We start from the raw sequence: 64,337 nt of genomic DNA, 5'->3' as shown, positions 1-64,337 counted from the left end.
CGTCTCCCGTCTCCCCTTCTCCCGTCTCCCCGTCTCCCGTCTCCTCGCCGTCTCCTCTTCTCCCTACTCCCTTCTCCCGTCTCCCGTCTCCCGTCTCGCTCCCGTCTCCCGTCTCCCTTCTCCTTCTCCCTTCTCTCCTGTCCCTTCTCCCGTCATCCCCCTTCTCAAAAAGGTATAAAAATGCCTTATACCATATTTTGGTCTCGGAGCTTTTCTCACTCACGTCGATTGCTCCTCGGGACAAGTACACTTGTTTCCCCATTTTGGCAGTTTTGCAGTTCCTCTTGTTCTCCTCCCATTTTCTCCATTGTTCCATTGTTTCTTTTTCCATTCTCCAAGTTTTCCAGTTGTCTTTCTCCCTTCTCCTGTTCTCTCTCCTGTTCTCCGTTCTCTCCTGTTCTCCAGTTCTCCAGTTCTCCAGTTCTCCAGTTCTCCAGTCCTCCTGTTCCTTTGTTGTCTCTTGCTCTACATTCTCCATTCCTCTCACTCTCCCCTTCTCTCTTTGTTCTCTCCCATTCTTGCTCTGCCTGTTCTCCCATTACTCTCACTCTCCTGTTCTCCCATCTCCTTCCTCCCATTCTCATCTTGTGTCATTCTCATTTATTTCATTTTCAATAAATATTTCCTATCATGTATATAAAACCAACTTCCATGTTTGGCCATTCTTATCAGTGTTCCTTCTGACCCCAGAAAATTTGATTCTCCATCACTACCTTCACATTTGAATTTTCAATAATTATCATGTATATACACAGCTACATAAATTGTGCAAAACACAGGGCTGCCCATATATGAACGAAGAAGTGGAACTGAGTCGGCGCTTGAAAAAACCACGCGAGAAAACCACGTGAGTTTCCAAATCGAGGTTAAGCGAGCTAAGCGTACCTACGCGCTCCCATGTGGCCTTTGGCGAAATAGGCGAAAACCACGCGAGCTGGCGAGGACGGCTCCCACCCATCGCGCCTTACTTTATAGATATCTCACTGCACAGGTTATCACCTAAGCAACAAAGCTCTGTCCATTACCTCACTATCACTAACGTCCCCAATCGTCGTCATGCTGAACACAACGGCCGAGTCAAGCACGCCAGCGAAACGGAGAGAGACGGACCAAGGACTGTTGTCAGACCCATCAGCACCTATTGCTCCCCTGAAGCGCTCTGAGAATCCGCCAGCGTATGGTGCACAGCACCGCCAGGATGCACTTTGGAAAGGTAAGCGAGCACATTGTGAAACCAATTGATCGACTCAACATCGAGCAGGAGGGAATGAGGCGCTCCCTCCTATGTGGATAGAGTTGGTGCCCGGCTCTGAGCTTTATCGCGATGAAGCACACTTCATGGATGCATCGGACAGACCATTACCAGGAGTGCGACTAGGTGAGCGAAGAAAGTGCGATGAGAGGGAGAAACTCAGGATAGAGCATAGATTTCCCCGGGCAGCTCTTTCGTGGATGCGAATGGCACATTGCACCGCACGGTCGGTCCTACTTCGTCAACCACAATACTCAGACCACGTCGTGGAAGAAGCCAACACCAGAACGTACAGCAGGGAGTGTGATGCCAGAGTGCACCATCAAATCTGGCAACCGTTTTCACAACAACTGCCTTGCCTGCTTGGGCACCAGCGGCAATATAATGAGTACCTCAGGTGATTGTTCAATTCGCCAGTGGACAAGAGCTGGAAAGCCAGTAGGAAAGCCTTGGGATGGTGACGGAATCGAAGTAACCGCAATGGCCGCGTCTGTGGATGAAACAATGGTCGTGTGTGGAAGCTCAGATGGCAGAGTACGGCTGTGGAATATAAAGGAGGGGAGCGTGGTCGGTAACCCGTGGGAGGGGAATAATGACGCACTGGGTGCGGCCCGGGAGTGCCTTGCAATTGATTGGTCTCCGAATGGGGCGGAAGTTGCAGGTGGATTTTGGGATGGCACAATACGACGATGGAACCCGGCCACTGGCAGGCAAATTGCACAACCGATAAAGCCTGAGAGATATAGAGGCGATAATATCAATTATAAACTTGTGCGGACGGTCAAATACTCTCCACAAGGCGACAAATTCGCGAGCGGCGGTGATGAGCCAATCCGCGTGTGGTCAAAGCACCTGTGACTCCCACACAGGTATTCTAATAAGAGGTGATAGATCCGGGCTTCCGCGCCTCTAAGCCGAGGGGGTTATAGTGAAACCAGGCTAGGTTCAATACTGGTGCAATATCTCTACCTGGGACTTGTGAGAATTACTCCATAGTTAAGCGCGTGACAGCTCGGGAACACCCGCCGTATCTATTAATAATGCTACCGCCTGTCGGCAACAATAAGCGTGCATACGAGCTCGCTGTGCTCGACGACGAGCAGCCCGTTCTCACTCATTTCTCAACCGTTTGACAGCGCGTTTTTTGCGATGGGTTTCTTATACATATTAGAGTGCTACAAGATAGCTTAGATGGTCAATTTGTCCTATATACACATGCTGTAATACATTCTGTCACGACCTTGCTCTACAGTAACTAAGAGTCTGTAGCAATGCGCAGCACCTCGTCAAACACTTCAGAAGCCTCCTCCATATTGCTGACGTCGTCCTCCTCCTCTTCAAAATCTTCTTCAGCCTCCGGTGCACTGATGGAGTGAGTAGATGGGTTGTTAGTGGAGGTACCACTGCTAGAGAGAGCATGGGTCAGTTGGGCGGGGATAGTAATGTTCGGTGTACTTGAGCTGTCTCCAGCGCCGTTGGAGGTACAAACTCCAGGGGCAAGAGTACCGGAAAATCCTGGCAGATTGGCAATATCCTGTAGACGCTGGAGGTGACGTGAGTTGAACCGGCTGCGAACTTGGCGCCGAAGTTTGATTTGGTGGGCGAGTACTGGCTGGAGGACCTCTGCCTGTCGTTGGCACTCGCAGAGGTAATGCTCCTCGTCACGCAAGTATGTGGCCAGGCGGCGCACTTCAACGTTTAGCCGCGTGATTTCTTCTCTTGCATGGCAAGTCTTGAAATAAAGGTCGGTTGCTTGACGTGCGGATGGCGATGCCCAGGGACGTTGTGAAACATCATCACGCGAGTCGCGGAGGAGATCGAAGTCGGCGAGAAAGGCGTACTCGACAACCTCCTCCCATTTGAGAGTTTGGCGTGGGGGGGACAATGAACGTGCCGCTGTATTGTAGCGATCGAGTGCTGTCCTGATGGCCGCAGAACGTGCTTGCAGGGCCTTCGCAATGTGCTTTCGCATTTTATATCCTATAGATGAAACATTGTCAGCCCGGTAAAACACATGGGCAGAAACGCTTACCAGTCCCAGACCTGTTCATCTTCGTCAGCTCGAATATGCGCGCGACGACTAGACCTTCCAATGTGTCGAGTGCGCGCTGGTACTTGCGGTTGGCAACTAGACGCCCCGCACTTTGCCAGTCTGGATCCTCTGGTGTCCAGCGGCATGTGACACCGAGTTTGCGTTCGAGCTCTTGCACAAATCGTAGGTCCTTCTCGTAGTTCTCTAGGGCGTGTCGTCGAGCTGTTTCAACCCGCCTTGTAGCACTCTCGTCGGATGCGAGGCCGAGTGCAGTAGCGGGTGTAGCCACAGCCCATACCGAACTCGAGGCATCAAGCTCATCCCTGTACACGATAGAAATTAGATAGCTCACATGGAGAGACGAAATACTCACTTGCTCGCACTAAGATTAATTAGTTTCTGCCAGTACTCCATCTGCAGCGTTTCATCCTCGGGCTCAGTACGAAGACCCTGTAGGTAAGTCTTCTCTTCAGTCAGCCAGTCCTCGAAGACGGACTCGTGCGTTATGTTGAGATCGTGCATTAGCTTTGCGAGTGTGACGTGACTGTCACTGATGATGTTGAGGGCCTGTTTGTAGTTGTTGTACAAAAAATCGGCTGAAAAATCTAAGTCAGAAAATGTAGAGACGCGAGGAGTTAGAACATACATAAATTTGCGTATACCTTGTAGTCATTGTTGTATTCAAAGTAGCTTGCAATAGCTTGTTGGCGGTGAAAGATGCTTGTATAACGTGTCGTAGGTGCTAAAGCATTAGACTTCGAGAACGTGCGTTCGCACGTCTCTAAGTCCTCGAGCCCCAGACCTGGAACGTATCTTGCGAGGTGATCGAGCTGGCAAAGTCGGCGATGAGCATGCCCATGGAATGCTCCCACAAGAGACGTATAATGGAAGGAACGTGCGCGGGGACCTAAAGGGCTGTTATCGAGGGTTGTCCTGAACTGACACCCTATGTCGTATCCGCCGCCAAGACCATCACCAAAGGTGTCTATTAGCTTCGCGACAACAGCGAGGGGATATTTGGCCCTGCGTCGTAGAAGTGTGAATGTTAGCGACTCACACAAGCGTACCAGTCTGAATTTTGGACTCACAACTCCCCACTCTGCACCATATCAGCAAGTAAGAGGCTGAAGCCGTGGCGGCACACTGCTGTGAAGATTCCTGTCTCGTCATATACCCCCCACGCCCTCTTTGTCTTCTCGTCGTCCATGTTGTTCCACCTGGCTGCGCAAGGGTTTTCTGGCGAGTCTGCATCGAGCGTTGCCTGGAAATGAGTAAAAAAAAATGTTGTTGAGGCCAACTGATAGACGTACCTCTGAGTCACCAACGCCTGCTTTCTTCCACTGATTGACGTACTCGCGCGAGAGATAGCGATCTCCTTGGACGTGCTGTGTAGTGAGCAGTTCAGATGACTCTCCAATGTCATTGTCGTCTATACCGAGTGTGCGCCGAAGGATGCGCTTCAGAGAATCGTTGCCGTCCATAGCAAATAGCAGAGTGAACGTGAGGGGTGCCTCATCCTTGAGAGTATAGGTACATGAGGGACAGGCGTGTTTGAGGCGCCAATCCGGAGAATTACGATTGAGGGCTTCAGCCACTAAGGTGTCTACAGAACGGCGTATTAGCATGTAGAGGTCAAATGCGATCGTGAGCTGGCGTGAAAGGTAGCGGTGATACTCGACCTTCAAATGAATTCAACAATAAGTATTAGTGAGATCTGAGAGAGTTTGAACGACGTACCCCATGTAAATCACAAATCGTTTTGCTGAACGCCTGCATCGAAAAGTGAGGGTTCCGAAGATGAGCAACACGGTATAGCTCGAGTGCATCAACAGTGACAGCGACAGAAGGCGAAATGGGCGAACACGGGATGACACCATGCCGGACAAGGGCAGATGCAATAAATGTGTCCGTCGTCCTGATTGTGAGAGTTGTGTTCTCAGCGACTATTCAAATGACGTCAGTGGAGATTCTCACAGTGTAAGAAGACACGACTCACGGAATACGTCAATGACTTTACCTGTCCAGAAACCTGAGTTAGCCTCCACTTCTGGCACGCACCTTTGATCAAAAAAGCTCCTCTTCCCACTTAGCGCATGGTCCAGACTCCACGCCAGAAAGGCGTTTGTGATAGCTGGTAGCTGCATATTGAATGCATCCACCCGTCGCTGTATTCGATCACGCCGTGTGCGGTGGTCGATTCGCCGTGTGTTGCCTTTTGATGTAATGCTGCTGCCCCGACAAAGGTAAGCGAAGTTGACAAAAACTTAAATAGACTTACGGTTGCCAGAAATCTCCCATGATTTCGTGAGCAAGATCCTCGATGATTCCTATGTCCACTCGCCGCTCTCCTCGCAGGATCCCGTCGACGTCGGGTGACATGTCTTGCCCTGCGTCGTACATGACATCATCTGTGTCATCTGGCCACTCGGCCAAGGCTTCCAAGGCCTGGTGTTGTTCTGTGGTCATCGCTAATAATATGAGGTAAGTCAATGATGATTCTATTGAGACATTGATACGCACCTTGTAGACGTTCTTTTCTGCGGACCTGCGAGCTTGTTGCTCGCTGTGACAGAGCCCTAGGCCCATACACTGCGTTAGTGGCCACACGGTGACCACTCTGATCACGCTTAGAGCCTAGCTGACGAACCTTTCGACTAGACAGTCCCGTTCGATTGCGACTTTTTGACATAGCCATGCCTGGGAATTCTCTCAATAAACAGTCTCCAGGCGTGTCGTGCAGGTGAGTCTGTGTGCGCACGTGACATTAAGGATCTTACCTGACCTTCCTCCCAAGCTTGTTTTCTGTTAGCGTTAACATGAGCTCTTCCCGATCGTCGAGGACAAGGAAAAGTGGGGGGTTAGAGGACTTTATGCGCGCGATGCAAATTTCAGGTGAGCTCCAAGATTCGTTTGTCTTGATGCTTATCAATGAAATCAGATGGTAGTTTCGACTCTGTGACCTATACGAAGAAGACCGTTGAGGAGTCCGTCACTCTCAAAATCAAGGACCAGCCTCCTCCTCTATCCACGACTCCTTCCCCCATTCTAACTCCCACTGATTCGATCCAACCCTCTCGCAGTTCACAATTCATATCCCCTCCAACACAGTGTCACGGTCGGCCGCCTTTGCATGCCGACTCTACCCTTCCGATAACGACGGTGCCATATGACTCATCCATCCCACATCCAGACGAGCTTCATCCTCCGAGTGGCGTTAAAATAAAAGGATACTATGTAGTTACCATAGGCCAAGAGGTCGGCATATTCTTTCACTGGTATGTATTCTACGGCTCAATTTTTACGTTTGTTCACTGTTTAAAAACTAAGGCTTGATGCGAAGGTGCGCGTTGATGGCATCAGAGGTGCTGCTCATGCACGTTATGACCACTGGTCTGACGCACTGGCCCTGTACACGATGCACTACTACCAAGGCCTTGTGCGTGCAGTACCTACAGTCGGAGGACCTTTCTTTCATTCTAGCCCTTCCAAAACCATTGTAGCTGCATCCACACCTACTGTTCCCAATCCGACATCTAGTCCGACACTTACCGCATCATCCTCAGACTCTGATGAGCTCTGGTCTTATTTCGATGATCCATCCCAAGAACTGCGCAAGCGTTAACGGTTTGTATATTGAATTTGCTGTACCCATCCTCAGACTGACCACAGAGACTCTTACAGGATATGTATTGTTGCACGCCCGATGTGCCCTGATGGATTGACTGGCTAGCGCATGAGTACTGTAGTAGACTATGACACAATGTATATCTAGCATGATCAATATGTATCCTCAAGGGGGGCTTCTGCATTTCTATTCAAAGCGCATATGAGTTCAGTTCTAGTGAAATAAGATTTATGGAAGTACAGTAATTGTGTTGAGAATTCGAAGCTACATAGTGCACGTTTTGTATGCATTACTCGAACACATCTCCCAAGTTGGAACTGAGCGTAACTCGAGCAAACTAAGCCGTGTAACATGAACATGCAGCAAGTTCACTACACAATTCATTTTATTGCCTCGGTCATGGTTGGAAGTAGTGTAAACAACTATTATAATGATCCTGCGGTACTTTCAGATTGTAATCATATCCCGTAGTTGAATCCGAGGGTGTTATGTTGCGATAGCGAACACGTTCACCATGCCGTTCGCTATGTTCGCTATAGTAGGGCAGACTCTCAATTGTCAATTGATCTCACCATGCCCATAATTTGCGCACTGAATGGTGTGATGCAAGTCGTACATTGTGCACTGAATGGCGCTATGCGAGTGCAGACTCTCAAGAGAGCTCTTGTCACACCCAAAAATTGTGCACAAAGACAAAATTTATATTACGCAAAGGATGTATCGTAAATCATGCATGCTCATAGTACCGTGTAGAAGATAGTCTAGATAATGGAACAGCAGGCGCATACTCATCAAGTTTGACTTCAAAAAATTTGACTTCTGACAAGACGTCAAACACAAGATTATATATGTGAATACACCTATCCCTGGCCTGTTTACCATTGCTGCATGGAGCGTAGGCGACGCGCTTCAAGTCAGCCAGTAAAGCTCGTCCATCCGACGTGTGTTGCTCGCATTGGTCAAAGAAGCGGCTGACTGCGCAGTTTCCTCGATCTTGTGCCAGCCGAAGTTTCTCGTTGAATGTCTTTTCCCAGATATTTGCAGGTCCCCAATCGTATTGCCACTCGCAGATCGATACTTGAAGGTCTTGAATGTTCTGAAGTTTGATCTTACCAGTGCGCGGGAGATATGTGGCATCGTCGTCTGATGAAGCATCGTGTCGTTCGTCACTAGATGGCAGTGTATCGCCGCCGGTAGCCTTCCTGCTGGAACAATAGTCAGCTCTTGTAATTGTTCGCAATCAAACCAACATACCCAGCACGAATTCTGTTGGAAATTGTCAGAAGTGAGAAATTCCGCACAAGAAACAACTTACTTTGCCATGCGGATCCGCGCTTTCTCATTCTGAGTTGAACGAACACTGTGAAAGGCATGATGGTGAGAAAAATGGTTCCTCTAAGAGAAAAAACAATGCTTACGATGGATTGGACATCCACCGTTTTGTGGCTGCCTGTTGTTGCAACCTTTTATCCATCCCCACTGGGATCGCTGGTCAGAAATTTGTTAGTTGAACAAACACTGTGAAAGTCAATAGTACCTACTACTTGTCCTTCAGATGCCTCCGTGTGTTGATTAATCAGAAAAGGGCGCAAGGTGGGGAGTTGAGTATTTGAGATAGCGTCCTCAACACTTGTCAAGGAAAATGTGTCTCAGAAATTTCCGATCATCAAAGTTCAACGAGCACGTGCTGAGGGACAGCGTCGTCTCGGAAAGTTCCGATCATCGAAGTTGAGCACGTGCTCAGTGAGTCCAGACTTTAATTTTTGATCAGTGCAGAAGCAAAGGTGCCTTTTCCCATTTAGGAAGGTATTGTACGTCGTCTCACTGCCTCGTTGTGTCAACGTTGTGCTCACCAATGTTGTTTGGCCACCACAACCACTTCTCTGCCGCAAAAATCCCTACAAGTCTGCAAGAAAGCACACCCGGCTTGAAGAATATTCCACCGCGGTGGACTGGTAAACTTAGGTAAGCACCTTCACTTTCATTTTGAAGGTCCCTGCTTCACCAACTCTTGCTTCTCCAGGCTCTTAGATTGCGGTTCGGACTTTGCATTGTCGGTGTCGGCCACACATTTTGACTGTGCATTGTCGGTGTCAACCATACATTTTGACTTTGCATTGTCGGTGTCGGCCATGTGTTATCACTGTACAGTAGCACGTGATCTTAGAGCGGATATCAAGTAAGTACTCACCTTCACATTTATTTTGAAGATCCCTGCTTGTCCAACTCTTGGTTCTCCAGGTTCTTATATTGCCGTTTTGACTTTGCATTGTCAGTGTTGGCAATACGTTTTGACTTTGCATTGTCGGCGTCGGCCCTACATTTCGACTTTGCCTTGTCATTGCCCCCCACGGTTTATCACTGTACGGTAGCACGTGATCTTGTAGCAGATGACATCTGCCAAAAAATGGTAAGTCTCCTTCACAAAATATTTGAAAATTAATTGGTGAAATATAGCCTAGGACGCGCGAAACACGTCGTTTGTTGATCAGCGTGACACGCGCAGGTTGACTGACAACAAGCTAGTACCGCAAGCAAGATACACGATGTATGCCCGGGAACCCTGCAACAGTGACACTATGGATCCGAATGCGCTCGTTGCATCTTCAGGTAGGAAATTTTTTGATGGTTTCACCCTCACATTGCTCATTTTTTAAAGACATTCAGCCGTCGATGTACGATACCATGCTCCCGCCTTTCCACATGGCAAATATGATGCCCTTTCCCCCTGGACTCAATAGCGGAAACATTTACCCTTGGGATGTTCACTCTGCTAACCATCTCACAGATAGTGTCGAGTCTGAATCATTTCCGTTCAACCACTCCTTGCGCTTGAACGACTGGAGTGATACCTCTTCAAGTTGGGCCATGTATCCGGATCCATATCAACAACACTCACACACCCCAATTCCATCATCCGACTCGCTAGATCTTACCGCCACAGAATCCCATCAACCTTCTGTTGGTGGCGCGCACGTTCTGTCTTTGCCTGCATCGTCTCTGGATGGCGAGTCGCACTCTCCATGTTCCCCATCAGCTGTGCCCACCAGCAACAACGGCTTGGCCAATGACTCACTAGATCATACCGCCACGGGATCTCATCAAGGTGGTGCGCATGTTCATTGTTTGCCCGCATCTTCCCCGGATGGCGAGTCGCACTCTCCGTGTTCCCCTTCAGTTGTGCCCACTGGCAACGACAACTCGCCCAATGCTTCATCCAACGACTCAGCCAACAACAGCTCAATGGAGGCTCACCTCCATGACAAAGGCGACAACTCGTGCTGGTCGGCACGCAATCCTGGCCGGCCAGTCATTCCCACACGAGCCAAGGGTGCCCCACTGACAGACGCAGAGAAGGCATCACGTGCTCTCAAGGCAGCACAACGCAAGCAAAGTCAGAAAGCCCTCCATGATGGCATTGCTGAGTTTGTCACAGAGCAATCAAAGAAGATCGGAGAGATCGCGAGGTTGCACAATGTAACCCAGGACCACGTCAAGAACTTGGTGAACTTTCACACACATTACAAGAAAACGCGAGCACCTCAACTCATGAATGCGCTTGTTCACGCCAAGGCGAAAGAAGTCAACGCAGGTCCGTCACTACATTCATTCCAAGTTTTCTGCCTTCTCACTATTTCTTATCTAATAGATCTACCAACTGGAAGCAAGTACACCCTCAAGGAAGTTCGCAAACTTGTTGAAGACGACCCCACGCTGCACCCACATATGCTGACGCGGGATGAGAAAAATACCTACATAACTGACCTTGTAGAATATAGGAACCTCAAAACGAGTGGCTCACGTGCAAACAACATAGCGGCCGCACGTGATGTGGTAGCTACCACGGAAAAAATCAAAGAGGAGGTAGGTGTTTGAATTGTGTCATTTTTACGCTTACTCATGGTTCTCAGCTCGATGGATTGCGCGACCGCTGTGGGACATACGCAACATTCGTCATCGCAGGTGGGCACGTTAACGACCAGACACCGGCCACTTGGTATGCAACGGACAATGCTTCAGATTTCTGGGAAGACGCCCTGAATCTCGTGCTTGATGATGTTGCACGTAAATTTGAGCAGTGGGCGTGCAGTCAAGGCAAAAGTGAGTACCGAAAACAGCGCTCTACATCTTACTATACTGATTTTTGATTCACAAGATATCGTGGAACGCGACAGTCTTGAGAACATGCAAAAGCAAGCTGCAAGACTCGTTCTCGCTGGTCTACGTATGTACCTTACCCATTGTTGCTCTTCTGCGCCTCACTCGTAGCAACAGGACGGGTGACAAACAAGACGAACATCATCATGAACTACCCCAACTATACGAAGGCCATAGTGTTGTCCTACAGCGTCATCTTGGAAGGCTGGCCTACGACCATCCCATTTACATCCCCTTGGAATATCCACACCGTCTCCGACATGCGAGCACTCCGCGATGCACTAAAAGCAGGCGCCTGTGCATGGAGGACCATGTCACGGTCTGAGCTCGAAAGTACAAGGCGGATGTGGAGCGTCGGGAAATAGCAGGTGAAGTCATCGGAAAACCTCGCAAGAAACGTTCGGACGCAGGCACATCACGCAAACGCAAGAATGCCGCCGGAGGGAACAAAGAAAATAGACGTCCATCCAAAAAGTCCAGGGAGCAGACACGGGCATCGCAAAGGCAGCCTAAGAGCCGTGAAATCATCGAGGACAGTGATGAGAGCCCGTCTAGTGACAGTGATGAAGAGGATTAGCAAGTATATAGCAAGTGTCTTAGTGTTGGCTCAATGTTATAGTTTTCAGACCTTTCCTGAACCTGTCACAATGAATAATTGATGCGCAAATGATCTATTTCGCCTCTAATACGTATAAGAAACCCATCGCAAAAAACGCGCTGTCAAACAGTTGAGAAATGAGTGAGAACGGGCTGCTCGTCGTCGGGCACAGCGAGCTCGTATGCACGCTTATTGTTGCCGATGGGCGGTAGCATTATTAATAGATACGGCGGGTGTTCCCGAGCTGTCACGCGCTTAACTACAGGGCAATTCTTACAAGTCCCAGGTAGAGATATTGCACCAGTATTGAACATAGCCTGGTTTTACTATAACCCCCTCGGCTTAGAGGCGCGGAAGCCCGGATCTATCACCTCTTATTAGAATACCTGTGTGGGAGTCACAGGTGGGTCAAAGGTCGGCAAGCTGCTGATCGAGATAAAGGGACATTGGGGCTGGGTGTCATCGTTATGTTGGTCCAAGGATGGCGCATACATCTTCTCTGCCTCATTTGATCACACCATCCGAAAATGGCAATCAATTGACGGGAAAGAACTGGTCGTTTTTCAGGGTCATAGCCAGGTTGTTAGATCGATTTGTCTGTCTCCCGATGGATGCCATCTTGTCAGCGCGTCAATGGACTACTCGGTTCGCATCTGGGACCTCAAAACAAATAAGCAACTTGGAGACCCACTCTGGCACGACGATTATGTATGGAGCATTGCCATGTCCTCTGATGGACAATACTTTGCCAGTGCTATCGTTGGACTCAATGCAAACATCTATGTATGGAGTCTGGAAGCAGTACTCAAGCATGCTCATGGGGTTGACGTGCGTGTGTACATTTCTTTCCTCACGCTCTTTTCTAAGTGGTCTCGTTTCTGTGTCAGGGCGATTCGGAGCCTAACGCAAAGTTGAAGGCGAGTCATCTTTCTTCTCTTTCATACCTCATCTCACTTCTTCCAACTGAAGGGACTTGTAGCACCTAGAGACGTGAGCTACTTAATTCCTAATAACCTAGTCCTCCGCTCATTTATCTCATCAGATTTCTCTCGCGCCTAGACACCAACGCAACAATAGAGGCTTGGCAAGATATGTGAATCCAGTGCCATTATCCCTGAGCTATTGCTATCCTGATACCTCTTCAGGGCAATGACTTCTTCGGCGATGACACAAACCGCACGACTTGTCACTCAGCAGAAACATCATCTCCCCCTGGTCCGCGCAATTTGTTCGGCTTCCTGCGCTCTAGCACTCGACCTGCAAATGTGCCACGACAGTCAATTCAGCTTCAGCCCCGGCAATTGAATTCCAGCTCATTTCCCGTGAGAATATCCAGGCGTCCCGTCGATGTTGCACCTTGCCGTGATGAAGATGTAAGTCCCTGGTCATAACCAGTGATCTCCCCTCGGTGATACAAATAATTTTTCAGAGATATGGCATTGTCCCTGAGACTGATGCAGAAGCAGCTGCAGCTATGCAACGCACGAGCGGCAACAATGCCGATACCTCAACGCAGGAAGGACAAGCTGCAGTGGGACGACCGCCACAAACTGCTCAGGGGCAAAGTTCTGCTTCCGAATCAGCAGAACCATATCTGATTGGATGCTGTGGATTTTATCTCGTTCGTCGTCGATCCGCATCGCACTAGTCCTTCAATTCGTCTACGAGGGTGGCTATTGTAATTATTGTGAGCAATCATTCATCGACGCGCATGAGCCAACATAACAGTGATTTCTCCCTCTTAATGATGTGGTCTGCAAAGCGCAGGCTGTCTCGATGACACCAATGCATTCGACATATTGGAGTGCTGAGCAGTCGGTGCGCTTGAGCTATGGTATGGAGGAAAGGATTAGTGCGTTGGTGGTCGGAGGACTTACCGTACCCGACGTCGGCAGGGTCTAGGACTTTAGGTGCCATGTTCAATTTTGCAATTTCAGACATCAAATACGGTTTAGAATGCGGACCGCCCGAATCTCGACTGTTTCGACTGCAAACTACAGCATATTGAATCTAGATCATCGAATGACTCCGAAGACCGGTATCTCGACTGACTATCTTCTTTCGATGGGTCTGAGTCTGCTTGCCAAGCTTACGAAGTACAAAGGAAGCTTCCGAATAAGGGAATTCCTGGAAGCCTTTGGACAACAGACCACAACAGCTCCTCGGTACTTCCCATGCGCTAGCCCCGCTGGAAGTGTGGCGCAACCAAGTGCTGCCGCGAATTTTAATATCAATACAAGCCAGGGGGTATACTTATATTTTCATGCTTTTGACCCAGTCGTGATAAACAAAGTGACACGTGGATCGTCCGAGTCGATATGGCTGTCTCAAGCTGATATCGGGGATGTATCTTGATTGTCTTCGTCCACACTATAGCTGTTGACATCCAGTATAGAGCATGCTTCCATTAGCTCGCACCATGGTGAGGGTATTACGAGATACATGCTCTTTGTTACATCGCCAGGTAGCTGGCAATGTTAGAAGCACGTTGGCAGTAGCTATTATATCTCATCATGACTTGGAGCTTTGCATCGAATTTGAATGGAAAATGATGATTGTGTTACGTTTGAACTGTATCTCCCCCTGACATAATCATTGACCATAGTCGTTGTGGGACGTCATGTATATGCTATCGTACATATCGAATATCATCATCCTGCATGAATATCGGATAAACTGTAAGCATACTGCTTACCCGCATGTGAGTAACGCGTCATACACGTGATCCGCGTGATCCGCTGTTGATTGGACACCGCGTTATGATTACATATGTTTGGCTATTAACATGGATCCGTATATATCCTACTACTGATGTACTGATACCTCACCTCTTACCGTACCTCGAATCCCACACGCTCTTCCACATTACTGCTTCCTGACTGCCCGCCAGTGTTCTCTGTCTACTGTGACAGGGTTCCACTTTTTTTTAACGTTCAGCTGAGCGTTGAATGATAACAAACCGTTAAACCGCCGAATCTTATCTGTATCAGAACCACCATTAGGTATCGACTATTGTCATACCAATTGACTGCAACCGTCCCCCCCCCCCCCTTTCTACAAAACATAAGATCGCTGGGTAGTGACCAAAGTGGAACCCTGTCACAGTAGACAGAGAACACTGGCGGGCAGTCAGGAAGCAGTAACGTGGAAGAGCGTGTGGGATTCGAGGTACGGTAAGAGGTGAGGTATCAGTACATCAGTAGTAGGATATATATACGGATCCATGTTAATAGCCAAACATATGTAATCATAACGCGGTGTCCAATCAACAGCGGATCACGCGGATCACGTGTATGACGCGTTAATCACATGCGGGTAAGCAGTATGCTTACACCATCGCACCCACCTTAATTCAACCGATCAACCCGATCATATCATCTTCTCGTTCCCACTCACGGATCAGCACGCATATATCCACTGATTCGGACTCAACCGACCACCACGTTTCGAGCACACCCAATATGTCAACCACTTCAAAACTTGCACGCGTAGAACAGTCGTCCCCAAGTAAACCTCCCTTTCTTACGTCGGGCGAGTTAACTCCGGAGGCCCTGCGCTCATGGGAAATGGGTTGTACTCAGTTCTTCCTCCACAAGGGAGTGAAAGATGAGGATATGGTCAAGAAAGTCGCTTGGGGGATGCAAGAAGCGGTCATCCAAGACTGGTATATCAATGATCGCGAGCGTATTGACAAGCTCACCTTCACAGACTATATGACCGAAGTACGCGACTATTGGCTTCCTTCAGGATGGTCAGATGTTGTCCGGCGCAAAATGTTAGCTTCCACACAAGGACAAAGACCCTTCAACGAGTGGGCGGTGGATATCCAAAGCCAGAACACCTTGTTACGTGGAACAACATCCCATCTGAAGGAGATCAACATTCGCTATCACTTAGAATCGCACATGAATACCGAACTCGCTGCGGACTACCACGCAGAAAACATTACCGAAACAGATCTACGCAAATGGATTGAAAAGGTACGACTACTCGATGAACGGCGAGTGCGTTACCTCGTGCGTCAACGTGAAGCCGTAGACGCAGCCGTAGTTGTAGTATTAGACCTACATATTATGGCAACTACCATTTTTACCATAGACACTTTTGATGGCAATTACCAGCAGCACAACTTGACCTAATCCATGGCATTTGCCTGGCCCTATTTTGCTGGGTGTTTTGGCTTTCACAGCCGCATTTTTTGGATTTTTGAAACTCAGCTATGTTTTCAGTCACAAATGTGTTTTCCACATTTGTCAGATGTTTTGGTATGTTTTATTCCGCAATTTTGGCCTCCAAAAGCGGAAATTCACAAAACACATCCTGTTTTGGTCACCTCCTCATGTCAGGCCTCCCCACATTATTCCCACACTCCGCATTTTCGCATTTTTAGTCACCTACTGTGGGAATTACCCCACAACACCCAAAACATCATCCCAATATGGTATACCACATAATTATAATTATTCCCACACCCTCCCCACCTCACTGCAGCTTCACCACTACACCACAGTAGGTCCTCCCTTGTATCTAAGTAGTAGTTTGGTATATACATGTATAATATTATCTAATAAACCGCTTTTTTTGTCAATTTGTGTGCCTGCTCATCCTCCAGGGCCTTTTTCAAACAGGGTAGGGTACAGAACATTTTCGCATTTTTGCCCCTTTGATAGGGGGGTGTTCCAGGACATTCAGAACATATTTATTAGCATATATGAGTAGATTCCCATCTTTATTTCACCCCCTGAAGTGTCCTACATCAATAGATATAGCACATATGCAAGAAAACACAGAATATGTTCTCATCTGATTATTTCTAGGTGAACAGCCTTGTAAAAATGATTCCCAGCATCTATTTAACAATAGGAACAATGTATCAGGAGCCCAGGGCCATAGGATAATTCCCTGTTGCATGGTGTGCCCCCCCTCTCCTGGTGGTTTACCCCCTGTGAAATTTTTTCCTGTAGGACCGGACCTCAATTGAGGTAGGGGGTCTATTCCTATGTATATTTGAGGTAAGTCTATCATATAGCTGGCCCAGGACACACATAGGATCCTGCTACAGGAACAAAAACATAGAAAATCGCATTTTTGACACTTTTGATATTTTTAGTCCCTTACACTTGCACAAATGACCAGACCTGCTCATATATGATCAGTAGTACATTCACAAATATGTTTTGTGCCAAGGATCAGCCCTACATAGGGTGCAAATGTGATATATGATGTACAGGGGCTTTTTCTACTGATAAGAAGCCTACATAGTAATCAAGCCTGTGATAAGTAATCAAAGACCTGGGATATGTCCTATATATGCTCCTGATGATAGATTTGAAGATTTAGAAAGATCCCTCAAGGACTGACTGAATGACAAGTAAAACCACATATGTGTGAAAAGTGACAATTGACATCTTTTCACACAAAGTTACATTTATATATGATACAGGTCAAATATTTCATTAAAAATATGTAGGATACATTGTAGACTACTAAAGGAACATATACTACATACTGCCCTGAGGTTGAAGGGTGGTGGAAGGGATGTGGTGTATATCTGAGTTGACCTAGCATTAAAGTGCTACTATTGCTCAACTGACCATTTTCGATGTTTTGGGTCTTTGAACTTTCCCACACTCAATTTCTTATCTATTTCACTTCCTCAGCACTCAATTCTTGTTGGATTGTTCTGTACATTTAGGCCTATGATACTGAGTATATTTGAAATCTACTCCAGGTGTCTGATTATTAAATTTCGATGTATTGAAAGTATGGGATCCTTATCAGTAGAAATAACAAGCATTCACACTAACTCAAACCTCTGGCCTATTTTGAGCTGATCCTTGTCAAAAAAAGCAAGTATATATACTATGATAATGATATATGAACAGGTTGTATTATTTATGCAAGAGTAAGATACTGAAAACATCAAAAGTGTCAAAAATGCGATTTTCTATGTTTTTGTTCCTGTAGCAGGATCCTATGTGTGTCCTGGGCCAGCTATATGATAGACTTACCTCAAATATACATAGGAATAGACCCCCTACCTCAATTGAGGTCCGGTCCTACAGGAAAAAATTTCACAGGGGGTAAACCACCAGGAGAGGGGGGGCACACCATGCAACAGGGAATTATCCTATGGCCCTGGGCTCCTGATACATTGTTCCTATTGTTAAATAGATGCTGGGAATCATTTTTACAAGGCTGTTCACCTAGAAATAATCAGATGAGAACATATTCTGTGTTTTCTTGCATATGTGCTATATCTATTGATGTAGGACACTTCAGGGGGTGAAATAAAGATGGGAATCTACTCATATATGCTAATAAATATGTTCTGAATGTCCTGGAACACCCCCCTATCAAAGGGGCAAAAATGCGAAAATGTTCTGTACCCTACCCTGTTTGAAAAAGGCCCTGGAGGATGAGCAGGCACACAAATTGACAAAAAAAGCGGTTTATTAGATAATATTATACATGTATATACCAAACTACTACTTAGATACAAGGGAGGACCTACTGTGGTGTAGTGGTGAAGCTGCAGTGAGGTGGGGAGGGTGTGGGAATAATTATAATTATGTGGTATACCATATTGGGATGATGTTTTGGGTGTTGTGGGGTAATTCCCACAGTAGGTGACTAAAAATGCGAAAATGCGGAGTGTGGGAATAATGTGGGGAGGCCTGACATGAGGAGGTGACCAAAACAGGATGTGTTTTGTGAATTTCCGCTTTTGGAGGCCAAAATTGCGGAATAAAACATACCAAAACATCTGACAAATGTGGAAAACACATTTGTGACTGAAAACATAGCTGAGTTTCAAAAATCCAAAAAATGCGGCTGTGAAAGCCAAAAACACCCAGCAAAATAGGGCCAGGCAAATGCCATGGATTAGGTCAAGTTGTGCTGCTGGTAATTGCCATCAAAAGTGTCTATGGCAAAACTGGTAGTTCCCATTTTACTAGGTCTAATACTACAACCAGGGGTGGTAGACGCCGCCCTACGCAACGAGCGCGCACGTTCCAGCGGAGAAAAGAAATTCACACCTGGGACACGCTTCAATGCTAAGGCGGGTCAAACTACTGCAACCTCGACCACGACCTCCTCCAAACCTTTCACACGATTACCTTCCCTCACCGACAATGAACGCCAACTGCTTCGTGACAACGAAGGATGCTTCAAATGCCGCGAACCCTTCGCTGGACACACTTCAGCCGGGTGCCCCAAGGGTTTTCCAGATGGCGCTTCGTACAAGCCTATCACAGCATCCCTCATCGCGTCAAAGAAGCCTAAACTGGTTGCTGCGGTTGAAGTTGACAACACTATCGTTGTAGTGATGCCTTCTGCGGTTCTCGGCGATGGATCTGACTCAGAAGAAGAGTGCGTGGCCCCGTTGCAAACTCCCCATTTACGTTGGGATTGTCATGTGGACGGGCCTGCTATTTCCTCTTCTATTGTTGTTTCTGCTCTCATTGACCACGGCTCATCTTTAGTTCTGATTGATGACGATCTTGTCAACAAACTTGGTCTCAGACGACACCAACTGTCAAAGCCGCTACCAGTATCACTCGCAATGTCTCAAGACAATCAGCCTCTCGTTCTGTCGCAATATGTCAAACTTTCTTGTTCTTCTCTCGATCATGTTTACAAGTCACGCACTGTACGTGCCGTCATTGCGCCAAAACTTTGTACACCTCTTTTACTCGGAGGCCCCTTTTTGCAACACAATCGAATTGTTATTGATCATGAGATGCGTACTTGCATTGTTAAAGATACTGACTACGACCTTCTCCATCCACCCATAGTCCCAGCTCCTCCGTCGGTACGCGTTGCACCTTCCGGTCCTCAATTATTTTGGATGAAACGTGACGTCGTTAATGAATTGAAGACCGTGCTACCAGAACTCAAATCCATAGTGGACAACGAATGCGAGCCAGTAAAGGGTGGAGATATAGCAGCGGCTGTGAAAACGCGCATCACCGAACTCGAGTTCCAGGACAAACTGAAGACAATGGACGCAGCAGTAAAGTCCGAATTTAGTGATCGCTTCCCAGCCGACATACCACACAACGATACCATGCCCTCCGATGTTCTTTTTCGCGTTCACTTAAAAGAAGCTAATAAGATCGTCCAACAGCGCTCATATGATTGTCCCAAGAAGTATCGCGCAGCCTGGAAGACGTTACTAAATTCTCACTTAGAAAGCGGTCGCTTAAAGGAGTCCGAAAGCGAATGGTCGTCCCCCTCCTTTATTATTCCGAAGGCCGACCCATCTGTGTTGCCTCGCTGGGTGAACGATTTCCGCCTACTAAACGACAATACAGTTCCCGATAATCACCCATTACCTCGCATTGACGAGATTCTGAAGGATTGCGCCAAAGGCAAGTTCTTCGGTAAGATCGATATGACTAACGCGTTTTTCCAAACGAGGGTGCATCCCGACGATACTAAATATTTAGCGATACACACCCCATTCGGTAAGTACGAATGGACGGTCATGCCCATGGGAGTCCGTAACGCCCCCTCTGTCCATCAACGCCGCATGACTACCGCCCTACGACATCTTATAGGTAAAATCTGCCACGTTTACTTAGACGACATCATTATATGGTCCCAAACGCTCGAGGAGCACGAGGCAAATGTTCGACTGGTTCTGCTGGCCTTGCGCGCCGCCCACCTCTATTGCTCACCAAAGAAGACCTCACTCTTCAACACCGAAATAGACTTCCTCGGTCACCACATTTCTGCCAGAGGCATCGAAGTCGATAGTTCGAAGGTCGACCGAATACTGGACTGGCCACAGCCAAAATCTGCCACCGAAGTACGAGCCTTCTTAGGCATTGTACGATATCTATCCGACCACCTACCTAATGTTGCTAAGTATACTCGTGTGCTCGCCGCGCTAACTACCAAAACCGCAGAATTAGAGTTCCCCGAATGGACGGACGCGCACGCTAAAGCATTCCAGGCGGTGAAGAATTTGGTGGTCAGCCCAGAATGTCTCACTACCATAGATCATGATAACCCCGGGCAAAACAAGATCTTCTTAACTTGCGATGTGTCGGACTACGCTACCGGAGCCTTACTTTCTTGGGGACCGACACGTGAGACTTCGAGACCGGTAGCATTCGACTCTATGCAACTACGGACGGCAGAACTCAATTACCCCGTTCATGAAAAAGAATTGCTGGCCATAATACGAGCCTTGAAGAAATGGCGCTCAGATTTGTTAGGTGCGCATGTCGATGTTTTTACTGATCATCGTACTCTCCAGAATTTCACCACACAAAGAGACCTTTCGCGTCGCCAAGCACGTTGGTCTGAATACATGTCGCAATACGACATGTCCATTCATTACATCAAGGGTGAGGAGAACGAGGCCGCGGACGCATTGTCACGAAGGACGGACACGATGGCCACTTCTGACATTTGCGCTGCGCTACTCACCCTCCGCTCAGACGAATCCCTCATCAAACGCATTGTCGATGGGTACGCTAACGACCCATGGTGTAAGAAGCTGGAGGGACTTTTAGAATCCTTACCAGGACTGTCACGCGATGACCAAGGTTTATTCTATGTCGCTGATCGTTTAGTGATACCCCGCGTCGACAATCTGCGCGAGACCTTGTTCAATGCCGCCCACGACACCGCCGGACATTTTGGCGCTGACAAGTCATATGCGCTACTGCGTGGATCGTACTACTGGCCCAATATGAGGCGAGACCTTGTTGACTCGTACATCCCCTCGTGCAGCGAATGTATGAGGAATAAATCGAAAACAACGGCTACAACAGGCCCCTTGCACCCGTTACCTATTCCAGACGGTCGTGGCGATTGCGTCGCGGTAGATTTCATTGGACCGCTACCAGAGGACAACGGCTTTAATATGATTGTTTCAATGACTGACCGTTTGAACGCTGATATTCGTCTCGTTCCCTGTAGGGATAATATCTCGGCGGAACAATTCGCAGGTCTATTCTTTGATCATTGGTTCTGCGAGAATGGGTTACCTCAAGAAATTGTATCAGACCGCGATAAGCTATTCATATCTCGTTTTTGGCGTGCGCTTCACAAACTAACTGGTGTAAAATTAAAGATGTCTTCCTCGTATCATCCTGAAACCGACGGAGCGAGCGAGAGGACGAACAAGACCGTTAATCAAAGCTTACGCTACTACGTTGATCGCAACCACAAAGGCTGGGTTCGTGCACTCCCGCGAGTACGGTTTTATCTCATGAACTCGGTAAACGCGAGCACGGGTTTCTCACCGTTTCAACTTCACCTTGGGCGCTCACCCAGAATGCTGCCGCCATTGCTCACCACGCCTGCCTCAAATGACTCTGAAGAAGAACGCGCGCGAACTCTCATCTCGCGACTCAAACATGACATTATGGAGGCACAGGACAACTTACTCGCTGCCAAAGCAGCTCAAGCTACAAACGTTAACAAGAACCGCGCTCCTGCACTCACGTTCAATGTCGGTGATCGTGTGATGCTCGCAACCAAACACAGGCGGAGAGAGTACATGCAGAAGGGTGATAAAAGAGTTGCCAAATTCATGCCGAGATACGACGGGCCATACGCTATACTAGACGCACACCCCGAAAGCTCCACCTACACTCTCGACCTCCCTAATTCTCCCAACATCTTTCCAACGTTCCACGTCAGCCAATTGCGGCCCTATCACGCCAACGACCCTCTTCTGTTCCCCACACGAGAACACCCTCGCCCTGGTCCTGTGGTAACGGAAGACGGCCAACTAGGGAACTTCATCGAGCGGATTATCGACGAAAGAAAGATCGGCAGAGGAAAAAGGTACCTTGTGCGTTGGGTTGGATTTGGAGAAGAGGACGATGAGTGGCTGCCCCGCAAGGATCTAATGGACTGTGAAGCACTCGACGTTTGGGAGAAAGGACGCTCTGAAGGATGATGGGAAAGGGTGTAAGCATACTGCTTACCCGCATGTGAGTAACGCGTCATACACGTGATCCGCGTGATCCGCTGTTGATTGGACACCGCGTTATGATTACATATGTTTGGCTATTAACATGGATCCGTATATATCCTACTACTGATGTACTGATACCTCACCTCTTACCGTACCTCGAATCCCACACGCTCTTCCACGTTACTGCTTCCTGACTGCCCGCCAGTGTTCTCTGTCTACTGTGACAGGGTTCCATAAACGAAGGAGATTGGAAGACGGCGAGCGATCTAGCAGCTAGCGTATCAAGAAGCCCGAATGCAACAGCATCATGTGTGCTACTACTAGTAGGGCCGCATGCACGAATCAGCCTGCTTCACGAAGCTCTATAATTGGCCACTACTCATAACACCCAATGTATGACACTACGACACACTCAACAAATTACGTTCCATGCAGAGCGCCTGATAAGTGTAGATCACCCAAAGTGTTTCCTCTGCTGGCTACACATAAGTACCAGTTGACTCGCGTACGCGTTCCTGGAAAGCAATTGTGCTCATGTGAATCGTTTCGTCACAGTCTGCCATGCCCTTGGCGTGATATTCTCGAACACTAAGGATGAGGCGTGGTCCCAGTACAAACATCTGCACGGCCTGGGCAATTTGAAGAATGCCATAATAGGCGTCAACTCCCAAGGCAGATGAACCCTGAAGAAACGATGAGAAATGATCAAATGTAGGTATCAGCTACGGATGAGCATACCCCGATGTTCGGAGAGAGACCGCCGAGGTTCAAGCAAGCAACAGCAGCATATCTGGTACGCACGAAATTCAGTGGGAAAGAATAATCACGTTCAACTCGTAGACTCACGCTGTAAAGTAGATTATGTGTGTTTGTATTAAGACCGTGAGGTAATTCCCGATAGTCGATCTTGCTGATGTCCGTTGCAGTTCACAGAGGTGTTTTAAAGTAGTCCAGACTGCAAGACATAGGGCGAGAACCTCCCATGCAGTGGTGAGAATCCAAGTTTCGGTCGTCAGGCGTTGATTGCCTCCGTCAAAACTGCACTGATAGGTTCCGGAGAGGACGATCTCCACTGATATTCGTTGCATAAGACTGCTGAACTAAAATCATTCATAAAGCTTACCCCCCGAAACACGGCTGCTCGCAGCAACCACAGCGCATGTGATATTGACAGCCAGGAAGAATACAACGAGAAAGATGAGCATCTTTCTGGATCGCTGATACATAGCATATAATCGAGTGATCATGATGACTAGGATAGGCATTTAATTCGAGTCGGTATCGTTGGTAAGGTATCATAGTCGAGTAACTCACCGCCCAGCATGGCATTTACGACGACTGATATCCAGCTTTGGAAGTAGTAAAGGATAGTGCCTGAAATATACAGTCAGTGACTTGGTTATGAGCTTCGATGCTTCCAAGAAACCTACAGCTGCGCAGTTGTTATGAACGAGCAGTCTAGTCCAAACTTTCACCCACCTCTGTGTAGAAAACCATTTGGACGGGAATGGTAGATCGGCGCAGAACACTCACTGTATCTGTCAGCGAGACTGACGTGATAGTCCCTGCATACTATCAGTCACAAAAAATGACCTAGGAAGACTGACGAGACATACACAACATGGTGACGCTGATAGCGAGCGATGGCTGATTAGTACCGGGCTAACTTGTGAGCCTTGCAAACGTACACAGAGAACATTATTCCAGCACAACGCAGCTAGAATTTTTGTGAAGTCAGCACAGCTCCCCAGTGAACGCTTATAAAATGCTTTACACTTAGATATAATATAGTCATCAGGGACCAGCGTTTCCTCTGCCCCGAATTAACTTTATTATATGATTGTCCCTCTGGTAGGAACTCTGCTCACCCAGACCAGTTCAATCTGTAAAACAGTTCTCAGTGAGATGGCTGCTCCTGTCATGGCGTCAACATCAACATACCTCTTTTCCGGACGTCAGTGCTAGAAAATACCATGGGGTCACCAACAATCCACTCGATAAGCACAATCTTGCTCACCCCAGTCGTATATTATGGCAGTGGATGATGCAACTGCAAAATTGCCGTCAAAAATAAAGTGAGACTCATCCTCAACACCGTCCAGCGACTTGCTCTCTACGGACCTACAAAATAGCTGTAAAAGCGAAACGAATAGATTTGCGGCCACGAATTGGAATCACTTGAGACTGTGGTCATATTCAAGGAGTTGATACCAGTACTAGTACCAGTGAGTGGTGAATTTGGTGGATGTATAACGATGGCGCATTAGCATGATTCGAGCTACATATATCACGGTATTTTGCGTGAGGAGGCCGATTGGGCATGCTTGTATCAAAAAGATATTTTGGTCGTGGAGGTATATAAGTACTAGTACGTACGTCACGCGGTACCGTGTCGGATGCGCAGAAAGAATTCGAACACCGCGTTTCGAAACCCTGCAAGTTGCCACAAAAACTTTGCCCTGCACTTTGCAAGCTCGCCAGCGTGCGCAACGTGGCACGCCTCCGTAATCACCAGTACTCAGTACTCAGGCCTCATCCAAGGTCTTCTTGACGAACTCCAAGCAGCAGAAAAGTTAAAAATGAACATAGAAATCGCTAATTCCGCTAGCTTACCACAATAGCGTTTGGATTCTATGTTCAACTCGTGTCGCTAAATCCTTCAAAGCTTCATGCAGTTGATAGCTCATCGACGTTGCATCAATTTGTACAGCCAGGTGATTGGCACAATGTGATTCATGGTTGAAATGTTGATCAATGATCTATGATGTTACACAGCAACGCTCTGCGCTACCATGTGGTCACTGGGCGTGAATATTGTCGAATTTCACTGCTAACGAGACTGGATCATATGCAGGACTTTCATCCAGTTTTAGCTACAGTAGGCAGCTACGCACACACTCCATTCCGGGTCTCGCTGAAGATTCCGAGCCATTCCAAGGCAGGCTGTTCTTTTATGATTGACGTTAAGTCGGTTCTTCTAGAAAAGCTATGTATAGGTGTGTCTGATAAATGTTGACCGGCATGCTATGTCATTCGCAGGCTAGTAATTACAGATACGATCGTACCGGTTTCATATTAAATGGCCACACTGCTTTCGGGTTCCTCTTTGCACACCGTCGACTATAATACTTTCCCGTCTAATATATAGCGATGCAAACGCTATCTTCCACTACACATTTACGCGATCGACTCAAGGGGGCTGCTTCTTTCCGCAGCAAGCTTCGCAATGCCTCCAGTTCAGAACATCTCGGACTGGAACAGAATAAAGAGGATGTAGTTTGCCGACCCAATTCAATGTCAGTCACTAGTAGCTTTGAATATTATTTTCCTTCGAGAAGGATAAAGTCCAAGTTGACCTGCTTGTTGCTCGAACCCTGGATTGAACCAATCTCGGTATTATTCCCGCTAAATCGTAAATAGCCCGCTATGAGAGAATTTCAGACGTATATCTGCGGTCAAGGGCTAAAGGAACGTCTCTGAGGATGTTATATTTGCAGAGTGTGATAAACTTTGCCTTTGACAACATGGCTGACTTTCTGGTTTTTCCTGAGCAATCTGACTTCAAGTTCGCGCGGATATATATATGTACATATGTCAGATCAAGCTTAAGATTTGCAAGCATCGTGCTCAGCGGGGAATGGGAAATTTCCTCGATGAACGTTGCGATCAACTGAATCCACATATATAGGGGTTTTGCTTATGTAAGCGTCACGCAGAAGTTCAAGTTGAATTGGTATGATTGCCTTTTGATCCAAACGCGTCAACGCACAGGCCAGCTGCAGGTAAGGGCCACAATTTACCAGTGGTTGATGCACTATATAATCTATTTAGGCTAGCTGAGAGAACAACTGTCTCCTTCCCGTCTTCTTTTACCATATATACGATGGCTGAATCGTTACCTCCGGAACTATGGTCACACATCTTCGGTCTGGCCGCGGACGAGGATACAATTTTCTATCCTGGCCTTCCAACATCAATGACCCAGTCCTCTTGGGCAAGTTCTCTGGTTACAGATTGGCAGCTAAGGACGCCTCGTGACTCGATCAACATGGTCCAGCGCAGGAGCTATGCTACCAAGAAGGTGTGCCCCATTACAAAGATGTCACAGTCATTTCGCATCGTAACCCTCTCTTAGTCGATCATATCAACGTGCAAATCATGGCGTCGTCTCGGCATCGAATTCCTCGTCCGCTATCTGTTTTTCAATGACCCCTCGAAGCTCCGCTCTCTTACTTCCCTTCTCACTTCCAATCCTTCACTGGGGTGGTGGACGCGCCGTTTACATATAACTCACTTTCTCTACGAGCGTGGTCCCTCCCTCGACGATTTTGAAGCCGCCCTTACAACCGTACTTACCCAGACTCCCAACCTAGAGATCTTCATTGTCGACTGGCCGCTATCAAGGGCATTTGGACCCATCGCGGACACGCTGGGTACGCATTGCAAGAACTTACGCACTGCTCACTGGCACGTTCCCGCCGAACTCCTTCCCAAGGTCATATGGGCATTAGATGCCCTCCCGCTCCTAGTTTCCCTTGCCCTCGAATTCGATGCACCACTCAAGGATTCTGACACGCTCACCCTTGGAAGCGCACAAGATGTCAAGCTCCACCTCCCAAATCTTCAGCAGCTCATCCTGCGTGGGTACTCTGCCGAGTTCATCGAACAAGCCAACGGCTGGACCCTCCCCCTCCTACACAGCTTCTCCTTCGACTTTGGCAGCAAACTCGAAGACGTTCCCGATGTTCTGTCCTTCCTCAGCACCCACGGCACCAGTCTGCTCTTTCTCGACCTCTACTGTATCCCAGCACTCGATATCCGCACAGTACTAGACCTATGCCCCCTCCTAACCGCTTTCTCTTTCAACCTCGACTGGAAGATCACGCCCATCGACAACACGGCAGACGGACCCATCGTTCTCACTAATCGTCCACACGAACACATCGCGCACATCGGGCTTCATGGGTTGCTCTTTGCGTTCGGCGTGGGCCTCGCTAGCGCTTATGCCACCCCAGACCCTCTTCGATCTCTCCTAGTACAGCGTACGAATGACAGGAATTTCGCGGCGCTCACAAAAGCGAGTTTCCCCAAACTTGAGCGGGTGCGTGTGTTGAGCCCAACGGTGCTCACGGATCTCGACCGTGCAAATGGGCCGCAAGGGGGCGGGATGGAGCGCTGGGAGAGATGGGCGGGAATGTGCGAGGGCATGGGTATTCGTCTGGAGGACTGCACGGGCGCACTGTTGGGCACATTACCTCAAGAGTATGAAGAGGAAGATGAGGAAGACGAAGACGAACTTGTGGAAGACAACGAGTACTATCATACGGACGATGAGGAGCCGGCCAGACCAGGTGGAGTAGGTTTGTCAGAACTGAGGGCGCTGCTGGAAGAATGTAGAAAGATGAGCGAAGAGCGTGAGGACCCACCGTTTGGGTTGGCGTATTGATATCTCTGTCATCAGTGCTTTTTGCTTGCTTTGCTAACATGCTATTTATCATCACTGATCCTAGATCTCGTGTAGGCAAGATCGCTATCATGTAACTTATTCTAATGGTTCATTATTATCTTGGTTTTGAGAAAATGTCATCCAGAAGGGTGACTACTGTCACGACGTCCCGTCGTGTCCTTTCCCCTCTGGTGTCCGTGTCTTGAATGCCCCTCTACGGACAACGTCCTCCACAATCCTTCTCGCTCGATCTACAAAAATGCTTTGGTCTCCCGGAAGCCTTTCACGACCTACGCACCAAATACAAATCATGAGTCGTGCTACATTGGGGATTTGAGAAAATATAACACCCACCTACAATCGCCCAGTTCCGTGTACTAGGAATCCGAAGCGTGTCGCACTCAATCTTCCAGCCCAACCACCGGCTCAAACGCGCAAGCCATATGCGATAGGCTGAATATTGAGACTTATGTGTACCCTCTGCGCCCAGACCGAGGCTGGCAATGAAAATAGCTTCGTCCTCGGCTTCGGACGCCAGGGTGCCCACAGGAGTGGCAGCGTCAAGCAATTCATCCTCAGAGAAATCGAGCGCTGACGCCGCAGACGAGCGAGTAAACCTCTCATCGAACATCCATGCACAGCAGGGTATGGAGAGGTAACCACTCGCACCCGTGAGTGTCGCCAGTACAGGAAGCCATGGTGTCAGTTCGTCTGCGTGGTTCCCGATGAGGAATACTCCGGGCCCCCAAAAGGATTTCCCTTCATCGTTGCTGTTGCTGTTGCCTGGGGAAAGAAGTTGTGTGGGGTCAAGTGCGTGCACTTTTAAGGCTGCCTGTGACGAGTCGGGGTAATGTGCCCAGGAAGTCCGTGCGCGGAGATCGATACCGTATCCCGCATAACCCTCAGCCGAGAGAATATGTGTTAACAAGCCATTGCCACAGCTGCACGACGCATGATGAAACACGAAAAGATGGTTAATATTCAAGGCAAACTCACCCAAGGTCGAGGAAGCCAGATGGACGAGGCCAGGATTTCCATGGCGATTCATCCAGCTCCTTCACGGATGAAGTGGCGAACATGTCCTTCCAGAAAAGCATAAGATATGTCGCGATACCGATGTCCTGGGGCGAATTAGCTGATATCAATTGTATATCGAAGGGCATTCACACCTCGAACACATGTTTCAGAGGATCGGTGCTCTCCTTCCATGTATTGACTATCCCTTTATGACGCTCGCGCATTTTGAGATATACGTCTTGATATACTTCTCGGGGTATAAGGACGTCATGTTGTACGCGTTTCTGGTAATGGGTGAGTGTTCCCCATAAATAACGGTGGAGTGTGTCAAGGAGTGCAAGTGCCGTGCGGTAGAGACGACTGTTGAGGTCGGTAGGCGTGCCTGGGAGCGGAGTAACTTCAATGCGCAGTGCCGGTTGTGCAGAGGTTGAATCTGAGGTCGTGGTGATGTTGGAAGGGATGAATCGGAAAGCAAGATGTGACACCGTAGGATGGTAGTAGGGTAAGCTCTCTCCTTCGGGTACAAGTGGTGTAAGGACCAACATGGATGGAAGGCCTGCGAATTCACCAGTTTCCAAGGCGTAAAGCGTACAGTGTTGCTCTAGTCCCGAGTCTCGACCTGGCCTACGCGGTAGCAGCTTGCGATGGACATTGCGCACGGGGCAGTATCCTTCCAGACGTGGAGCAGCCGAAGGGATGGTGGTATCGGAGTCTGAGATGGTCTCTGAGCGCAAGATCAGTGTCGAGTTGTACTCCGGGTGATGAATCAATTGCGACACAGCTGTCTCGAACTGCCGGAGTAGATCATATCAACACAACAGCAAGCACATAAGGAGATTGTGCACGCACCAATTCAAGCGGGACATCTGCAGGACAGCTAACCAACGATTGGAATTTGAAGTGCAAAGGATTGGAATCATTGGAATCTGAATCGCGCAGTGGAGGTACATCATGATGCAGCGGGTGAACATCACATGGCGAAGGATTGAATCTCGGTCGTTGACCTGAGGGTGTTGTAGCCATGATAGCGCTACACAATGATTAGCCACCTGGTGCTCTGGCCAGGAAAACTTTATACCTTAATAGCGCAACTGAGGCCGCGACGGTAGAAGGTCGCGTCCTTGACGATTCGACAAAGATTGACCGTGATGGATTCGAAAGCCAACTTCTCTGTAATATATTGGATGTCCATGAGTCTGACCGTGGCTTTGTGTTTACAAAGTTACGCACAGACTCACGAAGTTCAGATACGAAGTCCATCCCCGCAACTCGGACGCGCCTTAAAAATACGTTTTTCATGTCATCTTCCCACGTTTCTGTGCTGGCGACCTTCCCAACAAACGCAGGTCCAGCAATCACAGCAGCCTTCAGCTGCACATCACGGCGGTTTGTGTAGCTGCATTAATATGCATCTTACACTAGTACTTGTTTGCCTTTGAATTATTCTGCAATATTGTCAAATACTCGCCAATGTCGCCGTGTTCCAAAGTTTCAAACAAGTCGAGCCGTTGTCAAACGGCTCGATTCCTCTAGATTCTATCAATACACAATCTACAAATTGACTGAAAATTCTCCGAGGATATTGTTAAATCTCGTCTTCACTATCTTCGTAGATTGTCCACTCGCGGTTTTTGACTGGGGGTGAAAACTAAAACATTACCAACCTGCGCAGTGACCAAAATGAATCCAAGATGCTCACTGCTTTAATGGAAGGAATAAGTGCAACATATTCCGCTCGCTGCTCATCTGTCATCCTAACGTCATAGCTCAAAATCATGGTCTCTAGAGGACAATTTGACCGTATCAAGAATGCCTTGAATTCCGCATGAGGCCACGGCCGATTGTAGACAGCTTCAAATGTGCGCAAATTTGGGAGTGAGAGAAAGTCAAACAGGGTATATAATCGGTTTTGGGGCGCAGAACCTCCGTAGATAGATAAGGTTTGAAGTCTGAAGTGTGTAAACGGCTCGAAATCCTGGGCGCTGAGGAGCGGGGTGCTAATCGATAACGAGACGAGATTGGGGGTTAGCTGGAGCAAGCGGAGAACTGAGTTTGGTTCATGTATGGTGATCGCGACATTTGTCAGGTGGGCCCATACGCGATTATACATAGACATGTGCCCGTGGTCGAACGAGGGCTTGTGTATCTTGAGACTCCGCAGAGTGATTGGAAGCCGAGAGATGCATTGTACAATAGCTGACCCATTTATTTTCGTTGCGCTAATGGTTAGCTCCTGAAGTGCTGGGATGCCTGTTAATAGAAGTTCCAGTTGTTTGGCGCCGAGGGAAAAATCGATAGAGAGAGACGAGATTTGATTGATGTAAGGCTGAAAAAAGCTTCGTAGCTCAGAAGAGTGCCAAATATAGCAGCAACTAAATGCTAACGAGACCGGACGTCCTCGTGACCGTTTGAACCATAAGTCATAGCGGAAGACTTGATTATTCCACTTGTGTCTGCGGTTCGGTGATATGCGCAGCCCACACCACAGACTGGGTGTGCCTACAGAAACCTCCCTCCATCGTTGACATACTCCAGTCAACGACATGGGAGCTTCTCGATCTGATAGCGGCCGAGAATGACCGAATTCTGGGAGACAGTAGTGGAAGATTTGGGACAGGACTTCAGTCGGCAAGCGCCAGAGAGCCGATCCAAGTCTCTTGTGCAAATTCAAGGACTGGGTGATCTGGCCCTCCTTTACAAAGAGTTGCTGGTGAAGATCTATGATACCGTCCATGACTGTCTCCAAGCCTGAGGACTCGAGCGAAACTGCATGGAGTTGGTGCTGGCGCTCAGTGATGATGGCTCCGACGGTCTGGTCGTTGAGCTCGATGGCAGAGCGATTCAAATTGAGGCAAGCTTGGGAGTATGCGGGGTCGAAGTCTGGCATCTATTAATAATCAATACAAAGCCATCCGATGTGTCGCAATGGACATACGGTGACTTGTGAACGTGCGAGCTGAAGCGAATGGACATTATTATATGCAGATACAAGCACCTATTAAACTGGGCAACTTACAATGTCTTTCAGCGCATCAATGACGCCCAATAATGAGGAGGAATTGGCTTTTGAGTCGGATGTCTGCATGTTGTGTGCGGGGCAGGTTGAAAGTTAAGAAAGAGACACGCTGAAGTAACGTGTCCGACTAGGAGACTAATGCGATCACGTGAGGGCGCTGCCATGAACGAAGTTCGGACTTTTGAAACTTCTATTTATCAGGGACTAATTCCATTATCCGCATTACATCTTCGGAAACATCAAGTGATAACGAACGCTTCTCGGAGTGGTTCGGGCGGTCCGCATTCTAAACCGTATTCGATGTCTGAAATTGCAAAATTGAACATGGCTACTAAGGTCCTATTAGACCCTGCCGACGTCGGGTACGGTCAGTCCTCCGACCACCAACGCACTAATCATCATTTCCTCCATGCCACAACTCAAGCGCACCGACTGCTCATGTGTGTCGGATCATGTATTAATATCATCGAGACAGCCTGCGCTCATCTATGTGTGCAGACCACATCATAAAGAGGGAGAAATCAGTGTTATGTTGGCTCATGCGCGTCGATGAATGATTGCTCACAATAACTACAATAGCCACCTTCGTAGACGAATCGAAGGACTAGTGCGATGCGGATCGACGACGAACGAGATAAAATCCACAGCATCCAATCAGATATGGTTCTGCTGATTCGGAAGCAGAACTTTGCTCCTGAGCAGTTCGTGGCGCAACTTGTCCTTGCTCCCTTGAGCTAGCGGCATTGTTGCTGCTCGTGCGTTGCATAGCTGCAGCGGCTTCTGCATCAGACTCAGGGACAATGCCATATCTCTGAAAATTTATTTGTATCACGGAGGGGAGATCACTGGTCACGACCAGGGGCTTACATCTTCATCACGGCAAGGAGCAACATCGACGGGACGCCTGGATATTCTCACAGGAAATGAGCTGAAATTCAATCGCCGGGGCTGAAGCTGATTTGACTGTTGTGGCGCATATGCAGGTCGAGTGCTGGAGCGCAGGAAGCCGAACAAATTGCGCAGACCAGGGGGAGATGATGATTCTGCTGAGCGACGAGACGTGCGGTTTGTGTCATCGCCGAAGAAGTCATTGCCCTGACAGGTATCAGGATAGCAAGAGCTCGGGAATGATCGCACTGGACTCACATATCTTGCCAAACCTCTATTGTTGCTTTGGTGTCTAGGCGCGAGAGAAATCTGATGAGACAAATGAGCGAATGATCAGGTTACCAACCATTAAGCAGCTCACGTCTCTAGGTCGAGCTGCGAGTCCCTGAGGATAAAGAAGTCAGATGAGGTATGAAAGAGAAGATGGATGACTTGCCTTGAGCTTCGTGTTGGGTTCTGCATTTCCCTGTGCGAGACACAAGACCACATAGAAAATTGAAAATAGCCTGAGGAAATAAATGGCCATACGTACGTCAACACCACGAGCACGCTTGAGTGCTGCTTCCAGACTCCACACATAGATTTTTCCATTCGGCCCCCTGATAGCACTGGCAAAGTATTGTCCATCAGAGGACATGGCAACAACTAAGAGTTGGTCGTCGTGCCAAAGTGGGTCTCCAAGTTGCTGATTCGTTTTGAGGTCCCAGATGCGAACTGAGTAGTCGTATGATGCGCTAACAAGATGGCATCTATCGGGAGAGAGACAAAGGGATGTGACGGGATTGGTATGACCCTGAAAAACGACGAGTTCTTCCCCGTCCATCGATTGCCATTTTCGAATGGTGCAATCATTTGAGGCAGAGAAGATGTATTCGCCATCCTTGGACCAACATAACGATGTCACCCCATTGTCATGTCCATTTATCTCGATAAGCAGCTTGCCGTCCTTTGACCACACCCGGATCATGTTGTCCTCACCGCCGCTCGCGAATTTGTCGCCTTGTGGAGAGTATTTGACTGTCCACACACTTTTATCACCAGTCGTTATCGGTGGTGCAATTTGTCTGCCAGTGGCCGGGTTCCATCGTCGTATAGTGCCGTCCGGAAATCCACCTGCTACCTCCACTCCATTCGGAGACCAATCGAGGCACCACACTCCAACATCATTCCCCTCCCACGGGTTACCTACCACGCTCCGTTCCTTTATATTCCACAGCCGTACTCTGCCATCTGAGCTTCCACATACGACCATTGTTTCATCCAACGGCATCGCCATTGAGTTTACTTGGTTTCCATCACCATCACAAGGCTTTCCTACTGGCTTTCCATCTCTTGTCCACTGGTGAATTGAACCATCGTCCGAGGTACTCATTATATTCCCACCGGTGCCCAACCAGGTAAGGGTGTTGTTGAACCAGTTGTCGCATTGGATGATACACTCTGGCATCAAACTCCCTGCAGTATGTTCTGGCGCTGGCTTCTTCCACGATGTGGTCCGAGTGTTGTGATTGACGAAGTAGGACCGACCGTGCGGTGTGATGTGCCATTCGCATCCACGAAGGACCTGCCCGAAGGAATCTGTGCTCGACCCTGAGTTCCTCGCTCTCGTCCCACTTTCGTTGCTCACCTAGTTGCACTCCAGGTAAAGGTCGCTGCATTGCATACATGTCGTATGTGTTGTTGTAATATAATGGATCAGGCCCATTCACCTTGCTTTCTGTCCACCCAGGAGGGAGCACATCATTCCCTCCTGCTTCATGTTGAGTCGGTCAATGGGTTTTGCAACGTGCTCGCCCACCTTCCCATAGTGCATCCTGGCGGTGCTGTGCACCATAAGCTGGCAGGTTCTCAGAGCGCTTCGGGGGAGAAACAGGTCCTGACGAGTTTGACAGCTTTCCTCGGTCTGCTTCTGTCCGTTTCGCTGGCATGCTTGATTTGGTCTCTTCGTACAGCACAACGGCAATCGGGGATGTTGGAAGTAACGAACAAACCTACTAGATATGCTGTTTCGCATGCTGTACTTGCAGGTGCCTTGCTTAGGTGATAACCTGTGCAGTGAGATATACAGGCGATGTCAATCCATTAATTATTGGTCGGAAAAGCTCAGCGCGTATTTGACTTACCTACACACTTACAACATCCCCATCCGCGTTCATAATTGTTTCTAAGCCTGCATTAAGTGTCTTATCGATGAGCTGACGAGGTACTTACTAAGTATATGTGGTGCCTGAGTTACATCAGTAGCGTACGTAGTCAGCCAATAAAAATCGTTTATCGTTTATACAGGATGCTAAACTGTGATCGCAGGCATCAGGTTTGAAATAGATCAATCGGACGCCCTCCACCGTCCCTTATGGATAAACTGCATGTTCTCAAGACGTTCAGAGACTTATATTGAAAGGTGCACAAAACAGTATACCATGTAATAGGCACTCGATATGATTGCGATTATATCTCTACACATCTCCAGAACATTATCAATGCAGCCCATCCACACCATCAGCCGCATCATCACTCACATCGGACGGCGTCACCAACCCACTTTCACACCCACTATCGTCATCCTCCAGCCCATCCAACGTACACCTCAAATCCTCCACCTCCTCAATCTCACAGCTCAAGCGCACTGAGCCCTCACGCTCCTCGACGGGATACTTGCATGCGACATCCGCGCAGGTAACTCCGCGAGACTTTTTGCACCACCCAGACTGACAGCGAGCATAAATAACTTCTTGCGCCACCACGTACGCGGAATGGGACCATCCAGCTGTAGAGTATACCGTGTGCGAGGCTTCACGGTAGGCACTGAGGGGGGCACGGGCTAGCGCGAGACGCAGGTGTGCTGCGCCTGCCCCCAGGGATACAAGTGTACGTTCGAACACGTCACAATGTGAATTGCCCGAATGCGAATATGTGGAGTCCTATTCATCCGAACAGAACATATATATGCTGTGATATGTGGGATAAAATTGACGTACTAACCTTGTGCACGGCTACTCCATCCTGTCCGTACGTCATGTTGAGGTATATGGGAGACAAGGCTGCGCCTGTTGCGTGGTCTGGTTCTGAACAGAACCTGTGGGTATGGCAGGCGTGGAGAAACCAATGTCGACTTCAGACGAGCACTTTAAGTGATGCCTTATCCCGCGCATCGCCGTTGATAAATAGGGAAGGCTGGTGTATCGACGACGTAGAGGCAATCTAATTCAGGAGACAAGAAGGGAGAGGCACAATGAGAGTAAGTAAAAACAATCAAGGTGGGGTGATATTATGCGCACATTTGCGAAGAGACGGTACCTATCATTTGACTGAAGTATTCCATGTGCAACTTGAAGATTTGGTTGGCTGGAAGTGAAGCGAGTCGCTGACGAATAAGCTGCAATCTCGTGGGTTTGTCTCATGTGTGGCATCTAGTAATCATCAATACGATGTCATCCGATACTTATATCGCGATGGACATACGAGCACTTCTGAACGTGCGAACTGAAGCGAATAAACATTATTACATGCAGATACAAGCGCCTATAAAATTGGATACTTACAATGTCTTGCAACGCATTACTGGCACCCGAGAACGAGGAGAAAATGACTTTTGAGTAGGATGTCTGGACTCTGCATGTTGCTTGTACATAGTAGTAGATGACGCGAGGCAGGTTGAAAGTTTCGAGCAAGAACACGCGATCACATGATCTCGAACTCGTTGATTCTAAATGTAGGGAGATTATGTACTTCCATTAACAACGTCGATCTTCGGAAAATTCAACTGATACTCAACGCTTCGAATTCCAGGAGTTAGTCTCACACTTGTTGAGCTCGGGCTTCCAGAACAGAGTCGTCCTCCCGACTTTCCTTCTACTAAAAATCCCCCCGGGGAATGCAACCGATATATCGACGGCCCCCTCAATGGTGACGGGTCGATCACATCTGACCGCGGAGTATAGACGGTCACTGAGATAGGACACGTGGTTAGAGCCCACAAATTACACATGAGACCAGAGAGACCCTCCGAGTCAGAGCAGAGGAAGACACGCTAGCTCCACCTGTCTCATGCTCAGCCTACTTTGATTCCTCATCAGCAGCTATAAGCGCACCTGAAACTCGATCCAACATTCCCCTTCGTCCCTCTCCTAGGCAGTCCCACATGGATAGTACTAGTCATGAGATAGAAAGAAGACCGGCGGCTGGGGTGTTACAGTCACCCGTGCGTACGCTCGCCGCCTTTGCCGCAGGACCCACATTTTACAGACTCCACATACACTGAAGCATTATAATAGGATGAGCTTCGCACTCCACCTCATTAATTCAGGGTTGTCCTTGGTGAGAAAATACACGTTTGATTTTGATGTACACGATCCACTCAACAGTGAGGCAGCGCTAGGACAAGCAACGTCCTGCAACGTCTGGTTCCCCAGTTTGAAGTGTGTGTATACCTATCGCGTGGTTCCTTCATCCTAAATACGAGTCTATCTAGTCCTTCTTCCACCTACAAGGCAAATGACTCCGGGTTGTACATATATACTACGTACGTCACTGGCTCCGCAGGGTGCTACGTCTTCCGCATTCTAATTGGTGGCCTCTCTACTGCGACCAGGACTTCGCAGGGCTATGAAAGAACCAGGTCTTGCCTTTATCCGCGGCAATGTTTATATTGCAGCCGTGATGAACACGTGCACTAACAACATCAACAGTATCCATAGGCCTTTGCGAACAGCACTATGCATCTCCGCCTCAGGATGTGTTTGATGTCCCTTTTTACATATTCTTGATTGTTTATCCATCGGCCGGGTCTGCCAGGTCATGCATAGACTCTCGTCATGATGCCATGGCATCTGCCAGGCGTAACCAATCTGCCAACCCGCTGGCAGAATTTCAAGGTGTGCACACTACTATGCTCAGGATCTAAAATCAAGCCGTCTTCTTGCTGTGCTCCCCCATACTCAGAGTTATTAATCGAGCTCAGATCCCATATTATTTCGCGCGGATAATGCGTTTCTCATTCCTCACCGTTATTGTTGCTTTGACAGCATCTATGTCCGTCAGTGCTTGCAGTGGCCCATTCGAGACTTGTGAGAACACCGTGGATTGCTGCCCTGACTCATATTGTAGTTCTGTGAGTATAGATTGTTAGCTTAATGCAACCCCATGACTCACCCGTTGCAATCCTCATAGAAATTCTGTGTATCTGGCTGAAGAATAGCTCTGGAAGTTGGAGTCACCGGGATGTAGGGACAGTGAGTAATATTACTGCTTTCTCAGTAATGCCGTAGTTGATGGGACAATACGTAGTTCGTCGCTGAATTGATCGATATGGTTTGTTCTGGGTGGTGGTTGAGCCACGCGGCACAAAGGAAGATATACATGATTTTGATAAGGAATGGCCTGCGGTAGGGATGTTTCAAGTGGAGTGACGGTGAAGAAAGTGAAAGCGTGGTAGCTAAGTCAACGTCGATCATCGAGGAAGCTATGTTATCTGATTCTGAATTCCTTGTGGCACCAACACTGAGGAAGCCCCACCCAAGTGCAGGCGTTAGTTCATCAACGTCTGGCGAGCAGGATGCGTGTAGCGACTACTGGTGTGTATAATTGACATACTTGGCGGACCTAAAAATTGCTGGAACATCCACAACGAGCACAATTGACGGGGAGAACGGAATCTGCTGACTTCGGTTCCAGGCTATGGTTCTACCTTGGGCGTTATCAATAATCCGTACACATCACGCCAGTTGCCGTTGATAGAGACAAGCGGTGTCTCACCCCCATGAACAGAATATAGCTGGCGCCTCGAGGTAGGAAATCCGAGAGCCACCTTTGAATGATACGCTCCTGGCAAAAAGAGAAACGCTCGCCGCATCTCTATAACATCTCTCAAAAATAGACCTAAATGCCCGTCACGATTATTGATATCCGCTACCCATACGGTAGTGGTAAGTGGAGAGCTGACAGGCTGAACGCAAAGACTTGTTGCGACTACTGGAGGAGATATCTACGGATGGTGCTGAATAATAATGTAACACCTTGAACTGCGAAGAGCCATCCGGTCAAAGTACGTGATCATGTCTAACTGAAGTGTCGAGACTCTTATCAGGGTCCCCAAATTGGAGCGAAGGAACAAGGGTAAGATATTCCGCTCGTTGCTCATCGATGTTACCGTCGCTCCACCGTCGACAGTCAAGCTCTCCAGCGGACGCCATGACCGTGCCAGGAATGTCCTGAGCAACTCATGAGGCCACTTTGGAACTTCACGAACCTAAAGTACGCGTAGAGTAGGGAGTGAGAGAGCATCGAGGCTGGATAATCTGGGCTCTGGCCGTGCAAATTCACAAGTTATATCTAAGTTCGGTATGAGTGGATGACTCTAGCGATCGGATGAAATGGAATAACATGCAAATGAGAAACGATTCGTTATACCTGGTACCCTCATCGGGTCCAGGAACTCTACAACCTTACAATGAGGAGAAAAACAATGCGTCTCAAGTGATATGCCATATGTTCAAATGTGTATTCAAATATTTGAGCTGTTCTTTTATTCCAAGGTCTTCATTGCTCGAGCAGCAGGGATTTTTTTTGCCCAAAAAGCGCTCTGCAACGAACATCAACCACAATGCACCAATGCGAAAGCAGAAACACGACTCACTGTAATCGACTAGGGTACACACAGCCACGCGGATGAACCCTACCATGCCGGTGAGACATGGAGTTATTCCTAGATGAAAACTACTTACAGAAAAGTCATCCGGGTTGGTGTGTACTAGCATGCATGTGAAGCCTGAGCAGCATTCTGCAGTGTCACAAAGGACGGGACAGTCACTGTCGGCCCTGAGGACCATAGATGCTGCCAAAGCAGCAAATTGAATGGCGAGAACGAAGGTGAGACGCATTATTTGTGAGATGCGATATAGGATCTCGAAAGAAAATCTGGATGAAAGCCACTTGCTTTTATGTCCTGAGTGGTGTTCTGTGCAGAACCTACCACCTTTAATACCCCTTCAAAAAAATGGTATTTGCAATGCCAGCAGATTGCCAACAGACCTCAAATTTGACTTGCGTTGTCTCCGATGCATCTATTGACGCTTGAAGAATTCAGTTCCATCTCGTTGGATACGGCCTACGTTAGGTGACACGTAATCTTCTGTGGTCAAACATGGCACGAGAATCCTGGGCCCGCGCCTACGCACCATCATAGTCCCTCAGTAGGTATCCCTGAGCGCCTGGATATTGGACTTTTACGCGCATGGCACATCCAGAGTAGTGCTTAATGAACGTTAGCGGCGTTTGGGCGCCATGTCAATTTGTCATTGATTGCACCCACTCTTTTATTTAGAGGTGACCAGCAGCCTGGGAGCCTCTTCTGTTACATTAGCTCATAAAAGTTTGAACAACGAAGCATCACCTCTGATCCAGATCTCATCATACAGGGCCTCCAAGAACTGGACCTTTCAACCGAGGCCCTCGCACATCCCACCAGTACCGTCAGGGAAGATGCGTAGGTGGAAGCTATTATCTTGGCTGGGTTGAGTGAGAGAAGTTGCAACGTACGAGACCAGCCCTTATTAACAATGAAATAGCTTCCCGTAGGCAAGGTGTCATGGACTTACGACGATGATCCTTGATTGTAGCACATGCCCATTCGCATTTGCATAGTTTCGGATCGTTCAATAAAGACATCTTGTCAACCATCAGACGGTGATATTCCAAGATGTAAAGGAGCTGTATCACAAAACATTGCACCATTGATCGAGCGAGTCGCGTATCCAAAATGAAGCAGATTAATTGTACTCTGACACAGCATCTGCTACTCACGTTGAGCGGGGCTCGATTCGATTCGACTCGACTCAGGGCCAATGATATGTCCCAGTGTATGCCGCAGAGTGTGCGGAATAGGACTGAGCGAGGACATGGCAGGTTTGATGGGGGGGAGACCTCTCGACCCCATGCTGTACCGAGGACCTCCCACTGGCCTGGCGTCCACGCACGAGCTGAGATGGGTCGAGAATGAAACTGCCAGCTGGCCAAGAGTTGCAGGTTCCGAGAGATTCGCCATGATAGAATTATTCAACACCAGTGCGATAAGATGAGAAAAAGTTAATTAGTTGAAGATTATTATCGTGGCGATGCAACCGAAAACAGCCCTATAGTAGATCGTTACATCCATCGAGCATTATGCCATCAAGGTTATAAAGCTGAGCTAGTAGTAGCGTTTTGAGCAAGGGTCTCGAGTCTTGACTTCCTCAAAACTGGTCGTGACTCGAATTGACAACTCGAGACTCACGGTTCAAATAAGTACTATATAGCAATATCCAATAAGTCAGTTAATATCCACAGCATGTAAGAACACTTACTTATACTAGCCTCCGAGTCCTCGTAAGTGTTGCGCGTGCTATCATCTCATTCTGATCAAAAGATGCCAGTACTGCCGCATGGTTATATCGCGATTGATGCCGTCTCTGTGAAGATCTTAGTGAGTCATTGAGTCAGTGACAGCCTGTCCATATCCCACTGCTGATAGTACGAGTCCTCGAATCCAGTTGGATGTTGACCAGATTTCACGGGTATTACTAGCTATATGGCTTATAAGGAAAACTATGTACCATGCACTAATGTGAGGCCCCAAGTCCAGTGAAAAATCAAAGGCGGAGGTTGATGGGAGTGCAGCCAACATTGACAAGGCCGTTCTGAAATTGCCCTGTGAGATACAGTTGGAACATATAATACCACTCGTGACTCACCATTTTGTTGTTGCTGCAACACATAGGTTGCTGGTCGCATTCGGCGCCACTACCAGTGCCAATGGCAGAAATAGAACTGCAGCTAAGGCCAACGGAGCCAGCAACACCAGCAGCTACTTGCATAAGGCCAAGAAGTTGTGCAGCCTTGTTGTAGTCCGAAGTCTACACCGATCATCGGAATCAGCGAACACAAATAGGAACCCATTACTCACGCTGGCAGAGTTCTGACAGCACTGGATATTACCAGTATTGCACTGGCCATCGCGGAGAGCGAGGGGTGTGGCGACAGCGAGAGCTACAAGGGAAGCAACAGCGAAGAAACGAGCGAGCATTGTATTGACTGGAATGTTTAAGAAACTTTGTTGAAAGAGTGTGAGGAAGCTTGAAGCTTGAGCTTGAGAGCTGGATAAGAGGAGATGGATTCTGAAGAATCAGATGCATTGCGGTCCACCTTTTATACGATGGACGCACGCGGCGACCCGGCTGTTGTGGCTTTTTTTTCAGAGTCTGGAGTTCATGTAGCCTTAATATAGAAGTATTTATTACGTGGATCTTGGGACGCGTTTCGACCACGTGATCTGATGATCAACATCCTCATACTTATTACTTAAGCTTGCAATTGGAAGTCGGGAGAATACCAGAGGCAAACGACGTTGCTCGAATCTAGCCCGGACACTGTGATATGGCATTCGACGTGGATTTGGCTGACGCTTAGAAGCATGTTTGTCTATGAACGTAGGTTTTAGGCTTACATGTCGATGTTTTTTTCTGATTGTCGTGTTTGAAAAATTACAGTCACCGCCGCTGTACTGGAGTCTGGCACACGGTGCAGCCTGGAATTGGGGTAGTATTGTAGGCTCACGGAAAGTCTTACTATGCGCTTGGTATGATAAGTTCAGGAAGAGTGCTGCGAGTCTGACAGAGCTCTGACAGACTTGGAAGCCGCCTCGATTTTGAATTTCTCTATGTAAGTGCTCAGCCTGCTCAGGTCGAGAGTCTTCTAACAAGTAAGGATCCAGATATGAATATATGAATTCTGAGCAGTTCGAATGGGTAGTCGGGATTTGAAATTTTTGTCGTTTTCTGTTTTTCTTTTGGAGCAAATACCCCTAATCTTGTAGCTCCTCTTACTTCGAACATGACTTCTACCCCCCCAAGCACAAATGAGCCTGCAGCCCCCGTTGCTCCCTACGGGTTTATAGTTCCTCCCGCTCTAGACAGAAATACTGGCCCCCCAAGCGCAAATGATCCCGCAGCTTCCGTTGCTCCCTACGGGTTTATAAAGCCTACCAAATCAAACACGGTTACTAGTCCCCCAAGTACAAATGAGCACGCACCCCCCGCGGACATGGTTACTAGCCCCCCAAGCACATATCAGCCTGCAGCCCCCGGTGCTCCCCACGGGTTTCCTACTCCTACTTCGAACATGATTCCTAGCCCCCCAAGCACAAACAAACCTGCAGCCCCCGGTGCTCCCCACGGGTTTCCTCCTTTTACTTCGAACATGATTCCTAGTCCCCCAAGCACAAACAAACCTGCAGCCCCCGGTGCTCCCCACGGGTTTCCTCCTACTACTTCGAACATGATTCCTAGCCCCCCAAGCACAAACAAACCTGCAGCCCCCGGTGCTCCCCACGGGTTTCCTCCTACTACTTCGAACATGATTCCTAGTCCCCCAGGCACAAATCAACCTGTAGCTCACGTTTCCCCTCATGGTCTTGTCTCGCAAAGTTCAGCCGGACCGAAGGTGAATTGTATCGTAATAGTGAACGAGCTCTTCTGACAGTCTTGGCTCTCCAGCCAGAGCAATTCGCTCCTAATGAACCGCACATTCAGACCCAACCACGCCAGGAGCAGATGCAGCCCACAGGACGAATGAACGCTTCCGAGACGCCACAGAAGGAAGGGAAACCGGTGGACCAGTACCCTGACCAGGACAAAAAGACAGAGGAGCATCCGCAGGGCTCTGGCTTAGGCCAACAAGGTCGACCCCGCAACTATTGGCACTATGGGCTGTTGAGTTGCTGGGAAGATATTGGGACTTGTAAGTGACATATAATTACCACAATGCGAATTAACCCCAAACCGCGTTCATAGATTGCATGTCGTGTTGGTGTCCTTGCATGATATACGGGAAAAATAAGCAGCGGCTTGATCATTTGCAAGACCACAACACAGCGGATCCGGAACATGGCGGTTCGGGCTGTGATTCTGATTGTTGCATGCATCTAGCGCTAAATGTGTTAGGCGGTTTTGGTTGGGTACTGCAGGTGGGCACAGATTTTGTCGTTCTTCGCAGGTCATGTTAAGAAAAGTTGCTAGTTTGGGCAAAGGGGCGCGTTGAGAGAACGCTACCACATTGATGGAAACCCCGTCAACGATTGCCTAACTGCATTCTTTTGCACTCCATGTGAACTCACTCAAGAGAGTCAAGAATTGGCAGAGGAAGAAAGGGGTGCTTCCAGCACCGAGAGGCAGACTCATAACACGTAGTAATACGAACTCTCATTTCCGTGCAGCCCAATCAGGTTACTTACCATGGTTTATCTTGCTGGGCGAGTGAAAGCACACAAGTTGCTTTCTCCCCCTCTTTACTTCCCATTCACCAAAAGCACACAAGTTGCTTTCTCCCCCTCTTTACTTCCCATTCACCAAAATGTAGGCACTTCTGTATTCAGAATTCTATTGTGTAGTTCCATTCGTTCTCCCTCCGAGCCCCGGATGCGCCCCCATGCTAAGATCCTCCGGTTGCGTTTGCACATGGTTAACGTCATCGAAGCGCAACAGTTATAACCAAGCCATTAGATTACTATGCGTCAGTCGTATCGCGTCCGTTTTGTCCTTCACGCGGCTTGTTATCAGCAATGCAACAGTTTGGGGATCCGGGACTCGTGACTTCACCGGGTCAGCCCGTTCAATATCGGATCGAAGCAAACTTCACTACGAAAATATTCCATCCATGACAATACTGTCTCGGTACACTTCTTAGATCGCACAAGTCACGACCGAAGGCGCCTACTGTTCAAAATGATGTGTGTTGCCATAAGTTGCATGAGTAAACCTTGAATCAAAGTTATGAAGTTGATTTTGAAGTTTGCATTGTTTGTTTGGCAAAAGCCTTCGATCCAAACAACCTTCTTGTAAAAATCGCCATCGCCATGTCTGGTTTACCAGAATGTCTGTCGGGTTTCACCGTCATTCCAGTTGCATATCAAAATTCATCCCATTTCATCTATGCGCGAGCTCATGCCACATCTAAATCCAAACCGCCAAAACCCAGCAATGTTTTACCTGCAGAGCGGACGCTTTTCCTAGTGAACGTCCCACCAGATGCGACAGAGCATGAGCTCGCACTACTGTTCAAACATTGCGGGGCAGTAGAGCGTGTCCAATTTGACTTTAACTCTGCCGACGCTCTTGCTGAGCACGCAGCCGATTCTGATGAGGAGATGGCCGAGGATGCTGAAATCCCCGATACCGAGGCCCGACCTCGAAAGAAAAGGAAGCTCCAAACTTCCGAGCCAACGCCTCCTGAAGTGATACCCCTCCCCTCCCCGTCCCTTCGCACACTGCACAAAACTGGGTCTTGTGCCCATCTCATATTTCGCGATTCTTCGTCCATTGCAAAAGCGATTTCGGCCCCTACGTCATCCACGCGATGGCCATCTTCGGACGAGCCCCGTGGTCTATCACACTATATGGCAAAATACGATGCTGAGCGACCTCCGCTGGAGACTGTCAAAGCTCATGCAGATAGTTTTATGGAACGCTTCGAATTTGACCTTTTGAAGAATAAACAAGATAGCAAGTACCGGAAAGGAGAAGCAGTCGTGGATGAGGACGGGTTCACACTCGTCATTAGAGGGGGTGCTTATGGACAAACGCTTGGTGGAGGTGTGAGCGTTGCGAGCAAGAAGTTCATGCTCACTGGGCAGACTGGAGGTAGAAGAAAGAAGGAGAAAAAGGAGAAGGAGGCATTTTATTCCTTCCAGAAGGCTGAAAAACAACGGAAAGGTGAGTGTAAAGTTGTTTGTAACGAGGATATCGGTTCATGTGCATGTAGCTATGCTCGACCTGAAGAAGAACTTCGAGGCGGACAAGGAACGCGTAGAAAAACTGAAGGAATCACGGCGGTTCAAGCCTTATTGATATCCCACTGTCTTTGCCATACATTTAGGGAGGTGGATCTAGTATATCGCGAATGTAATATAATGTAAGGCCCCCGAGTTTCTCGTCCTAACGGGCGAGTTGTCACTTCGTTCAGCGGGTGTGCTCCGTCAGAGGGTGTACACTCAGCGATTTCCCTCACTTGTGATACTGAGAACGATGTTTTGAAGAGTCTTTCTTGACAGGCTACCGACCTTATGATAGGTGTCGCCGGTAAACGGCAATGGAACAGCGTTGGAATTAGCGAAGAGAGGATCACCGTTGCTCCGTCCGACATCAGTACTCGTTATCGTTCACTAGAAGAATACGCACATTGGCAAAACCTGTGAGGGTGCGTTACTCTACCCGTCCATTTTTCTGGCCCTGAGCAGACCAGACCTCGCGTATTGCAGCCCGACGCACATAAGAATGCTCAGCGCCTACGTCAGAAGTCATCTTTATAATGCTCTGCGAGCGAATAATCTAGTTATCAGTGGAAACGAAATCGGGACAGTCCGCTGAGCTGGAAAATGACGAAAGAGCAGTCGGTCATAGCAGCACAGGTCGAGTTTGGACCATTCTGCCCTCAGATTACATTGTTTCCCGTATCTGTTACATTCATCAAGGAGGATCACATCTCGGCTAATCACAACATTGCCTTTGCTTGCCCTCCCGTCAAGCGCCTCGACCGCTGCTACAACACCGTCGTTCCTGTGCGTAGATATTCTCGATCTTTGTGGTGTACTGATTTCTCACAAGGTGGTGAGTAGATAGATACGCTGTAACAAACTCAGTAGAGACATAGTTTATTTGCCTGGTTTTCACGGGAACCGACCTGCCGTACCATCAATGTTAACGTCGGTGTCATCCTCAGCGTGGCGTTCTTGCAGAGTATGCAGTACACGGCTGGTAAGTCCCACTTCCCTTTCCAGTCAGTGGCAAGCTTGAGTGTCGTTCTGATGTGCCGTCGTTGCAGTCGCTACCGCTATTATCTACGACGACGGTAAGGCCACCAGTGCTCAAAATTGTTATCGGTCACCCTCAGTTGATCATTAGCGTCAATGTTTGCTCGTAAGATAGGTCGTTAATGTTCATTCTTTGTGATTCTAAACATCCGAGATTACATACCTACAGACCGAGCATGGACAAGTAAGAAGTCGCTATCCTCACAGGTAGATTCGTCGTTCTTTCTCGAAGATGCACCCAGGTCGATGGGTGTTCTCTGTACACCTTTAAGCTTAAATGCGGTCTAGGGCCAGCCGAAGCTATTGTAATGTGGAAGGTACAATATCTCAGAGTGATCATTGTAATGTGAGACCTGTCACGGGTTGATACGTTGACAGAAGTCACGTGATTTCAGCAATGATATCCTTTGTAAGGTGTATCCAGTTCGTGCAGCATCATGGATATTACCGAGAAACATATTCATTTCTACTTCCCCGTACATCTGCTAATGGCAGTTTTGTAGGCATGATTATCTCCGAATGTCAGTTCATCAGTCGTATGCACTACGGTCGACGTCGGATGCCGCGGTATGTTTCAATGACAACTTCCTCGCTGGCGCCCATCCCATCCCATCGCTTATCACGCCAAAAACCAAACCAGGCCTTCTGCTCAAACGCTTTCACGCAATACACAGCAGATCTAAGTGTCCGTGTTCCTCAATCACACAGATTCGGCGGTCGATCGCTTGTGCTTTGTGAACCTTTTGGATGGTTGCGGACAGCATGGTACTGTGTGTGGGCAACGATCGTTTAAACTTTTACGCATCGATGGCCGTATGCGTATTAGCAACCTGCAACACAGGGTACGTAAAGGCTCAGTCAGTCGCTTGTGTGTGCGTGGAATTGCTCATTGTTGTAGATCCCCTATTTGGTATTGCGGCCTGCGCCTATTCCCCTCGTCTTGACACCGCTTGTCAATGTTTATCAGTTTCGAAGAACGTGATTGTAAGAGCCTTTGTGGGGATCGTTGACACACTGCCGTGATTACTGGTGACATTTTGGTGTTGCAGCGTTCCACGGCCGCTTTGAAGGTTGTCATACTGATTGCCCCCAGTGCGTATGTCAGTTGGATGGCATATGATTTACCCGAACAATTCTCCGGAGATCTCCTCGGACAGCACAGCGCGTGCACAACATTGAGTTTGTTGAGCCAATAAAAGATCTTTTACACATCAAATATGATTTTTCTTCCACGTGCATATGTAGCTATTATGAAGTCTGCAAAGTACCGTACATATGTGTTTATGGAGTTGCTCTAGAACTTGTACTTGGAGACAATTTCCCAGAAGCCCTTGCCTTGGAGGGTAGCGACTTCGAGCTCAAGGGCTGTAGGCTGGCGTGCGCCGTCAGGCCCAGCGAAGGTACCAGCACCCCAAGGCGAACCTGAGTAGAAGTACAAATAAGCAACCTTAAGTCATGGATAAAGAGAGCAGACATACCACCGCGAACTTCAGTTATGTTAGCGAGTTGTGCGAATGTGTGTTTGTAACCCAAGGGGACGTAGATGATGCCGTGGTGGGTGAGAGTGGAGAGGGAGTTGATGATGGTAGCTTCCTGTCCTCCACCTGGGGTGCCTGTAGAGACGAAGACACCCGCGAATTTTCCGGCCAAAGAACCGTTGACCCACAGACTACCAGTTCCGTCCCAGAAAGCCTGTAAGAATGAGTGATATAATTAGAATTTTTCTTGGAGAGAGGAACTCGACGGATCAGACATACTTTCCACTGGGCAGGGAAATTGCCATAACGAGTAGGGACACCAAAGATAAAGGCGTCGAAGTTGGCAAGTTCGGTCGGGGTGATGAGAGGATAGTCTGGCTTCGCAGGAGCGTACATCTTTGCGAGGACTTCCTCCGGCAGTGTTTCGGCAATCCTGATTGATGATCGAGTAAGTAAGGCGATCAGGCAGATGGGCCTATGATTGAATACATACTGGTAAATGGTAGCAGAACCTCCAGCGGATTCGATACCACCCTTGACGGACTCGGCCACTGATTAAGGCGATGATTAGGAGGACGGGGTTCTGGATGATCAGTACTCACTCTTAGCGATATGGCCGTACATGGTGTAAATGATGATTGCGATTTTAGGAGACGACATGTTGAAAGATCTAGCTGAAGTTGATGAGGATGAGGAGGAAAGGATGATATCTGATGATGATAATCGATGAGGGGTTCAGAGCTGGTATTTGTATTGAAATCTTTATGCTTGCTTAATCATGACATCTGTAACTGAGCACTACGTCAGTGACTCAGCGCGATAACTTCTTATTGCATAAAGCACTAATGTGGTATGTTTCAACACACACTAACATCCAAAGGTGGATGATCGGACTCACGTCGTCCCATGCTACGCCAACCCGTAATTGCCTCTGTAATCGCTCATTTGAAACCATGCAGCAGCTGAGCAATGCGACCCTAGCTAGGCGACTCTGCGATCACCCAAACGACGAGAACGTTTGTCCCAGTGTGCCTGTCTTTCAAGAATTTCTGTCTCTATTTGGAACCATGATTATTAACCATCTTTCTCAAATCGGATGCTAAACTGTCCTCATATCTTGTCAGCGCGCGTCTACTTTGTCACACACCTATCTAGCTACCAAGACGGGGCCGAGTGCAGGCACCTACAAGTACTGCAGGATCATTGCACCCCCCACACACAAACCTCCACCCTAGAAAATTATGGAAAGGTTCGGGTCGGAAGGTCCGTTTGAAGAACTCAACCCGGCTCGAGTCAGGAGGTTGAAATCTGTAGCTTGTAGTACAAGTTGTACAAATGCAACCAAATACTTATCATAGCGTGCTCGAGTCTCAATTCAAATATCAACAAACACAACATCGACCGTATCGACGACCAGACACCACGCACAGACTCTCAGTGAGAAGCAACCAAGCCTAAGATGGCATCAGATGGTTTTGGTATGCAGCTTGCCATATCCAGGGTAACATCACCCTGATATAGCAACAGGCTTGGACACGCATGTTGAAGCAGTACTGGACTCGGCCTTTGAAGCAGTACTGTTGTTCTCGAGGCGAGGCATGTTGATCCGACCAGGATACGACCCCCAAAGTACGTCATCAAATTGATATATACGGCCTCCATACCAAGCGGGTCACCTACAAGTGCAACCCATCTATTGATGAGTTCTTAATCATGTGGTAGCACAGATAAACCTTGTCCAGTTCCCCCATCTCACGCTACACCCACATCATTTTAAAGCTTTGTCTCAAAATCCAGCTATATCATCCGCAACTGAGAAGCCTGTGCCTTTTCTGCTATTACCTCGGAATGTGTTTCCCTGGAAAGCGACAAAAAAACAACTTCGCTGAGCCAAAACCCACACCCCTTGATACAAAAGCTCAACCAATTCCACAAGAACAACCAGTTTCTCCCCCCGCTCCTCTTCCACTTGCATCTTCTTCTCAGATCGACATGCCTGCACCTAGGGTCGCTATCGTCATCTACTCCCTTTACGGGCACATTACAAAGAGTCCGTCTTCTCCCCATTACATTCACCCCCTTGCTAAATACATCCTTCACAGTGGCTGAGGCCGTCAAGGGTGGTATCAGCGGTGCTGGTGGTAATGCCTCCATCTACCAGTCCGTTCATATCCACCTGCCAGCTATGACCGTCCATTGACTTGACTTCAGGATCCAGGAAACCCTCTCAGACGATATATTGAAGCTCGTCAAGGCCCCCCCTAGACCCGACTACCCCGTTCTCCTCCCTGACGACCTCGTCAACTTTGACGCGTTCATCTTCGGTATTCCCACCCGTTACGGTAACTTCCCCGTTCAGTGGAAGGTACGTTGCTTTCCGTCTACCATATTAAATCAATCCATTGACACATTCATACAGGCATTCTGGGATGCCACTGGCCCTCTTTGGAGCAAGGGCGCTCTTCAGGGAAAGATGTGCGGTGTCTTTGTCTCCACTGGCACCCAGGGTGGTGGACAGGAGATTACTATCGCCAACACGCTGTCCACTTTCGTGCATCATGGTCTCATCTACGTTCCCCTCGGATACAAGCATTCTTTCCCTCAGTTGTCTAACCTGACTGAGATCCACGGCGGTAAGCATAAAATCAGTGGCTACGGAGGGTTTTAATTTAACATTGTTCTATTTCCGAACAGGTTCTTCGTGGGGCGCGGGAACCTTTGCAGGCACGGACGGCTCCCGTCAGCCTTCACCCCTCGAAATCGAGATTGCTGCTATCCAAGGCAAGACTTTCTGGGACACCGTTGCCCAGTACACCGGCCACACCAAATCTTCGTAAATCTAAATACCAGATACGTAGGGTTTCAGCTTGGGATTGTATATAGATTGCAACACGCATAATTCAAACGCTCGTGTTTTATCTTTTATCGTCGCCTCGTGCATTACATACGAGGGATTAAATGCCGGCCTTTCTGATCAAGCGTGTTCTATCAGTGCTGTCAACTCATCCATCCTAGTGAGTCTCAGTCTGTGACTTTGTTCCCATGGGTCTGGGGCGCGGGCCCCTGATGGGCCCGATTAGCACCACCAAAACTGCGCCCGCAAACAACGGCGGCCTAAATTACCCAAGTCAAATCAAAGCACTTCAGTACTTCCAGCACTTAGATACCACGCCCGGTATCAACGCACACAGCGTGAGCGAAGAAGTCGCATTGATATCATTGTGCGAAACCTCGGCCAGCTGTCACGACTTGCCTGTACTGTACATGCTTTCACAGGGAAGCGGGCGCTCTTCTTCGATGGGTCTCATGCGGCCCCCCAGGACGCTGGCGATTATGCTACCTGAAGGTGCCACAACAGGCAGCCTTATCCCATGGAAATAGACGCCACGCCGCACGGCTGCCGATGCCAGGAAGCTCCCGGAGACGAGACTGCAGGTACAATCACCCCTCACACGGCCTCCGTGTCCCAAAATGCGTTAGCAGGGGATAACACTGACATTTGATCTATTTCTGTAGACTCATGTCACGGGCGCTGGTTACGGAGAAAAGGAGGATGAAACAATGATTGATGGCCAATCGTACGGAATTATGATGACGGGCAGATGTCACTGATCACGGCGCAAAACGATCTACTCCTTTTTTATATCGGGTCTTTGGATCAAGCGAAGCTCATATCTTCAGCCCAGTTTCCTGATGTACGGTCTCCAAATGCACCATCTTCATCCATCGTTTGTCCCCAAGCCGCGTCATCCTTGCTCTTGACGGCCTAGAATATCTATATATCAGCATCGCTTCACCAGCCAATTCTTCCCGAAAAAGTTAAAGCAACGTGGTTGACGTGGAACGAACAGAAAATAGCGTCGGTGCCGACAAGCGTTCGCACAGCGAGGACATACCTTTGTCAAATATTCTCTGTTCCTTTCCATCTCTTTCTCAAGCCTCACAAGCAAGGCGTCCTGCTGTTGCGCCTGTGCCAGCACCCGATCGACATCCGCCTTCTCAAATTTCACCGGTGGGTCCGAGAATGACACAGTCCCATCTGCAGACAGCTCAGCAGATATCTCCGAGCACTCAATCTACCAGAAAGGGCATCAGTAATCCGTACAACCCGCCAAGGGAAAACAAGTTTCACCATGCTCAAAATTAGGGATTTCACTTCATTCTCGTCCGAAATTCCCACTTCTCGTCCGATATCGGATAAATGTAATGTCAGATACGTGGTTGTGAGTTTCTTGATGGCCCAACGGGGGGCGCGGTCGAGTGCCTGGGTGATGAGACCAAGCGTTCTTTCCTATACGGGTGGTTAGTGATACACGGATTTATGTGTTTTCGATGTCGTACATTGGCGAATAGTTGATGCTCGTTTTCAACTATCGTGCGAAGGTAGTCGCGTTGCAGAGGATACGCATTCATGAAACTTGAGTAAGGCGTTGCTTTGAAAAGTCGCATAAGAATCGGGTGCATGTACTTGGATGGAGGTGATGTCTGACCGATAGTGAGTGAATCGTTCACCCATGAAGGATACTCGTACCTTTCCGCGGTATATCAACTGTACGAGGGCCAACTTCTTCAGGGCTTCCATTTGGATAGCGGACGCTGCTGAGCCTGGACATGATACGCAGATCTCGAAGAGTTCTTCAGCAGCTGGCCAGTTCTTTAGCGCAGCAAATGCGATGCCGCCGGCGTAGTGGTATATTAGATTGTCGTGGTAGGTCAAGTCAGAAAGTGAGAGATCAATTGTAGTGATTGAATGACTCAGGACGGGGATTGCGGCTGTGAAATGGCGAGTGGCGACGCAAGTCTTTGGCAAATCAGAAAGGTGGAAAGGTATCACGATTGAGAACCTCACCGTTAGGAAGATAGGGTGGATGGTGGTGAGGTGTGAAAGGGTCGGAGGATATTTTGCAAGCAAATCGGATAATGGCGCGATAGCAAGTTTGAGCTAAGAAATTTGAGATCGTGTGGAGACATGGTTCGAGAATATATCTTACATTTCCTTCAATTTCAGCAAATTGTCGTATTCCGGTTGCAAGAAGTGTCACTGGACGTATGTGACCCCATTGCACCAATGTGACACAAGCAAGATGTGCTAACCTCGATCCGGAGCAAAGCGTGCATGTTCAGGGACAAAATCGCGGCAAAAACCCTCGATATGGTGCCACAGAGGCTTATCAGACGAGACGGTATGCAGTCGTGCCGACCTTCAGAAGATCGGTGTGTGTAATGGAAATGTCCAATAAGACTCGACTCACAGAATGTAAAGCATGCCAATTGTGTGATCTCGCGCGTTTAACAGAGTCAAAGGATCTTGGCTACCTGGCAAAATACTGGACAACAGGACTTCTCTGACATCTTTGGATGCGCAACTCCTCAGATATTGGTTTAAGTGGGAAGGACTTGATGTCGAAGTTATGGTTGTGACAATGGAGCCTAACGAGACATCACTGGCAGATTGACCAGGCGCGTTCGATGATGACTGTGCAGGGTTTGTGCTTGACGTGGCGGATGTAGGTGGTGGAGTAGGAAGACCTGATTGATTCATGGCACAAAACTTCGACACCAACTGCATTATTAGTTAACGAAGTAACTATTGTCAAAAGGTTAGTTACCGAAGATTATCTTGATTTCCTTGGTGCGAGACAAACCGGTATGTACGGTTCTCAAGACTTGGATGGCAGGCCTTTGGTTGAAGAATGATACCACTCCTGTGCACTATGAAAGACAATTGCAAGTTGAGCTCCTGATCGTCCCCAATGATTGAATGATTACCTAATCGACAGAACGTTTTCAACATCACGCTGCCCGGCAAAATCCATTTTCAGACTTTTCTTCTTCCTGGACCTTACAGCAATGCTCTCGCCTCGATTTCTGGGAGGACGAGAGCACCGCTATTCGCCATCATCCATGAATTAACTACCGTCGTTCCCATTGCGGGTATTTTTTACACGGCACGCACCTTAGGCGCAAGCGAACGCGTCGTCCATGCTGTTGCTCTCAACCGAGATGGTCCTGCCGATGGATCAGTCTTCGGTGAACACTTAGCTGAGATCTTGGGTCAATGAAGGATGAAGGCGAGCAGTGGGCTGGCCGTATTGGACGCAGACATGGCATCTAAGGTTGGCTTTCAGAAAGGGCTAGCTTGTCGAGCAGATTCGAGCGAGCCAGTCAGGTAGGAAGCTTGTATTCTGTCGGACTGTCGTAGAGCCGATTCGGTTAAGTGGCTTTCGTCGGTCGTCCAAGTAATGGTGGGTGAAATTTTCAGGCTTTTTTTCATGATGATTTCGCTTGCCGCCCCAGTCGTAGCTTTAAGCATTGACGAATGGTAGAGCATACAGCCAAATATTTGCACCACTGATTCTCTCGTTACCTCTTTCTTTTTATGAACTCGTGCTTATCGTCTATCCCGCAGGTTATCTTTGTTGCTGACACTTGGGTCGCATATTCTGGCTAGTAATCAGTACATCTTTCGATTACTTGTAAAAGTCGTCGTCTTGTAACACGCATTACCCTCGGATTTGTTCGAACCAGGTTTTCATTCACCCCAGTCAAATTGGCTCTTCAAAGACTTCCTCCACCTCTGGCGAAGCCTCGTCCCCCCGGGAGAGCATTTCTCTCTCGTCCTCGTTTCGTGCTACATGCTACTTCAGTGGAGCACATCTGGACGATTCAGGCACACGACCTATTAGTTAAAGCCTGGAATCTTGCGACTGGTGTCATATCCCATGCTGGTGTGCTAGAACTAGTTGCTATCAACCTATGTGTGTCTTATCGATGTGCTTCCAACCTAGTCACTGATAATCGACTATTGATGGAATTATTGTAGTTTCTCTGGTGACTTCGGATGGTACTCCCAACCGAGAATCGCGATTTGGGTGGAAAATATGACGGAACAATGTGGTTTTGTCCTGTGTTTCAGCGTCGCACTTGAGTGGATGGCTGTGCTCCAACTTGCTATCCGTGCCAAAGCCAAGGTGGACGTTGAAGTTCGCACCAAGAAATGTATTACTCCAAACCTTACTACTACAACAGATTCTTGCATCATTATCACAGTGACGCCTGGTTGAGCTCATCGATCAGGCAATGATCAAATTTATCATCGAGATCATTGAGCCTCAATGAACCTGTACGACGGCACAGTAAGTGCAGGTACGTGTTCGGCCATCATGATGAAGCCCTATATCATGTGAATCTGATGTTCATTTAGTCTTCATAGGGATGGGCGCGAGATGGGCATCATATATTTACGAGATGAGTTAGCTGAAGAGTCAGCCATTTACTTATTATGAACCAGGACCATCCGAGTCTCTCGGCCTTCGAGGCTGTAAATGTTGATGACTTCACCGTTGCATCAACTTCGATGCAAATTAGGTGCAGTGTATTTTGCGTTAAACCTTGTTCATCATCCTTATCGGCAAGATGACGAAGGCGGGGAGCGAGAAGGTGCACATCAGATACTGAGGATGAGGACAGAGATTGGACATCGAGACGTGTGCGTGGTGGGGGTTGGTAGCCCGAGTGACACAGGTGGGTTATCGTTATCTATGGCGGCTTGCGGAATCAGACCCTTTTTGAGTGAGCCTCGAGGATCGAGCTATCAGCGAGAATGCGATGCTAACATCGGTCAATAAATGCCGAATCATCTTCTCCAATACTCGTTTCCACGATAAAAGCGCTGAATAGTGGTATATCTAGCACGAACACTGTCGTCATAATGCCCTCCAAGTCCACGCTTACTCCCATCCATCCCCAAACAGCATGTCTCTAATCTCAAACGATCCCAGTTGGTGGCCTCTTATTAATGTGACTCGTATTGCCAGCTATTTTGTAGGTTCGTGCGAGCCAGTCGGATGGCGACGATGGTGTCTCGATCTAATTTTGATTGCGGTCTCGCAGTTGCCTCTTCTGCTGCGCTCATGTATGATTGGGGTGAGCAGTGTAGTATTATCCAGAATCGCTGACACACATGATATTTTCAGCCCTGACGTTCGCACAAGAGGTATGTTGATGTCAGTACTGCAGCAGTCATCTCGCTAACAATGGCTTTACAGGTTGAACTGATTTGGGTGAGCAGAGTGCCCTGTCGAAAGAACTATTGTGATATACAATTAATTTGTGATAGAAGCAACGTTGGTCCCTCATGACTTTTCTGTATCTCGGTGTATGTATCTTGCCTCATAAATGTGGTTGTAAAGTTGTGCTGACTTTAATTTATCCTAGGTACGCTATCTTGGACTAGTATATGCTGTGTACGTTTGCAAGGTTTAATCACCCGGCGCGCTTACCGATCATCTCCCACAATCAGCAACAGTATCTTGTGTATGTCTCCTCACACCTACCTTACGTATTCCTTCTGACAATCAGCATACAGTCGATATCCCGACAATCTCGTTGACCGTTGTAGTAAGTATTATGCAGCAATGCTCACCTGTTCCAATCAATTACACTACCATGTAGGAGTAAGTGAGATCCTTGACCAGCTCATTTGTTTCATATAATGACGGCTACAGGTGTGAGTTTGTTGTCAGTGTGTGATCCTGATTCCTTCGAGGTCACTAACTGGATTTGTCAGGCCAGGTTTTGGGCGGCATACAAGATTGCATAAATATTATTATAGCTGTAATGCTGGGCGGTGAGTTATTCACCTGCAATACCTCAGTGATATTGATTTGACTAAAATATCATGCAAGCCATCATGATCACTCGGCTATATGCGATGTATCAGCGGTCCACAAAGGTCCTGATATTTCTCTTATCTGTCTTCGTGCCTGTCAATATCGCATCTGGAGTGAACCTCGTTATAACAATGAGGAAATTCTCCGGCGGTAAGCTTAATTATATATGACAAACCCAAGGGCATGGGGCTGATTGACAAATCCCAGCGGAGCTCATTCTCTCCGGCACCTATCTTTGCATCATTGACGTTGCGGCAGATGTCTTAGTTCTCAATAACATACTTTGGATATTCAAGGCTGTATATGAGATCCTCACGCTGTGTCTCGCAGCCCGGATTTCTGTCAAACACTTTCGTGAACTGCGACGACACTCGTCAGAGGGAATGATGAAGGATTGTTACTCGGTGTTGATGCAAACTCACGTGTTCTACTTTGCCAGGTGAGCTCATATTGATGTGGTTATCTTTTCCGCTGAAGTTCCTGAAGCGCTAGCGCTGTTGCTATTTCTGCCCTCCTCCCGGCTTATTTATATCCAGCATTATCAGCGGTATGTTTATTTATAATTGAATTCTATGTGATCACGGTTCATCATGTCTATAGAATCCATACTCCCCGGTAGTTATTGTTTACGACGGCATCTCTCAAGTTTTCGAGGCCGTGCAGATGTTTGTGCTGGGACCGCGCCTGATCCTTAGCATACGAGAATACAACGCTCAACTCGTGGCCGATTCCGATGCAGCAACTGCCATGACTTCGATTGCATTCCAAGAGCACGTGCATGTGTCAACTAGCAGCAGTGTGTAGAGCGGGAGATGCTCGATGTGATTGATAACCGTTGGGTACTTCTGTTGAGAGCGGGAGAGGTTATTCAAAGTTTTGTCGTGGTGTGTTTGGGTTATTTGGCATTCTGGAGGGTACTTATTTAAATTATTTGATACTTGTATGTGACGTTCGATCAAAAGACTTAGGCGCCCGACGCCTAAGTTACCAACTATTATATCGACTGGCCTTGATATATGCATACTGAATCATCTTCATCATACCACTGAAAACCAGCCTCTTCCAGGGGACACTTTGACCGTGCCAAAAATGCCTTTACGTGCAAACAGACCTACCAGCCCCAATCATTGCAGATTGTAGCACCAGTCGACTGGTATTACAAGGCGCAAAGGGTGAATCATCAGGTTAATTATGGATGCAAAGTAAACTACTCACAGTGGCAGCACAGGTACTATCTTGATTGCAGCAGTCACCGGTCTTGGTGCAACTCTCGCCATCTGCTCTGCATGCACTGACAGACATTATAGATGCTGTAAGCGCAACAATAACGTTGAGGAAGGAGAAACGCATTGTTGGTGTGAGGTGGTATGAACTGCTGAGGTGTCCGGGAAATCTCTTTGAGGACGGTAGAGAGATGATTTTCTTTTATACCATTGCGACAAATGATGTTTAGTGCTTTAGTTATATTCTAAGTCAGTACGAGGCACGAGCACGTGCTTAGAATGAGGTCTATGCCTGATGCGAATAAGCGAGCGCGAGTCAATTTTCTTCCTCGCGCTCACTGCTAAGCAAGTTTTTCTGGTTGTTGCTGCACAACTTATAGGGTCAAAACAGAAATAGGTTTCAAACTTGTAAAAAAATATCTTTTGGTGGGCTGGTACATATCATGGAGGGTACTTCTGGGATGGATATGAGCCAACAATTAAGAAAAACGGCGGTTCGGTTGTGGAGATATGTCCAAAATACTGATATTTGAGCCTACCTCCCATATCACATGAATGCCGACCTCCGGAAGGTCTGAGACCATTCCCAATCGATTCAGAGGCCTCAAATACCCTAGGAGAGATGTTTTCGGTATCGGTATTGAGGCGGAACACCGGGATAGTGACATATATGAGGTCAGGAGGAGGGGGAGGACCCTGTATATCTCAGGAACACGATTTTTCCGGGCAATTCTGGCTTCACCATCGTGTTCAGAGGGCTCAATAACCCCCAGGAAAAATGCTTCTGAAGGACAGGCTAGTCATATGAAGTCTAGAAAAATCGATCTTTGGGTGAGGGAGCATGGCCTTGGTGGCCAACTTTGGAAGATGATTTTTAGAGCAAAATCCGGCTCGACCAACGTCTTCAGATGATCGAATAACCTCAAGAACGAGTCCTAGCTAAAGCCAAGCAAGCCATATGAAGGCTGAAAAAATCGATCTTTGGGTGGGGGGAGGATGTCAGGGGCAGCCAACTTTGGAACATGATTTTTAGAGGGAAATCTGGCTCGACCAACGTGTTTGTATGGTCCAATAACCTCTAGAACGAGTCCTACCTAAAGAAAAGCAAGCCATATGGAGGCTGAAAAAATCGATCTTTGGGTGGGGGAGCATGGCCTTGGTGGTCAACTTCGGAATTTGATTTTCTCATGCAAATCTGGCTTGACCATCCTTTTCAGAGTGTTCAATAACCTCGGAAACAAGTCCTACATCAACCCTTGCGAGTCATATGAAGGCTGTAAAAATCGATATGTGGGGGAGGCCAGCATGGCCTAGGGGGTCAACTCCAGCATTTGATTTCTTCGTGCAATTCTGGCTCGACCATCCTTTTCGGAGTGTTCAATAACCTTGGAATCAAGTCCTACATGATGCCAGGCAAGTCACATGAAGGCTGTAAAAATCGATGTGTGGGGGGGGCCAGCATGGCCTAGGGGGTCAACTTTGGAATTTGATTTTATTGTGCAATTATGGCTTCACAAATGTATTCAGATGGTCCAATAACCTCTAGAAAGAGTCCTAGCTACAGCCAAGCAAGCCATATGAAGGCTGAAAAAATCGATCTTTGGGTGGAGGGGCATGACAGGGGTTGTAGTCAAATTTGGAACATGATTTTTAGAGAGAAATATGGCATGACCAACATGTTTGTATGGTCCAATAACCTCTAAAATGAGTCATGCCTGAAGTCAAGCAGGTCATATGAAGGCTGTTAAAATCAATGTGTGGGGGGCCAGCATGGCCAGGGTCGTCAACTTCAGAATCTGATTTCCTCGCGCAAATCTGGCATTACCATGGTCTTTGTATTGCTCAATAACCTCGAAATCAAGTCCTACCTTATCCTACCCAAGCCATATGAAGGCTGTAAAAATCAATCTTAGGAGAATGTGGTGGTGGTACTGCTTACATAAGCAAGAATGCGGTCCTCTCAGAGGGGGCCTGCTCACCACTCTATGCCACTGTGATGCACCAGCGAATACATCTTGCTGATTTGTTGCCAAGGTTCGGAGTGTTGGATTCTGCCTGCATTTGCCTTATAAAATGTGAAAATTGCGAATTGGGGAGGTGTTGTGCAGAAATGCACGGCAGGGACTAATCTGTGGCGCTCTGATAGAGGTGGCCATCTTGTACATGTATATTTTCGCTTTTTTCCTCTTTTTTTACAATCTTCTTAGCTTTTCTTTTTCATGGTGTATTTCACACAAACAAGACTTGTCCAATTCCTGAGATTTGACTGACTTTTGCTTCTTGTCTGGTATTGACTTGCATGACAGGGGCAGCCAACTTTTGAACTTTATTTTAGAGCAAAATCTGGCAGAGTCCTTGGATTTAACTGATGTTCGCTTCTTGGCTGGCTTTGGCTTCATAAATGTCTCTCTTCATAACTCCATCACAATTCGACCAATGTTTTTGGAAATGTCACAAAAAAGCGAAATATAAGTAGAAGTTTGCCACCTCTATTAGAGATGAATCCCCCATGAAGGGGAGGAGTCCTCAGATTTGACTGACTTTCACTTCTTGGCTGGCAAATCCTGGACCTTGCCACCCAAATAGCTCTCGGAGCGAAAATCCTGGTCACCTCTATCAGAGATGAATTCCGCATGAAGGAGGAAAACTTGGGCCTTGCCACCCAAATTGTCTCCAGAGTCAACAAGAAAGTGAAAAGGTAAAAGAAGCGAAAATAAAAAGTGTTGGCCACCTCTATCAAAGGTGAATCCTGCATGAAGGGAAGGAGCCCTTAGATTTGACCAACTTTCACTTCTTGGCTGTCAAAACCATGTGGGCCAACATGTGGCCGACTGTCATATGAATAAGTTGTTCTTGTGCAATGGACGATACAGTGGAATTTGACTGCCTCTCCAATGGAAGAATTCACTGGTTAGTTTGTAAAGCAGTGTCCGGAGCTTCTTCTAACACTATAGCTACATTTCAGATGACGAGTCAATGGTCAATCCTCATGCAGACTAAATCAGTCAAATCATAATGAAGCTTGGGTGAAGGGATGGTAGATGAACGCTTGAAAAAGGGTCGTACTCACCAGGTTAGGTGTGTATCAATTCGTCCCATGCCTCACTTTCTATCATTAACATTTGGCTAAGCCTTGGGGAAGAAGCACCGGACCAAGAAGAACAGACAATGTACAGTCATTGCTGGGATTCAGACTATCCTGCAACTATCTTCATTTTCAAATATACTTCGTTGGGTAGGCCATGGTATTTTCTGTGTCCCCACTCATGCCAACTCCTGACCCCCCCTAATACAACCCTCAACCCAGACGACTTTTTCCTGACCTTGCTTGCATCATTCCAACAACATCAAAGAAATCATAATGACATTATGGCAAGGAACACTTACGAAGTCGAAGCCAGCCAAGAAATGAAAGTCAGTCAAATCTAAGACTCAGACAACCTTTCTGTGTGTAAAGGAAAGGTTTGAATATCAACTTTCATTGAGGGCCGACATGTGGCTGACTGTCATATGAATAAGTTGTCCTTGGGCAATGGATGGTACAATGGAACACGACTGCATTTCTGATGGAACCATGGGAATAAAGTTAATGTTCAAGGAAATTGAATTCACTGGTTAGTTTGTAAAGCGGTGTCCGGAGCTTCTTCTAACACTCTAGCTACAATCAGTGCCCATGAAGGGGAAAAGCCCTTAGATTTGACCGACTTTCACTTCTTGGCTTGCAAATCCTGGACATGGCCACCCAAATAGCCCTCAGAGCGAAAATCCTGGTCACCTCTATCAGAGATGAATCCCCCATGAAGGGGAGAAACCAGGACCTTGCCTACCAAAATAGCACCCAGAGCCAACAAGAAGTGAAAATAAAAAGGTGTACATTGGTAAGGCATTCATCGTGTAAGCCTCTTGAAGGAGTCTCATGGCGTCTTAGACAGGTCCGAGACAGTGACACAAACCTTTTTGTCCTTGTGAAGTTCTTACAGCTGGAAATTGTAGACTTCATCAACTCAGCACATGGTCCTACTGGTGGTTCTTCTTTACTCGGCAGTTGACTCCTGGTTCACGCCAGTGCAACACAGTAGTGCTTTCCTCAATCCATGCACTGTACAGTACAACCTATTTTCTATGTGGTGGGACAGATCCTAAGAAAAAAGGTTCACTATACTGACAAAGTATTATAAGCGCAAGGCTAAAATGTTGAAGGATTTGGGTTTGTGTCCGCAAAGTACTTGTATGCATATCCAAAGCGATGAATGCCAGATACCCATTCTCAATGAGCCTGAACCCTGACGGAAGCTAATCTAAAAAAAATGACCTCCGCAGGGGCAGGTTGACGTTGTGATCTTCTGCGTTCTAACTTCACGAGTGAGGGCTTCTGGTCTCTAGATGAAGAGATTCTCTGTGCTTGTTGTTTTGTGCGCAAATACTGCAGCTCCAACTTCAAGAAGAAAATAAGTTGAAGGGAATGACATCAAAGCAGAAGGTCGCCTCTAATTTCTGATATGCATGGCATCTGATGAAGACTTGTTACTACACTCATCCACCGATATTTGTGATTTTGACACCCATAGGTTTACTACACCATTTGCCCATAGGCTTTCTGAGATCGGAAATTGTTACGAGTGAATGTGGATACATATGAAAGACATCAGTTTTGGTGAGGAAATAGGAATGTGAACTCTGGGGAGCCACAAGGATATAGACCTTGATAGGCGAGCTAGTGAATCTGAAGCGCAAATCCTGGTCACCTCTATCAGAGATGAATCCCCCATGAAGGGGGGAAACCAGGATCAACTTTCTTTGACTTCCTAGCTGGCCTTCACTCCGCAGGTGTCCCTCTTCATAAGGTCATTATAGGTTTACTACACCATTTGCTCACAGGCTTTCTGAGATCAGAAATTTATGAAACCAAGGCCGGCCAAGAAGCAAAACCAGTCAAATCTAAGACTCGGACAACCTTTCTGTGTGTAAAGGAAAGGTATGAATATCAACTTTTATTGAGGGCCGACATGTGGCTGACTGTCATATGAATAAGTCGCCCTTGGGCAATGGATGGTAGAATGGAACATGATTGTATCTCTGACGGAACCATGGGAAGAAAGTTAATGTTCAAGGACATTGAATTCACTGGTTAGTTTGTAAAGCGGTGTCCGGAGCTTCTTCTAACACTATAGCTACATTTCAGATGACGAGTCAATGGTCAATCCTCATGCAGACTAAATCAGTCAAATGATAATGAAGCTGCGAAGAGGGAGGTTCAAGAAGTCAAAGCCAGAAAATGACCATGGCAATATTCCTCGGAGTCGTTTGGGTGAAGGGATGGTAGATGACCGCTTGAAAAAGGGTCGTACTCACCAGATTAGGTGTGTATCAATTTGTCCCTTGACTCACTTTAGGTTTGACATCAAAGCGGGAGGTCACCTCTAATTCCATGATACACATGGCACCCGAAGAAGACTTGTTACTACGCCCATCCACCGAGATTTGTGAAGTTGACACCCATGGGTTTACTACACCGGGCCAACATGTGGCCGACTGTCATATGAATGAGTTGCTCTTGAGCAATTGACGGATAGACTGCATGAACCTGACAATGAATCAGACACTGATATGCCATAATGCTCTGATTATCTGTACCCTATGCCAAGCAACAGCCACATCGCTCCACAGAACACCAATATGTTCGCCTTCACTGACCATCAGCCCTCAGCGACATGCAGCCCTCAGCCCATGGAAACCCTTTTCCAAATTCAATCCCCATCTAATCATGCCCTGTGCCCAATACGACCTCAACCCAGGCGGCTGAGCATCAGTCACCAATCCAATGCAAAACCCTCAGCCCAGTGAAGCCCTCTACCCAATCCAACCCCAGCCCAGCAAAGCCCTCTATCCAATCTGACCCTCGGCCCAGTGTAACCCTCTGCCCAATCCAACCCTCAACCCAGGCAACTATTTATTGACCTTGTTTGCACCATTACAACAGCATCTGTCGAATCCTGATGGAATTATGAATAGGGTCACTTACAAGGCCAAAGCCAGCCAAGAAGCGAAAGGCAGTCAAGTCTAAAACTCAGACAGCCTTTGTTCACACACAAAGGTTGTCCCAGTCTTAGATTTGACTGACTTTTGTTTCTTGGATGCCTTTGCCTTTTTAAA

The 64,337-nt window shown here is 47.8% G+C and overlaps 16 protein-coding genes across 16 annotated transcripts; 8 read left to right on the top strand and 8 right to left on the bottom strand.

Annotated features, from left to right (window-relative positions):
* Positions 1–2,507: 2,507 nt before the first annotated feature.
* On the bottom strand, positions 2,508–5,979 carry DEU56DRAFT_919878 (uncharacterized protein; the record flags this gene model as incomplete). Its single annotated transcript, XM_041358343.1, has 10 exons — positions 2,508–3,232; positions 3,285–3,607; positions 3,658–3,880; positions 3,931–4,307; positions 4,373–4,545; positions 4,595–4,963; positions 5,022–5,227; positions 5,281–5,513; positions 5,563–5,752; positions 5,805–5,979. The coding sequence occupies 10 exons, from the start codon at positions 5,977–5,979 to the stop codon at positions 2,508–2,510; spliced, it is 2,994 nt and encodes a 997-aa protein (XP_041201152.1).
* A 233-nt stretch (positions 5,980–6,212) lies between these two features.
* On the top strand, positions 6,213–6,906 carry DEU56DRAFT_919877 (uncharacterized protein; the record flags this gene model as incomplete). Its single annotated transcript, XM_041358342.1, has 2 exons — positions 6,213–6,559; positions 6,612–6,906. 2 exons carry the CDS (start codon positions 6,213–6,215, stop codon positions 6,904–6,906), a joined length of 642 nt encoding a protein of 213 aa, XP_041201151.1.
* A 730-nt stretch (positions 6,907–7,636) lies between these two features.
* Positions 7,637–8,282, bottom strand: DEU56DRAFT_919876 (uncharacterized protein; the record flags this gene model as incomplete). Its single annotated transcript, XM_041358341.1, has 3 exons — positions 7,637–8,111; positions 8,160–8,175; positions 8,225–8,282. 3 exons carry the CDS (start codon positions 8,280–8,282, stop codon positions 7,637–7,639), a joined length of 549 nt encoding a protein of 182 aa, XP_041201150.1.
* A 1,972-nt stretch (positions 8,283–10,254) lies between these two features.
* On the top strand, positions 10,255–11,142 carry DEU56DRAFT_701315 (uncharacterized protein; the record flags this gene model as incomplete). Its single annotated transcript, XM_041347313.1, has 4 exons — positions 10,255–10,501; positions 10,559–10,773; positions 10,821–11,010; positions 11,066–11,142. Coding segments are annotated over 4 exons (729 nt in total), but the record flags the coding sequence as incomplete, so codon positions are not given.
* A 71-nt stretch (positions 11,143–11,213) lies between these two features.
* DEU56DRAFT_749382 (uncharacterized protein) lies at positions 11,214–11,432 on the top strand (the record flags this gene model as incomplete). The annotated part of the gene is made up of 1 exon (XM_041349436.1): positions 11,214–11,432. One exon carries the CDS (start codon positions 11,214–11,216, stop codon positions 11,430–11,432), a length of 219 nt encoding a protein of 72 aa, XP_041201148.1.
* A 14,912-nt stretch (positions 11,433–26,344) lies between these two features.
* DEU56DRAFT_842911 (uncharacterized protein) lies at positions 26,345–28,150 on the top strand. Its single transcript, XM_041355057.1, has 3 exons — positions 26,345–26,389; positions 26,439–26,688; positions 26,743–28,150. Exons 2-3 carry the CDS (start codon positions 26,491–26,493, stop codon positions 28,051–28,053), a joined length of 1,509 nt encoding a protein of 502 aa, XP_041201147.1. The 5' UTR covers positions 26,345–26,389; positions 26,439–26,490; the 3' UTR covers positions 28,054–28,150.
* DEU56DRAFT_202623 (uncharacterized protein) lies at positions 28,133–30,133 on the bottom strand. The gene is made up of 5 exons (XM_041345050.1): positions 29,920–30,133; positions 29,223–29,861; positions 29,050–29,174; positions 28,408–28,994; positions 28,133–28,343 (listed from the first exon to the last, which is right to left on the bottom strand). Exons 1-5 carry the CDS (start codon positions 30,091–30,093, stop codon positions 28,213–28,215), a joined length of 1,656 nt encoding a protein of 551 aa, XP_041201146.1. The 5' UTR covers positions 30,094–30,133; the 3' UTR covers positions 28,133–28,212.
* A 496-nt stretch (positions 30,134–30,629) lies between these two features.
* DEU56DRAFT_202605 (uncharacterized protein) lies at positions 30,630–32,166 on the bottom strand. The gene is made up of 3 exons (XM_041345049.1): positions 32,087–32,166; positions 30,770–32,026; positions 30,630–30,718 (listed from the first exon to the last, which is right to left on the bottom strand). Exons 2-3 carry the CDS (start codon positions 31,955–31,957, stop codon positions 30,656–30,658), a joined length of 1,251 nt encoding a protein of 416 aa, XP_041201145.1. The 5' UTR covers positions 31,958–32,026; positions 32,087–32,166; the 3' UTR covers positions 30,630–30,655.
* Positions 32,167–35,374: 3,208 nt separating this feature from the next.
* Positions 35,375–36,168, bottom strand: DEU56DRAFT_202558 (uncharacterized protein). Its single transcript, XM_041345048.1, has 2 exons — positions 35,957–36,168; positions 35,375–35,895 (listed from the first exon to the last, which is right to left on the bottom strand). The coding sequence occupies exons 1-2, from the start codon at positions 35,990–35,992 to the stop codon at positions 35,452–35,454; spliced, it is 480 nt and encodes a 159-aa protein (XP_041201144.1). The 5' UTR covers positions 35,993–36,168; the 3' UTR covers positions 35,375–35,451.
* Positions 36,169–41,598: 5,430 nt separating this feature from the next.
* Positions 41,599–42,220, bottom strand: DEU56DRAFT_985261 (hydrophobin; the record flags this gene model as incomplete). The annotated part of the gene is made up of 3 exons (XM_041360052.1): positions 41,913–42,220; positions 41,701–41,862; positions 41,599–41,646 (listed from the first exon to the last, which is right to left on the bottom strand). The coding sequence occupies exons 1-3, from the start codon at positions 42,030–42,032 to the stop codon at positions 41,599–41,601; spliced, it is 330 nt and encodes a 109-aa protein (XP_041201143.1). The 5' UTR covers positions 42,033–42,220.
* A 394-nt stretch (positions 42,221–42,614) lies between these two features.
* On the top strand, positions 42,615–43,577 carry DEU56DRAFT_202514 (uncharacterized protein). The gene is made up of 2 exons (XM_041345047.1): positions 42,615–42,667; positions 42,720–43,577. Exon 2 carries the CDS (start codon positions 42,839–42,841, stop codon positions 43,481–43,483), a length of 645 nt encoding a protein of 214 aa, XP_041201142.1. The 5' UTR covers positions 42,615–42,667; positions 42,720–42,838; the 3' UTR covers positions 43,484–43,577.
* DEU56DRAFT_749393 (PLAC8-domain-containing protein) lies at positions 43,576–44,193 on the top strand (the record flags this gene model as incomplete). The annotated part of the gene is made up of 3 exons (XM_041349437.1): positions 43,576–43,744; positions 43,798–43,970; positions 44,023–44,193. The coding sequence occupies 3 exons, from the start codon at positions 43,576–43,578 to the stop codon at positions 44,191–44,193; spliced, it is 513 nt and encodes a 170-aa protein (XP_041201141.1).
* A 618-nt stretch (positions 44,194–44,811) lies between these two features.
* On the top strand, positions 44,812–46,008 carry DEU56DRAFT_842879 (ribosomal RNA-processing protein 7-domain-containing protein). The gene is made up of 2 exons (XM_041355056.1): positions 44,812–45,714; positions 45,764–46,008. Exons 1-2 carry the CDS (start codon positions 44,859–44,861, stop codon positions 45,847–45,849), a joined length of 942 nt encoding a protein of 313 aa, XP_041201140.1. The 5' UTR covers positions 44,812–44,858; the 3' UTR covers positions 45,850–46,008.
* Positions 46,009–47,990: 1,982 nt separating this feature from the next.
* DEU56DRAFT_842862 (flavoprotein-like protein) lies at positions 47,991–49,413 on the bottom strand. Its single transcript, XM_041355055.1, has 6 exons — positions 49,188–49,413; positions 48,892–49,131; positions 48,783–48,840; positions 48,569–48,722; positions 48,290–48,503; positions 47,991–48,233 (listed from the first exon to the last, which is right to left on the bottom strand). Exons 2-6 carry the CDS (start codon positions 48,947–48,949, stop codon positions 48,106–48,108), a joined length of 612 nt encoding a protein of 203 aa, XP_041201139.1. The 5' UTR covers positions 48,950–49,131; positions 49,188–49,413; the 3' UTR covers positions 47,991–48,105.
* A 402-nt stretch (positions 49,414–49,815) lies between these two features.
* DEU56DRAFT_842853 (putative 1,4 benzoquinone reductase) lies at positions 49,816–51,355 on the top strand. Its single transcript, XM_041355054.1, has 6 exons — positions 49,816–49,918; positions 50,017–50,339; positions 50,392–50,449; positions 50,501–50,654; positions 50,709–50,922; positions 50,984–51,355. The coding sequence occupies exons 2-6, from the start codon at positions 50,138–50,140 to the stop codon at positions 51,124–51,126; spliced, it is 771 nt and encodes a 256-aa protein (XP_041201138.1). The 5' UTR covers positions 49,816–49,918; positions 50,017–50,137; the 3' UTR covers positions 51,127–51,355.
* A 233-nt stretch (positions 51,356–51,588) lies between these two features.
* Positions 51,589–54,040, bottom strand: DEU56DRAFT_842846 (uncharacterized protein). The gene is made up of 10 exons (XM_041355053.1): positions 53,899–54,040; positions 53,542–53,852; positions 53,384–53,490; positions 53,281–53,330; positions 53,139–53,231; positions 52,821–53,090; positions 52,631–52,774; positions 52,422–52,580; positions 52,186–52,365; positions 51,589–52,055 (listed from the first exon to the last, which is right to left on the bottom strand). The coding sequence occupies exons 2-10, from the start codon at positions 53,829–53,831 to the stop codon at positions 51,948–51,950; spliced, it is 1,401 nt and encodes a 466-aa protein (XP_041201137.1). The 5' UTR covers positions 53,832–53,852; positions 53,899–54,040; the 3' UTR covers positions 51,589–51,947.
* Between the last annotated feature and the right edge of the window lie 10,297 nt (positions 54,041–64,337).

This window comes from Suillus clintonianus (assembly GCF_016758775.1).
Source record: "Suillus clintonianus strain FC179 chromosome Unknown DEU56scaffold_186, whole genome shotgun sequence".
NCBI lineage: Eukaryota > Fungi > Basidiomycota > Agaricomycetes > Boletales > Suillaceae > Suillus > Suillus clintonianus.
The sequence above is the reverse complement of the archived record's forward strand: the minus strand, read 5'-3'. Positions and strand labels throughout refer to the sequence as shown.

Excerpts from the sequence above, each read along its gene's own strand:
- DEU56DRAFT_842911 (XM_041355057.1), top strand. The coding sequence starts at position 26,491 with ATGGCTGAATCGTTACCTCCGGAACTATGGTCACACATCTTCGGTCTG. Across the intron at positions 26,689-26,742 it reads GGAGCTATGCTACCAAGAAG|TCGATCATATCAACGTGCAA; the intron begins GTGTGCCCCATT and ends ACCCTCTCTTAG.
- DEU56DRAFT_202623 (XM_041345050.1), bottom strand. The coding sequence starts at position 30,093 with ATGGCTACAACACCCTCAGGTCAACGACCGAGATTCAATCCTTCGCCA. Across the intron at positions 29,862-29,919 it reads CAGATGTCCCGCTTGAATTG|TTCGAGACAGCTGTGTCGCA; the intron begins GTGCGTGCACAA and ends CTACTCCGGCAG. Across the intron at positions 28,344-28,407 it reads ACGGAACTGGGCGATTGTAG|GTCGTGAAAGGCTTCCGGGA; the intron begins GTGGGTGTTATA and ends TTTGGTGCGTAG.
- DEU56DRAFT_202605 (XM_041345049.1), bottom strand. The coding sequence starts at position 31,957 with ATGCCAGACTTCGACCCCGCATACTCCCAAGCTTGCCTCAATTTGAAT. Across the intron at positions 30,719-30,769 it reads TTATTCCTTCCATTAAAGCA|TTTTCACCCCCAGTCAAAAA; the intron begins GTGAGCATCTTG and ends GTAATGTTTTAG.
- DEU56DRAFT_202558 (XM_041345048.1), bottom strand. The coding sequence starts at position 35,992 with ATGACGTACGGACAGGATGGAGTAGCCGTGCACAAG. Across the intron at positions 35,896-35,956 it reads ATGGAGTAGCCGTGCACAAG|GACTCCACATATTCGCATTC; the intron begins GTTAGTACGTCA and ends TCGGATGAATAG.
- DEU56DRAFT_202514 (XM_041345047.1), top strand. The coding sequence starts at position 42,839 with ATGACTTCTACCCCCCCAAGCACAAATGAGCCTGCAGCCCCCGTTGCT.
- DEU56DRAFT_842879 (XM_041355056.1), top strand. The coding sequence starts at position 44,859 with ATGTCTGGTTTACCAGAATGTCTGTCGGGTTTCACCGTCATTCCAGTT. Across the intron at positions 45,715-45,763 it reads GGCTGAAAAACAACGGAAAG|CTATGCTCGACCTGAAGAAG; the intron begins GTGAGTGTAAAG and ends ATGTGCATGTAG.
- DEU56DRAFT_842862 (XM_041355055.1), bottom strand. The coding sequence starts at position 48,949 with ATGTCGTCTCCTAAAATCGCAATCATCATTTACACCATGTACGGCCAT. Across the intron at positions 48,723-48,782 it reads GGTTCTGCTACCATTTACCA|GATTGCCGAAACACTGCCGG; the intron begins GTATGTATTCAA and ends ATCATCAATCAG. Across the intron at positions 48,234-48,289 it reads CATAACTGAAGTTCGCGGTG|GTTCGCCTTGGGGTGCTGGT; the intron begins GTATGTCTGCTC and ends ACTTCTACTCAG.
- DEU56DRAFT_842853 (XM_041355054.1), top strand. The coding sequence starts at position 50,138 with ATGTGTTTCCCTGGAAAGCGACAAAAAAACAACTTCGCTGAGCCAAAA. Across the intron at positions 50,655-50,708 it reads ACTTCCCCGTTCAGTGGAAG|GCATTCTGGGATGCCACTGG; the intron begins GTACGTTGCTTT and ends ACATTCATACAG. Across the intron at positions 50,923-50,983 it reads CCTGACTGAGATCCACGGCG|GTTCTTCGTGGGGCGCGGGA; the intron begins GTAAGCATAAAA and ends ATTTCCGAACAG.
- DEU56DRAFT_842846 (XM_041355053.1), bottom strand. The coding sequence starts at position 53,831 with ATGAATCAATCAGGTCTTCCTACTCCACCACCTACATCCGCCACGTCA. Across the intron at positions 53,232-53,280 it reads TTGCTGAAATTGAAGGAAAT|CTCAAACTTGCTATCGCGCC; the intron begins GTAAGATATATT and ends CAAATTTCTTAG. Across the intron at positions 53,091-53,138 it reads TCCACCCTATCTTCCTAACG|ACTTGCGTCGCCACTCGCCA; the intron begins GTGAGGTTCTCA and ends GATTTGCCAAAG.